Source organism: Siphateles boraxobius, unplaced genomic scaffold (assembly GCF_051911475.1).
Source record: "Siphateles boraxobius isolate OS27281-9 unplaced genomic scaffold, OSU_SipBor_1 7, whole genome shotgun sequence".
Lineage (NCBI taxonomy): Eukaryota > Metazoa > Chordata > Actinopteri > Cypriniformes > Leuciscidae > Siphateles > Siphateles boraxobius.
In genome coordinates, this window is record NW_027509197.1 from 20249452 (window position 1) to 20310399 (window position 60948).

The 60948-nt window shown below is 36.6% G+C and overlaps 3 protein-coding genes across 5 annotated transcripts; 1 reads left to right on the forward strand and 2 right to left on the reverse strand.

Annotated features, from left to right (window-relative positions):
* Positions 1-21748: 21748 nt before the first annotated feature.
* Positions 21749-25626, reverse strand: med4 (mediator complex subunit 4). The gene is made up of 7 exons (XM_077216427.1): positions 25496-25626; positions 25126-25192; positions 24647-24817; positions 23909-23966; positions 23106-23192; positions 22823-22954; positions 21749-22357 (listed from the first exon to the last, which is right to left on the reverse strand). Exons 1-7 carry the CDS (start codon positions 25564-25566, stop codon positions 22185-22187), a joined length of 759 nt encoding a protein of 252 aa, XP_077072542.1. The 5' UTR covers positions 25567-25626; the 3' UTR covers positions 21749-22184.
* A 659-nt stretch (positions 25627-26285) lies between these two features.
* On the forward strand, positions 26286-37405 carry itm2bb (integral membrane protein 2Bb). Of its 2 annotated transcripts, XM_077216425.1 has the most exons (7): positions 26286-26509; positions 29670-29801; positions 31500-31607; positions 33518-33724; positions 35318-35428; positions 36042-36192; positions 36453-37405. In XM_077216425.1, exons 1-7 carry the CDS (start codon positions 26435-26437, stop codon positions 36539-36541), a joined length of 873 nt encoding a protein of 290 aa, XP_077072540.1. In that variant the 5' UTR covers positions 26286-26434; the 3' UTR covers positions 36542-37405. The 2 variants fall into 2 exon arrangements, with proteins under 2 accessions (XP_077072540.1, XP_077072541.1); XM_077216426.1 differs by lacking the exon at positions 31500-31607 and having other exon boundaries at positions 26289-26509.
* A 1583-nt stretch (positions 37406-38988) lies between these two features.
* Positions 38989-59160, reverse strand: epc2 (enhancer of polycomb 2). 2 transcript variants are annotated; one of them, XM_077216419.1, is made up of 15 exons: positions 58747-59160; positions 56011-56170; positions 55744-55889; positions 52846-53052; positions 50592-50740; positions 49480-49609; positions 49169-49378; positions 48703-48786; positions 47682-47821; positions 47170-47471; positions 45394-45515; positions 43550-43688; positions 43011-43281; positions 40023-40095; positions 38989-39435 (listed from the first exon to the last, which is right to left on the reverse strand). In XM_077216419.1, exons 1-14 carry the CDS (start codon positions 58897-58899, stop codon positions 40047-40049), a joined length of 2262 nt encoding a protein of 753 aa, XP_077072534.1. In that variant the 5' UTR covers positions 58900-59160; the 3' UTR covers positions 38989-39435; positions 40023-40046. The 2 variants fall into 2 exon arrangements, with proteins under 2 accessions (XP_077072534.1, XP_077072533.1); XM_077216418.1 differs by lacking the exon at positions 40023-40095.
* Between the last annotated feature and the right edge of the window lie 1788 nt (positions 59161-60948).

Below are 60948 nucleotides of genomic sequence, written 5' to 3' on the forward strand. Positions count from 1 at the left end.
CCTCTCTCCTTCTCTTCTGGCCATGTGAGATGGACTTCATCATGTTACCCTTAATAAACTGGTCACTGCCGTCTCTCTTTTTAGCTGTGCAATAGAGGTGACTCATCCACTGCTTTGCTCTCTGCAGATAAGAACACTTGCCTTTTCATTCATGATTTTGACTTAAAGGGAAAACAAACACGAAAACAACCCAGAGTCTTTACAACCCAGGACAGAATAGATTTATCCATCATGATAAAAGAAAAGCCCTTCTTTATGTCCAGTCGTTACGTGTCCTATTGAGTATGCTTAATGCTGTGCGTATTGTGTGAAAGATGCCCATCATTGAGATATTTCTGTACATTTAATGATCAATTCAGACACTATCAGTGGTCATTAATTAAATGTCTTTATGCATATAAAAGGAAAGAAAGTCTGGCACTGCTAGTGATCTTCAAATATTTCTTCAAGCAGCTTGAAACCTCTGATACACACAAACTAAAGAGCAAAGACCTTGGATTAGATCTTAATATTTCCTGACACAGAGTGCTGGACACAAAGTTTCCTGTTTGTGCGAGAGTGCATTAGTGATTATTGTGTATGTGTGCGTGTGTGCGTGCGTGCGTGCGTGCGTGCGTGCGTGCGTGTGTGTGTGTGTGTGTGCGTGTGTGTGCATGCGTGTGTGTGCGTGCGTGTGTGTGTGTGTATGCGTGTGTGTGTGTGTGTGAGAGAGACACTCTCCCCTAATGCCACCTCACACTGAGCCCAGCGTTATCAAATAACATTCTGCCAAATTCCAACATCATAAGACAACGACTGCAGATAGAGAGAACTGGAGATTGGAGTTCAATGTTTGATGATCAACAAACAACATGAGGAACATTTCACCATGGCTTTGTCAAGTCAGAGTGTTTTATATGCAGTTGAAAATATCTTCTCTCTTGTGTTAATGCTCTTTCAGGACTGGACACCTTTTTGAAATTGAGAAATGAGTTGAAGATGAATGCCAGCTTTGAATAATCACTGTTCATGTACCAAAATATTCCAGACACGCTTTATTAAATTCTCTGCAAAAAGAATTCTCCTCACTTTGTTGTCTATCAGAGTTCATTACAGGAAAATTGTTCCAGGAAAGAGAAGCTGTATAAATCGAGACAGTGGTCATATAATGTAACTTCAAGGGCAGAATTATTTCGATTGTAAATGGATAAAATCACTCTGGATTCAATGTAGCCTAAATTAAATCTGTTCAAAATATAAAGCGATTGTGCCTCTCCAGAAAATTCGGGCTAAAGCACTATTAGTTTTACAATCTCTTCATGAATTTTTGGAATTCAAAGTGGTAGTTGTGTAGACTGTCAATGGAGGGACAGAAATCACTCAGATTTCATTAAAAATATCTTCATTTATGTTCCGAAGATAAACGGAAGTCTTATGTGTTTGGAACGAACATAATACTTTTTTTTCAGGATTCTTTGATGAACAGAAAGGTTTTTTTGTAGGAACATTGCTGTCATTTTTGATCAATTGAATGCATCCTTGCTAAAGAAAATTACTAATTTGTTTTTGTTTTTTTTAAACATATTAAACTCTGGTATTTGAGGCATTATTTTGTGTTTGCAAGACAGAAAATTCAGAGATGGTCATTCTCTGTAGTCTTTAACGATTCTCCTTTGTTACATCAGGAAAAAATACGTTCAGACAGATTGTACAGGCAGGGGAAAAGAGTCATAGATGCTCACAGCGGACAAAACAAACACTCACAAATCTGACAGGAGAAAATCCGTTTTTCTAATCCCTTTTCTCCAGCTGCCTTATACCAGCTTTTATGATCTGATCCAAGTTAAAGCTATTTGTCAGTGTAAACTTGTAAAGTCTAAATTTGATGTCAGGATTAGTGACAGAGATAAAAAAGCACTAGGTTAATCAGTCCTCGACATTTCTAGAATCAATATACCCTTGCCATGTTCATGGAATGTAAATATTCATTAAGTGTAATCTTCATGCAAACATTATTTTGCTTCATGAAACATTCAATGGTAAACCATTACACACTGTATGTGGTCTAGAAAGTCACATTAATGCAAAAATATAAATATGCAGAGTGTTTACATAGGAGTTATTATGACTGTGGCAGTAAATTCAAGTCCAAATGAGTTTTGCGTCAAGTGTTTAACTCACCTTACAGTCCAGTGGCATGATGGCATCATGGTCTCCAAGAACTTGTGATGAAAGTTACACCAGCCATCTGCAGACTCTTGTGGAGGAGTCTGAAGGTTCAGGTGAGAGATATGAAGCTATAACTTCTGTTTCCAGTCAATTCGGAAGTACATTTTTCACAACAGAACCAGATCAAGAATGTCATGACAGCAGAGCAGTGGCGGTTCTAGAGGGGAGGCCAGGGGGCCTGTGCCCCTGTGTCAACAAGCTTGGCCCTCCTTGTGGCCCCCTAAATGTGGAGTGTGAAATAATTTTTACAAAACTGTTTTTTTGCTATCGTTGTATGCGTATTATTTTTTTATTATTCTATTTGTGGATTTGCTTGTTCACGTGACAATTCACATCACATTCGCGGGAATCGCGGCAGAATAACGTCTGTCTCCTGCACGCGAGAGAGGAGAGAAGGAGAAAGTAAATGTCAGTTCAGTTGCAAGTTCATTCTTTATGTGCGTATCGGGTGTGCGATGTGTATTCTCTATTATGATATTGTAATCAATGTTTTAACTGTATACGAGCAGTGGCGGTTCTAGACCATTTCAACTGGGGGGGCCAAGCTGGGCCCAGTTGTACTGTTAGAGGGGCCAGTTACATTTAGACCTTATTGTTGTCATATCATTTTCTGCACTGCACTGCAGGCATTAACAGGCAAATGCCATGTTTATAATCATTCAACAATGCATTTGCATTTCTATTATATTTTTACATTGCATTACATATTCAGTATTAGTCACAGTAACTGTAATTGACATGATGTCCTTCTTTCTCTTCATTTTTTTTCATTAATTGATTGTAATATTAATTCAGCCACATCAAGTTAATCCAATTAACTGACCCAAATATTTATAATTAATAATAACAAGATATTATTGATTATTAATATTTCCAAAAAGCTGAGTTCCTTACACCTGCCTGGATGACTACGAGTTTGGATTGCCCTTTAATTAAAAACTACTGCTCTTGGATTTTCTGCCTCCTGTGTGTGTTCCGTGACATAAGTATAATTACTGTATAATTTGAATGTTAGTATTTGACATAAAAGGTGATTCATAACTCTAAATAAGTTTAGAAAGAATGTCCATATATAGGTGAAAATGCCCCTGGAAATCAATTTAAGGTGGCAAATTAAATTAATAAAAAATTAATAAAAAAAACTAATTTCGGTCCCTGCTGTTAACTGACCACTGCATAGAATATTAAAAAATATGAATATCTTTGTGAGTCTGCTGTCAACAACAGGCCTAAACCAGCCATGGCACCAGCACAAAAACACAATCAGTAAAATATCATCTAATTATCAACAAAACATTGAAAATATTGAGATATATTTTTGTCAATATTGCACACCCCTAATGTATGGTATGAATTTTGATTTCTTCAGGTCTTAAAAAGCCTTAAATTTGGCATTAAAAAGTGTGCAGGAACCCTGTAAACGGTTAGACATAGTTAGCAAGTCAGTTATTTTCAGTAAATGAATTAATAAGCTTCTTGGTCCCCATTGCTTTTGCTCTATAGTTCTCACCAAAATGAAGAGAAAGAAGGACATCATGTCAATTACAGTTACTGTGACTAACACTGAATATGTAATTCAATGTAAAAATATAATGGAAATGCAAATGCATTGTTGAATGATTATAAACATGGTATTTTGCCTGTTAATGCCTGCAGTGCAGTGCAGAAAATAATGTGACAACAATAAGGTCTAAATGTAACTGGCCCCTCTAACAGTACAACCGGCCCCAGCTTGGCCCCCCCATAAAAACTAAAGGTGCCTCAAATATCCTGTCGGATACTCAAGGAACTTAAAAATGTAATTTAAGTGCCTCAAAGCTCTTTCTCCTATAGTAAGGTTCCTGGAGGATCACTGACAATCTTTGAGGTTCTTGCTGGAACTTATGGGATCCTTTAAGCACTTTGTATTCAGTTCAGAGGTTCTGGAGTCACCTTTTCACTACCATGAGACCTCGAAGTGCTTTGGGGGAAACTAGAGGAACTTGAATGCTATAAAAGGGTTATTGTAAGATCTTTTAACATTTAAGTGGTTCCTGGAAGATCTCTTATGTTAAAGCCAGCATCTGGAGGAACCCAATGGTTCTGTGAGGCCAGAATAAGATTATTATCCTATTATTGTTATAGGCTACTTAAGTTTAAAATAATAATAATAATAATAATAATAATAATAATAATAATAATAATAATAATAATAATAATAATAATAATATATTCATAATTTATACTTCTGATTCAGTATACTTACATTTATTTAGTATAGACCTATTTTATTGATTAATTTAAAACTTAACTACCATAAATAGTAAGTAGCCTAATAATAATAATAATGATATGAAGAAGAAGAAGAAGCAGCAGGAGGAGACGAAGAATAAGAAGAAGCAGGTGGAGAAGAAGAAAAAGAAGAAGCAAGAGGAGAAGCAGCAGGAGGAGAACAGTTTTATTCTGTCTCGAAACTGCCTCTGTCTGCTGTCATCAGTGAACCTCGCGCTGCTCGCGCGCAACACAGCTCAGCTGATCGTCATCGGATTTGAAAGTAACGGCTCCTTTCGCCAAAGCTTCAGCTGTTTGTTCGGCTCTCCGTTACAAGGTTTGTAAACTCGCCAAAGAAATATAAATACAGAGTCAACTCACTATATATTCAAACACATACAAACTAATTTTTATTTTGTTTTTCTTTATCGTTTTTACAGTGTTTACCACTCGTTTATTGCACAGTATGTGGTATGAAGGTTTTTAGTCGCGAATCTCGCGATGCTAACTAATCTAATGAACAAGCTAACGTTAAAGATTAAATGGAAATCATTAACTTATTGTCTTAGTCATTCACTTCAATGTATTATGTACAAATGTGTCTTCAAATTGCTGATATAACTAATTGATAGCTGATTCCTGCTGTCATTGGCTTTTGTTATGAATAACACAAGTGGATAGGCCTATAGTTAACGTTAGTTTGGTCTGTTTTTGTTTATTTACTACAGGTAATTTACCCTGATTCTTTCAAATACCATTTTCAAGACCTTTACTGACCAATAAATATTATGTTGTGAATGGATATAATAAGCTTTGTTCTTTTGTTTCCCCAGAAACAACCACTGCATTTCTAAAATCATCTGAACATTTCAGAGGCAACATTGAATTACAGTAAGTTACCTGCACCACATGGAACTACTTTATTACTATAAACTCTTCTGTGTGAATTTGTTTTGTTTGACAGTGTACTTGTGTATTTTAATCAGTTATTCTCTGAAAATATTCCTTGATGCTCTCAAATCTCATTCATGTTACTCAGAAAACTTTTCTTGGACATTTTTGGAGCTTAACAGAACATTTAACCATTTTTACATAAATTGTTGCATTGAATTGAACTAGACAAGTGTACATAAGAATGTTTTCATTAATGATTTACACAATTTTGTTCTGCTTGTCTCATGCAGTGAAATTGAATGATGACTGGGATCATTATGCCCGAGATCTGCGTTTGGGTCCACAGACAGAAAGTCAAACAGGTTAGTAATGTCACAAGGCTAAGGAAATTATTTTAAGTTCACAACTATCACTTTAATAACTTTGCTAATAGTAATTTTGGTTCTTTGCAGGGACCTCTGTAAGCTGAAATACAAGTTTGAACAAGAATAAAAAATCCTCCTGTAGACCTGAAAATCATTGAAGTGCCTGGACCATCCACCAGAAAAGAGGAAAAACAAATGGAAAATTAAGCTGCTGCACCTTTTGACTTTTTTTTAGTCGTGAAGTACCTCACATGTCCCTTGTGAAGATTTTATTATTGATTGCATTTTATGTTGCAGCGAGTAAAGGTGCGGTCACATTTGTGAAATTCGTGAAATCCAGCCAATTCCAGTGACCAACTTGGTCCCATAGTGACATTTTTGACCACACATAAAATTGCTGATTGTGTGGATTCTTATTGAAATGACTGGAATTCACCAGTGAAAATTCAATGAACAACAGATAATTATACTGCACCTTAACTATCTATCTTGTTTCTAGTGAGAATACTCAACAACCATTTATGAGTCCTGTTGATTCAAGTCACACATTTAAGCTTTTCAAAAGCCCTATGGCTTTTCATTACAGTCTCCAGTCTCACGGCATCACAGACTTCAATATTTTCATCTGAGATTTCGGTATAGAGATAAAAGTTAGGATTATCATTTTCAGGAATTTTACAGCACAATGAGTGTATATTAGCACCGTTTGATGTTTGTTTTTGGCATCTGATAGAGCTTTTGGATTTGGAAACAGTGACATCAGACTTAACAAGCTTAACACAACTTAACTTTAGTGAAGATGCACTTTTTTAATATTTTTTTTACATGCAACATATGTGTTTCCATGCATTTTGTTGAGATGTCTTTTCTTGTATAGCCTATTGTATATACACGGTTGATCATTCATGTTGCTTATGTATTATACTATTTGTTTGTGTATTCTATTCATTGATATTCATCTATTACTAGCTTCTTTTCCCAAGTGTATGGAAGTGTATGTATTAAAATGGATCTAAAATATGTAATAAACAATTCTTATTTTGTATTTGGTTCAGTTTGTATATTATAATAATAGAATGGTATAAAAATGAATGGTAACCATAGTAACAACATTAAATAATAATGAATAAATACAAATTGGTTCCTGGAGGCACCCAAAACGGTTCTACACAGTGCCTAATATAGGAGTTCCTCAGGAAACCTGGGTGGTTCCTCAGAGAACCGCCCCTTTTAAAAGGGTTCCTAGAGGATCTACAGACGGTTCCGCCGGTGTGGCAAAGTGAAGAACCCCAAAAGGTTCCTCCAGGTACTTTTTCTTTTTACAGAGTTGAAATGGTCTAGAACCGCCACTGCAGCAGAGAGAGCCTGATCAGTAAAATAATTACCGTAAAACTTCAAATAACAGATGGTTGGGCTTTTATTTTCCCAAATCGTCGAACTGCACCAGCTTGTATTTGAGATAGGCGTCTACTGTATATGAGACAGGCCTTTATAATTTAGTGTTGAGATGTTGTTCATTGAGATGTTGTTCCTAGAGTCTCTGATCTCTAAAAATCTCCAAATGCTCCACGTGAAACTGCGGTCTTCCGACCTTTTACTATCGTGTCAATTGATTTTGATTAATATGCGCGAGGGAGAGAGATCAAGAGAGCACGCATGTTGTTTGAAGACGAGAGTGCGCGCGCGCGGCCGGGGCGCTCTCTCTCTGCTCTTTTGCGCCCTGTCAAGCAGCAGTTATTCTATTCTCCACTCACCAAAAGGCTTTGGCGAGACACAAAAAGCGGACGATCTGACGGGTTTTAGAAGATTAAATACAACCCGAAACTAAAAAAACAGACCCGGCCTCTATTTGAGACCGGCCTTTATTTACCCAAACCTGTCGCCACACCAGGCGTGTAAAAGAGACACTTTTACTTTAAATGTTCTATTTGGGACTCGGCTATTATTTGAAGTTTTACGGTATGTTCAGTATGCACATTAAGAATAAGTACAAGGCATAGACCTAAAATACTGAGGTTCAAGATTGTGTTGATCTGTTCCGTGTATCACACTTCAAACAGGTCCAGTAACAGTTAGATATGCTAAATGTAGAAAGATTTGAACGGATTATTTAATTTATGATATATTCCATTAATAATTCACTGGAATGCATGAAGAATCTCTCTTATTCTCCTCAAATTCCTTTCCAGGTTTGTTTTCACAGGTAAATTCAATTTATAATCTGTCAAAATGATGGAAATTACTTTGAAATAGTATCACGTTATGCTGAAGTTAATGAACATTTTTGATTAATTTAAGGTAACATATTTTTTTTTATTTAACCAAAGGCTTACGATTTGGGGGTTATTTGGTCTGTTGAAAGTAGTGTTGATCCTTTTACACTTTTAAATTTCCTTTTAATGTTCGATGGTTGAAGGGTGAGTAGATTAATGTCATCTCATTGTGACACTAAACCTATTGCGTTCATAGAATGAGCCTTTCACTGATGGTTTACAGCTTAATGGAAGTTACACCCATAATTCGCACAAAGCGTCATTATGGGGCATAGGAATACTGTGCATAATGGTTAACTGTTTGATTACCAACATTCTTTAAACCTTCAACCTTCTTTTGTGTTCAACAGAAGAAGAAAAACTCATACAGGTTTGGAACAACATGAGGTTGAGTAAATGATGACATAATTTTCATTTTTGGGTGAAATATCCCTTTAAGATAATTAAATTCAGATTTATGATATAGCCTACAGGTACAGTATAAAATATAGGCGAATGCACAGAAGATTCATATATCAATAAGCTGCGTCCCAATTCAGGGGTTGCCGCATTTGAAGGCCGATTGCATCACAGCGGCGTTACGAAGGCTTTCCTAATTCGAAGGAAGTAGCCCACTGTAAAAGTACTGTAAGTAAAAATGTAGCCTATATAGAACAATTTATTTTGTTTCATTTACAAATTAATTTAGGCTACATGACAAATATAAATGTAGCCTACAGAATAATTTATTTATTACATTTATAACTTGCATTACAAAAATAAAAAATGCAAAGGACTTATTTTTTGTTTCATTTACAAATATAACTTTTAAAAGTAATGTATATGATTGTTTCATTTACAAATTTAAATTCACATAACCAAAAGTTTATTTCTCCACCAATCTCCTGTGATCTCCTCTTCTCTGTCTCTCTCTAAAACTTAATGTCCTCCCTAAATATCTCTATCAGCTCAACCTCTCTGTCTCGCCAGACAAATTAAACGACAAACTAAACACAATGTACTATTTAAATCGATTGCTGGACATCGGTATGTTATTGTACATAGGTTCATCTGATTTATGATGTAGCATTGTATTAGCAACTGTGGTAGGAGGGGCATCAATGACCGCTAGGGGGGGCACGGCCTTCGAATGCCCCACCACAGAGCCGCCCATGAGTGGAGTTGAATAACAATCTAAAGTAGGCTACTTCAAATGTATACTTAAATACAGTGTAAATGTATTTCGTTACATTCCACTACTGGTCATTTGGAAAATGACACTAACAAAATTTATTGTCACATTAACAAATTGTTGCTAGCTGTGTCCAGAAGTTGTTCAATTGGATGGTGTTTTTTGTCGCCTATAGCAACTGGTGACGAGCGGCAGTAACAATTGAACTGGACTTTTTAAAATTATAACAACTGCCTAAAAACAAAATCAAAAAATGTTCACCATAGTCAATTTATGTAGGCTAGTAAAGTCTAAAGAGTATAAACGAGTTTTGATGCGTCCTTCGAACGCGGACTCCTCACCTTCAGGACGCGACCTTCAAAGGATGCAGCCACTGAATTGGAACACAGCTATAGTTCATGTCTACGTATATTTATGTAGCCTATTTGGTTTTTGGCTGTGTAATAATAATTTAGTAAATTAGCTTCATAACTTTATAGAACAATGGAAAAATCACAATAACAACACTCCCATAGGCTATCCAACCAACCCCTCTCATAATTTAATGCTAAATAAAGTCAGGTTGACGTCAGAATCCGACTTATGTTGGTTTCTGACGTCAACTCGATTTTCATTTTCAACCACAATACAACGTCTGTCCAACGTTTGATATTAATGTCAATCTGTCGTTGGATTCCGACATCAACCTCATTTTCATTTTCAACGTTGGGTTTGGTCTCCTACATGTGAATTTTGACATAGTTTTGGAGCACATTAGCATATAGATAACAGTAAGGCTAACATATTCATAGTAAATTTCATACATATTTCATACTAAGCCAAAAAACTTTAAATAGGGCACTATTTGAGGGATAAGCCATTTGGGTGTCCGAAACCATTGTGGACGTTATTGAGTGCTTTTATTCAATCTCATATTCAATCCTACTATACTGGAACTGTGTTCTAAAAATAAATTTGATATTGAAATGAGGGTAGGCAGGCATAGATTCAGCGGCATAAGGTACTGTAAGTATTAGGGCTGGTCCGAATACCATTTTTTGAGCTTCGAAGCTTCGGTAGTAATGAACATCGAATATTCGAAGCTTCGGAATCTCTATAGCCTATGTCTGTCTGTCCGTTGCATTTTGATTATTTCGAGAACCGTACATCCAAACGACTTCACAAGGGAGTGCAGTGTCGTATTTGGTGCAATATAGATAGACAGGCGAGACGCGACACATTCAGAATTAATAAACTTTTAATAAAATACAGAACAGCGCGAGCCGGATGCGCGCGCGCCTCACGCGAGCAGAGCTTATATGCTCCGAGAATGGACACTGCACTAGTGATATAAAACGAACACAGGTCTGTTAACTTAAGCAATATTTTTAATAAGGTAGTCTAATATTTTTCTCACTAACAAATTACTGACAAAGTAGGGTAGATTTAAACAGGGGCGGCGCCAGATAATTTTTAAGGCAGGTGCTGAGGGGGTGCTAGATTATTGACAGGGGGAGCTGCATTGCAAATATATATATATATATATATATATATATATATTAGGCTACACACACACACACACACACACACAATTATTTAAATGAGCAAAATTTATGATGAGATGTGCTCCAGTTCACGTGCAATGCAATCGCACCGGCGCCTCCATATCATGATCATATTGTCTGCTATATTTGCTTCTTATTTATTATATCCAGGCAAATGGTTGATGAAAAATTGATTAAAATTAAGATACAATTTATAGGTTCTATATATAGTTCTACAAAACGAAATTCACTTTAAAGAACGGCTTTCTACAAAACAAAACTTAATTTAGTGGTCAAAATCATGTCTGACCCATCATATCTTCCGATATATTGCGAATCTTACTCATGCTGTTCAATTTCCATAATCAGCAGATGAAAAAAAAAATAACGTTATAATATTTTAACAAAAATTAAACTAAATGCGCTAATTTAATGGCACATATAGTGGGCCTACAGACTCTCTAAATATTGAAATTAACATTAATAATGCTGTAGAAGTGCAGTTTATTAATAGTAAATGTTAACTAATCTAATTAAGTTACCTATTTTTTATACATCGATTCAGAGGTCTGGTGAGTTCAGTGTTGGACAGGCCAGTTGTTTTAACTATTCATTGAGGTGAATGGTTAAAATGAGTCGTTTGCGTATCGGACGTGTCATAGTACGTCCAGCCTAAGTGTGATTATCTCGGCAGTTTAGGACATCGCACACGATTTGCGTCAATACAGAAAACATTTAATCAGTGGATAGGTTTTTTCGTTTAGTGAAATGTGGTTTATGTCAGCTGAATGCGAACGCTTTTTAGAGAAGATAGGGCAACGTGTTTTTTTAGCCCAATTCACACACCTCGGTGAAAAAAATCTCCAAATGCTCCACGTGAAACTGCGGTCTTCCGACCTTTTACTATCGTGTCAATTGATTTTGATTAGTATGCGCGAGGGAGAGAGAGCAACACAGCCCTCGTGTTGTTTTAAGACGTGAGAGTGCGCGCGCGCGGCCGGTGCGTTCTCTCTCTCTCTCTCTCTCTGCTCGTTTGCGCCCTGCCAAGTGCAGCACTGCGGTAAAGCCAGCCGCCACCTCGAAATGAGCGGTCAAACTAGCCGCCCCTATATTTCGTGGTGCGCGTATACACTGGCTATCACGGTAAGACTGTCAGACCGTCATCTGGATTGAAGACAATTGATCTTCCGGCGAAGGCTATTTCACATTAATTTATTCTTTCTTTCTTTTCTCTCTCTCTCTCTCTCTCTCTCTCTCTCTCTCTCTCTCTCTCTCTCTCTCTCTCTCTCTCTCTCTCTCTCTCTCTCGATCTGTCTATCATCTGTCTGTCTATCTATCTGTCTCTCTATCTGTCTATCTATCATCTGTCTGTCTGTCTATCTATCTATCTATCTATCTATGTCTATTTATCTATCTATCTATCTATCTATCTGTCTGTCTGTCTGTCTGTCTATCTATCTATCTATCTATCTATCTATCTATCTATCTATCTATCTATCTATCTGTCTGTCTGTCTGTCTGTCTGTCTGTCTGTCTATGTATCTGTCTATTTATAATTACCTATCTATCTATCGATCCATCCATCTATCCATCCTAAAATAGTAATATACTGTTGTGTCTATACATTCAGAAAATCATTAAAAAAAAAATCCTAGTTTACACTGCCCAATTTCACCTCAGATGGAGAGTACACCACCTCACCGTGTCACCTGCACAGTTTCAGGAAAATCTGATGTTGTATTACAAAATAAGAGCCCTCCAAAATTCATAAATGCGCTGTTTTGGCTTTACATTCAGAAAATCACTAAAAAAAAAATTCTAGTTTACACTGCCCAATTTCACCTCAGATGTAGAGTACACTACCTCACCGTGTCACCTGCACAGTTTCAGGAAAATCGGATGTTGTATTACAAAATAAGAGCCCTCCAAAATTCATAAATGCACTGTTTTGGCTTTACATTCAGAAAATCACTAAAAAAAAATCCTAGTTTACACTGCCCAATTTCACCTCAGATGTAGAGTACACCTTCTCACCGTGTCACCTGCACAGTTTCAGGAAAATCTGATGTTGTATTACAAAATAAGAGCCCTCCAAAGTTCATAAATGCGCTGTTTTGGCTTTACATTCAGAAAATCACTAAAAAAAAAATCCTAGTTTACACTGCCCAATTTCACCTCAGATGGAGAGTACACCACCTCACCGTGACACCTGCACAGTTTCAGGAAAATCTGATGTTGTATTACAAAATAAGAGCCCTCCAAAGTTCATAAATATGCTGTTTTGGCTTTACATTCAGAAAATCACTAAAAAAAAAAATCCTAGTTTACACTGCCCAATTTCACCTCAGATGGAGAGTACACCACCTCACCATGACACCTGCACAGTTTCAGGACATTCTGATGTTGTATTACAAAATAAGAGCCCTCCAAAGTTCATAAATGCGCTGTTTTGGCTTTACATTCAGAAAATCACTAAAAAAAAAATCCTAGTTTACACTGCCCAATTTCACCTCAGATGGAGAGTACACCACCTCACCGTGACACCTGCACAGTTTCAGGAAAATCTGATGTTGTATTACAAAATAAGAGCCCTCCAAAGTTCATAAATATGCTGTTTTGGCTTTACATTCAGAAAATCACTAAAAAAAAATCCTAGTTTACACTGCCCAATTTCACCTCAGATGGAGAGTACACCACCTCACCATGACACCTGCACAGTTTCAGGACATTCTGATGTTGTATTACAAAATAAGAGCCCTCCAAAGTTCAAAAATGCGCTGTTTTGGCTTTACATTCAGAAAATCACTAAAAAAAAAATCCTAGTTTACACTGCCCAATTTCACCTCAGATGGAGAGTACACCACCTCACGGTGACACCTACACAGTTTCAGGACATTCTGATGTTGTATTACAAAATAAGAGCCCTCCAAAATTCATAAATGCGCTGTTTTGGCTTTACATTCAGAAAATCACTAAAAAAAAAATCCTAGTTTACACTGCCTAATTTCACCTCAGATGGAGAGTACACCACCTCACCGTGACACCTGCACAGTTTCAGGACATTCTGATGTTGTATTACAAAATAAGAGCCCTCCAAAGTTCATAAATGCGCTGTTTTGGCTTTACATTCAGAAAATCACTAAAAAAAAAATCCTAGTTTACACTGCCCAATTTCACCTCAGATGGAGAGTACACCACCTCACCGTGTCACCTGCACAGTTTCAGGAGAATCTGATGTTGTATTACAAAATAAGAGCCCTCCAAAGTTAATAAATATGCTGTTTTGGCTTTACATTCAGAAAATCACTAAAAAAAAAATCCTAGTTTACACTGCCCAATTTCACCTCAGATGGAGAGTACACCACCTCACCGTGTCACCTGCACAGTTTCAGGAAAATCTGATGTTGTATTACAAAATAAGAGCCCTCCAAAGTTCATAAATATGCTGTTTTGGCTTTACATTCAGAAAATCACAAAAAAAAAAATACTAGTTTACACTGCCCAATTTCACCTCAGATGGAGAGTACACCACCTCACCATGACACCTGCACAGTTTCAGGACATTCTGATGTTGTATTACAAAATAAGAGCCCTCCAAAATTCATAAATGCGCTGTTTTGGCTTTACATTCAGAAAATCACTAAAAAAAAAATCCTAGTTTACACTGCCTAATTTCACCTCAGATGGAGAGTACACCACCTCACCGTGACACCTGCACAGTTTCAGGACATTCTGATATTGTATTACAAAATAAGAGCCCTCCAAAATTCATAAATGCGCTGTTTTGGCTTTATATTCAGAAAATCACTAAAAAAAAAATCCTAGTTTACACTGCCCAATTTCACCTCAGATGTAGAGTACACCTTCTGACCGTGACACCTGCACAGTTTCAGGACATTCTGATGTTGTATTACAAAATAAGAGCCCTCCAAAGTTCATAAATGCGCTGTTTTGGCTTAATGGCTTTACATTCAGAAAATCACCACAAAAAAAAAAAAAATAGTTTACACTGCCCAATTTCACCTCAGATGGAGAGTACACCACCTCACCGTGTCACCTGCACAGTTTCAGGAAAATCTGATGTTGTATTACAAAATAAGAGCCCTCCAAAGTTCATAAATGCGCTGTTTTGGCTTAATGGCTTTACATTCAGAAAATCACCAAAAAAAAAAAAAAATAGTTTACACTGCCCAATTTCACCTCAGATAGAGAGTACACCACCTGACCGTGTCACCTGCACAGTTTCAGGAAAATCTGATGTTGTATTACAAAATAAGAGCCCTCCAAATTTCATAAATATGCTGTTTTGGCTTTACATTCAGAAAATCACTAAAAAAAAATCCTAGTTTACACTGCCCAATTTCACCTCAGATGGAGAGTACACCACCTCACCGTGTCACCTGCACAGTTTCAGGAAAATCTGATGTTGTATTACAAAATAAGAGCCCTCCAAAGTTCATAAATATGCTGTTTTGGGTGAAATTGGGCAGTGTAAACTAGGAATTTTTTTTTTGTGATTTTCTGAATGTAAAGCCAAAACAGCGCATTTATGAATTTTGGAGGGCTCTTATTTTGTAATAGAACATCAGAATGTCCTGAAACTGTGCAGGTGTCACGGTGAGCTGGTGAACTCTACATCTGAGGTGAAATTAGGCAGTGTAAACTAGGATTTGTTTTTTAGTGATTTTTTTAATGTAAAGCCAAAACAGCGCATTTATGAATTTGGAGGGCTCTTATTTTGTAATACAACATCGGATTTTCCTGAAACTGTGCAGGTGACACGGTGAGGTGCTGTACTCTCCATCTGAGGTGAAATTGGGCAGTGTAAACTAGGATTTTTTTTTTAGTGATTTTCTGAATGTAAAGCCAAAACCGCGCATTTATGAAATTTGGAGGGCTCTTATTTTGTAATACAACATCAGATTTTCCTGAAACTGTGCAGGTGACACGGTGAGAAGGTGTACTCTACATCTGAGGTGAAATTGGGCAGTGTAAACTAGGATTTTTTTTTTTGTGATTTTCTGAATGTAAAGCCAAAACAGCGCATTTATGAATTTTGGAGGGCTCTTATTTTGTAAGACAACATCAGAATGTCCTGAAACTGTGTAGGTGTCACGGTGAGGTGGTGTACTCTCCATCTGAGGTGAAATTGGGCAGTGTAAACTAGGATTTTTTTTTTGTGATTTTCTGAATATAAAGCCAAAACAGCGCATTTATGAATTTTGGAGGGCTCTTATTTTGTAATACAACATCAGAATGTCCTGAAACTGTGCAGGTGACACGGTGAGGTGGTGTACTCTCCATCTGAGGTGAAATTGGGCAGTGTAAACTAGGATTTTTTTTTTAGTGATTTTCTGAATGTAAAGCCAAAACAGCATATTTATGAACTTTGGAGGGATCTTATTTTGTAATACAACATCAGATTTTCCTGAAACTGTGCAGGTGACACGGTGAAAAGGTGTACTCTACATCTGAGGTGAAATTGGGCAGTGTAAACTAGAATTTTTTTTTTAGTGATTTTCTGAATGTAAAGCCAAAACAGCGCATTTATGAATTTTGGAGGGCTCTTATTTTGTAATACAACATCAGAATGTCCTGAAACTGTGCAGGTGTCATGGTGAGGTGGTGTACTCTCCATCTGAGGTGAAATTGGGCAGTGTAAACTAGGATCTTTTTTTTAGTGATTTTCTGAATGTAAAGCCAAAACAGCGCATTTATGAACTTTGGAGGGCTCTTATTTTGTAATACAACATCAGAATGTCCTGAAACTGTGCAGGTGTCATGGTGAGGTGGTGTACTCTCCATCTGAGGTGAAATTGGGCAGTGTAAACTAGGATTTTTTTTTTTAGTGATTTTCTGAATGTAAAGCCAAAACAGCGCATTTATGAACTTTGGAGGGCTCTTATTTTGTAATACAACATCAGATTTTCCTGAAACTGTGCAGGTGACACGGTGAGAAGGTGTACTCTACATCTGAGGTGAAATTGGGCAGTGTAAACAAGAATTTTTTTTTTAGTGATTTTCTGAATGTAAAGCCAAAACAGCGCATTTATGAATTTTGGAGGGCTCTTATTTTGTAATACAACATCAGATTTTCCTGAAACTGTGCGGGTGACACGGTGAGGTGGTGTACTCTCCATCTGAGGTGAAATTGGGCAGTGTAAACTAGGATTTTTTTTTTAATGATTTTCTGAATGTATAGACACAACAGTATATTACTATTTTAGGATGGATAGATGGATGGATGGATGGATGGATGGATCGATAGATAGATAGATAGATAGATAGATAGATAGATAGATAGATAGATAGATAGATAGATAGACAGACAGACAGACAGACAGACAGATAGATAGATAGATAGATAGATAGGCAGGATAGATAGATAGATAGATAGATAGATAGATAGATAGATAGATAGATAGACAGACAGACAGACAGACAGATAGATAGATAGATAGATAGATAAATAGACATAGATAGATAGATAGACAGACAGACAGACAGAACAACAGACAGACAGATGATAGATAGACAGATAGAGAGACAGATGATAGACAGACAGATGATAGACAGATCGAGAGAGAGAGAGAGAGAGAGAGAGAGAGAGAGAGAGAGAGAGAGAGAGAGAGAGAGAGAGAGAGAGAGAGAGAGAGAGAGAAAAGAAAGAAAGAATAAATTAATGTGAAATAGCCTTCGCCGGAAGATCAATTGTTTTCAATCCAGATGACGGTCTGACAGTCTTACCGTGATAGCCAGTGTATACGCGCACCACGAAATATAGGGGCGGCTAGTTTGACCGCTCATTTCGAGGTGGCGGCTGGCTTTACCGCAGTAGAGCAGCAGTCATTCTATTCTACATCACTTACCGATCAAAAAAGGCTTTGCGGGACAAAAATTTGCTTTGCCAACCGCCAAAAAAAATTCAATGCAGGAAAACCCCTGTTATGTCGAAATAAGGAGATGTTAGATTGGAATAACGACTTAATATCTCGAAATAACAAGATAAGTTTTCTTTTTTCTTCACCATGCGGCTTCCATAGAATACAGCCTGAATATAATTGATTCCAGACATTATGTTTGGGGGTGCTATCGGGGTGCTTTGGTCTTTCTTGGGGGTGCTGAAGCACCTGCCAGCCCCTCCCTAGCGCCGCCCATGGATTTAAATAAAGAAGCGGCGCTCCTCACGCATGCAGAGAACGGACACTGCGCTAGTAACACACACACACACACACACACACACACACACACACACACACAGGTCTTTTAACTTAAGGTTAGTAATAAGGTAGTCTAATATTTTTCTCAATAACAATTTACTGACAAAGTAGGCCTAGGGTAGATTTAAATAAAGAAGCGGCGCGCCTCACGCATGCAGGGCATATGCTCCGAGAACGGACACTAGTGATATAAAACACACACACACACACACACACGTCTTTTAACTTAAGCAATATTTTTAATGAGGTAGTCTTATAATATTTTTCTCACTGACAAAGTAGGGTAGATTTAAATAAATAAAAACGAAATTTAAATAAATAAAAACGAAATTTAAATATAGAAAAATGAAATTTAAATAAAGAAAAACGAAACATAAACGTGACGTCCCAGTGAAATCTCAAAGTCTCCTATATTTATCTGTAGATTAATTTAGATTGATAAGGGTAAAAAGGATAATACATTTTGTTTCTATTATTCTATGTTCCACAATGTCGAACGCAGCTTAACCCAAAATTCAAGCTCATGCATGCACTTCTGTCCATACATACTCCGCTTTTCTGCGCTCTAGTCAGATAATACTCCCGTTGCAGGAACACATTTAGTAGTCCAAGAAGAAGCAACTATATTTGTTAAGTAGATATAACGAAGTTATATGTTAAGTATTATATTTCACCAGATTTTATAGTGTAAAACATATTCAAGCGCGAATGAGAAACGTTTCGAGGGGGATGCCAGGTGTGCAAAAAAAAAAGAAAGAATATTCGAATGTCACACTTTCAAATCGAATACCAACACACCGAACGAATATTCGAATATCCGGGTCCAGCCCTAGTAAGTATTATGCTACATACAACAATTCTAAAACAATGCATTGACTTTTACTTTTGATACTTAAGTAAACACAGTAAAATAGGCAGTGTCAAATTAACACTTAAAGTGTTAATTTTAACACTACTCTGGATCATATATGGTCCCACTCTATCTAGAGTAAAAAGTACACTGTTTGTAGTGTTGATTTTACGGTGTTAAAAAAGCACCGTGCAAAAAAATTAGTGTAAAGTGTTACGCTTTCTATTGTTGAAATAGTTTTACTCTATGGTGATTAACACCATAGTGTTGTTTTAATTCATTTTTTATTACTCTGAAAGTGTTAATAAAGTGTTCTTTGACAGATGTAAAATTATAAAAAAATTATTTAACAAATGGCTAAAGTCACATTAATGAGGAGTTGCGCATAAATTTAAAACTTCTTAAAACACACAAATTCATCAATTTCATAGATTTAAGAACAGATCTGAACAAGATTGCAATAAGGTACAACAAACCAAAAGAAATTATCAGACCCATATGACATTGTAAATCGAAAGGTTTGTAATAAGTGAGTTCATTGACATTGAAGACTTTCAGAGAATCACTGGGTCTTGGATCAATTCTGTAGGCATACAGATGTTCATCAAAATAAACAGTTTTAAGTTGCGATGCCACCAGTAACACACATTTGTTTCTAACAACAATATCTTTGATTTTATAAAACACTGGCAAATACTTTTAAAAACAAGTAGCCTACTTCTGTACTTTTACTTAAGAAAAAATTGGTCTTTACAACTTTTACTTGTAACGGAGTAATATTTGACCAGTAGTATCTGTAGGCTACTTTCAAGTAAGGAAGTTGCTTTGTCCACCTCTGATTTTAAGGGTAGTAAATAGTGAATGTGAGTGTGATGTGAGCATTGTTTATGGTTTGTTGAACAATTTTTTGCACATTTGATCCTGCGAGAAAATATTTTTGTGACCTTACAGTTGAGCAAAGTTTATAGACAAGAGATGTGGCTGCAGCGCTCTGTGATTGTAAAATCTGTGAGCTGAAGCAACACAGACGAACACCTCATCTGTCTGTTAATAGTTCACCTCTAAGAGCCTTAATATTTTTTTCTCTTCTTTTGTCCTTCCCTACTCAGCCCACAGCCTGCCAAGAGCATGGATTGGAGAAAAAGCTAAAAGAAGAAACACATAAAGATGCACAAGGGGTTGTTCCCTTTTGTGAAGGTAAATTTGGCATAGAAGGAAAATAATAAATTATTGTGTGATTCACTAGTAAGTCATTATTATTTACAAGCAGGAACATCTCTAAAGTGTCCTGACACATTCGCTCACCTATTGGTTGACATTAGTAGGCTACAAATTAACATAGTGTTACAAATAGTCATGTACTGACTCATCCAGGGTTGTGACGAGTCGCATGACTTGGACTCGAGTCCCAAATTTGATGACTTGTGACTCGACTTGACATAATTATAGATGACTTGCGACTCGACTTAGACAACATGACTCGCGACTTGACTCGGACTTGAGCCCTGTGACTTGGAAAGACCTTACCTAGGCTACCTTCTAAAACAACAGGTCAGAGTTGTAATCACTGTAGTATAGCACTGTATCATTGAATTCAAATTCAGCAGAGCTTGTCAGTTGTCATTAATCACACGTTCAGACAGTTTTCAACCAAATAATGTTTTTTGTTGTTGTTGTTGTTTTAGCCATTTAAACACACAAGTACTAGCGAACCATTTCAATTTGAGGGGGGAAAACACACTGATGTCAAGTAAGCGTAAATAATAACCTTTCAAATATAATTTTGAGACATGTTCCCATTACTTGAATTGACCCAGTCTGTGCTTTTATACCAGATCTGAACTAAACATCTAGGATAGTTGATACTTTTAACTTCTCTGAATCTGCCATTGATTAACCACTATCGCTATGAACAATTATTTTATTTTTAATAAATTGTCATAGATGATTTTGGCCCATCTCTACATTTGTTTGGACTAGTGTCAGTCATTTATCCACATTATATAAATGATAAACACTTAAATGAAATGTAATTGGTATGTTATGATAACACAAGTTCAGCTGGTTGTCAGGTGAATTAATTGCACCATCTGGTGGCCAATGTTCAACCAGCCGAACTTGCACCTGGCTGAGCACGACCAGAAATATCTTCATAATATTGACTGAAGACAAAGAAAGAATTCAGTGCTCAGAATGGCACACGGACTGTTAAACCCAATCACCGTGTGCAATATAATAAGGCAGCAAACTGATTTTAGAGCTAAAAATAGAAACTAATTCAGAAGTTTAGATCTACTTTTAAAGAGAGAGAAAATGTGCATAATAAATTAGATAAGGCACATTCTGAGCCCCATTTTCCCTAGTCTCAGGACAGCTTAAAGAAATAAACAATATTCAGTATGCAAATAACTATAATTGAAATTTTGACGGTTTGACTTAAATTTTCAGTGCCAATAGGAGCATTTTTAAACTCGCCTAAACTAAAAATAGATACCCAAGGCCAAAAAATGATCATAGTTTTAATAGTTCAGGCTCATATAATTCATATGCAGTTTTGAACACACCCTAACCAGAATGCTAGGAGAATACTGTTTTGCCTTGCGAGCAATGTAATACATTTAAGCTGACAGTCTGAGCAACGATAATGCACAGAGCAGGAACAAATATACATACATACATATATATATATATACACACACACACATATATATATATATATATACACACACACATATATACATATACACATATATATACACATACACACATATATACATATACACATATATATACACATACACACATATATATATACACACACACACACACACACACACACACAGGATAATTGGATTGGACCTAAAAAGTAATTTAAATTAGACACATTCATATATTACTTTACCTCAGCTCCAGAGAGGAAACAGCCCATTCATAAAGTACACTGCCCTTCTGTATACACAAAATAGACTATGTAAAAACTAAAAAAACAATCTTAAAAAAAACAACTTTTATTTACAGAGTCTGAAAGTTCAGAGGTATTTACAATGCTATTTATATTCCAACTGTAAACCAGAAATGAACGCTTCACTAATTACAACTATGCAAAATGCAAATGAGTCTGTCATGCTGCACACAATGAAAACAACGCACTGTTGACATTTGAGGCCAGAGGAATGAAATTATGCAAACAAATGACTGTAGGCATCTGGAGAATGAAAAAACAAACAAATTGGTAAAACATATCCAGCTGTACGAGGCTTTGCTTAATAGAGGACCTGTGAAGGTTTGGTCCTCTTCAAGGCATTATATGTTGCCATCCAGATCTCCACAATCACAGACAAATTGATGTAGACAACATACTTTCATATGCTGTTCAAGTGGACAAACTCATGTTACTGTGGACACATCACATACACGCGTACACACACACTCAGTCTGAGTCACTGCTGCTGCTGGAGGAATCTGTTGACATGGCCTCAACATCATCTTCATTTTCTTTGTTATGACCAGGTGGCTCCAGGCCAAAATCGTTGCCATGGTGAGGAGGCAGAATCCCCATGGAAACATCAGTGGACTGCCAAGGATACTGTGGGGTAAGTACATCTAAAAGCAAAAAAAAGTACATAATCACAAACACATAATATTTATATAGCCCCTTTCACACAGAGCGTTGATCCCAGAAAATTGCCATTGAATCGCTAGAGTGGCTTCTGTATGAACTCAAACACGTCCCGGGATTGATCCCGAGATGGGGACCTAGTGACATCGCTGGAATCAGTCCCGGAACGCGGCCTGTGTGAACAAAAGACAGGACTAATGCCGTGAGGGATGTGTCGTAGTGATGACGCATGTGTTTGTCATCCTGTTATCACATGTCTTTACGGGATGTGTGTGAACACATGCACAGGTTCCAGAAAATCACTGGCAGTGTGAATGAACCAAAATCAAAAGATACCGCAACACATAATCCGGAATCTCTGTGCGAAAGGGACTTATGATAAAGACAACTAAGAAGAGAAGAGAGCATGGACAGACGAATCAAACATCTGAACAGAAGAGTTAACCTGCCTGGTAACCTCCCAGCAGCCAATGCATCTCCAGGCAGGTGTCCGTTCACTCCATTGGTGGACATGTTGCTGATGTTACCCAACATTCCACTGCGCATCTCCAGATCAGTGGGGTACGGCCTGCGGGGGTCACCTACACACACATCATATGAGCTTACAGATACAATCAGACATAAGCCAATCAAGTCATCAAAAAAGTTTGAGAATAAATCAAGTCAGATAGGAATGACAGGAAAGACAGGAATGGAAGAACATGATGCAGAAGGAAGTAGTAGTCCTTTTACCAGGAACCCAGTTCAGAGGAGCACACACTGCATTACTGGCACTGATCCTGTGAGCGTACTTGATGATCTCCTCTGAAGAGATACTCCCTAGTCAAAACAAACAGAACCACCAAAAAAGAAGAAACACTGAGGAAATTCGATTGTAAACTGAAATAGTAAATATGTATATTTGTGTGTATAAATATGTATATGTAGATACTGTGGTATATCGAGTAAATATCAACTAAATCAAAAAACTACAATTACTTGCATTTCAGTCTTATGACCATCAGTTCTACTGATAACAAACACATCCACTGGAATGTAAGTCACATTTTATATTATCTGAAACATGCTACAACTTGAATTCTAAAGCAACTTATATAACGCAATTAATGTCAAGCAAACAAATCATGTGCAAAGCACCCAAAATTTGATTTGTGCTAAATAAGAGGTACATGGGCCCTAGTTTATTTGTATAGCACATTTCCTAAAGTCAGTAGTTTCAGTTTCACTTTGAATAAATTTGTTTAAGCTTGCTTTATATAATAAATGTTGCTTAGAATGAATGGCACTATAGTTTATGTTGTTTTATTCTTATATTTTTCCTTCCTGTTCCGTTCTAAATACAATCAAATTTAAAGGATTTGTTGTGGAGTCAGGGGAACTAATAAAAAACATATTTATGTTTGTAAATGTTTTGTTTTATTATTACGGAGTGTAATAAAATGTGACTTACACACCAATGCGACTTCTGTTTTTTTCTCTCTCAACAATGCAATTTATTTTGACCCAGTGCAACTTATTTTGTGTAACAACAATACCTTTTCTGGCCTTTTCAATAGACTTCAGTTTCTCTTTGGCTTGATAGACAGCAGTGGCCTGATGATAAATGAAAAACAATTATTATCTCGGATTCATAAATATTGTGTCAAACACATTTTATATATTGGATGGGTCAAGATTGGATGGGTTGCACTTTATTTTAAGTTGTCTTTGATACGGTGTAAATACACAAACAAGTAATATTACAACTTGTTTATAATATTATATTATTAAGTATAATATTAATTAACAACATGTACTGATTATAGGGTAAGTTTCTTGTAATTAAGTGTACTTTACTGTCATTTCTATTAGTTCGTACACATAAGATGTATAACCAGCATACTTAAAAATGTTCAAGAATGTGAGTTTAATCAAAATGCATTGGTAATTTTCTGTCAAATGACCAATGATTTTTGTGAGTGCCTCAAATCAAATGCACAACACAGAAAGCATTGGTTAGAGCTGGAAATTAAAGATATTTCAGTTGTAAAAAAGAAATCATAAAATATATATATTTTAACAATATTGCAATGCAATGCAATGCAAAGCATATATATATATATATATATATATATATATATATATATATAATATATATATATATATATATATATATTTTTTTTTTTTTTTTTTTTTTTAAGTTCACAAAGTGATAAATTATTTTGGTTTGCATAATGCTGCTGCAACAATTGAATGTTACTGAAAAGAAATGTGCATTGATTCATGTCAGTCACCAGTATGTGCTCGGCCTCTTTGAGTTGTTTCTGGAGCTGCTGGATATCACTGTCTCTCTTCTCGACTTCCTTCTCCAGCGTCTGCATCTCCTGGTGAACTCTGCCCTGCTCCATCGCCGTCTGCATCAGCTCCTGGAACTCTTTATCTCTCTGCACTAACAGCTCCAATATCTGTTAACAATCAGCAGCATACAGTCACTGCCATCTAATAGTCAAGCAAGCATATATAGTAATTCCTCATTTTAATACTGAATCTAATTAAGTGTTTTAGCAAATGTAATTTAATTTCAGTTACTTTAAAGCATGTCATTGCATGACTTTTCATCAGAACTTTAAAACCTGTAAATATCAGTGAATTTACTTCAACTTAAGATTTCAGTGTTGTCTCAGTCACTTACCGTGTGTGTGTGTGTGTGTGTGTGTGTGTGTGTGTGTGTGTGTGTGTGTGTGTGTGTGTGTGTGTAAACAGTGTCTCTCACCTGTGTGTCCTCTCCAGGCTGGGGCATTTTCTGTGACCTGGACAGTGCTAGCATCTCTATCAGCTCTCTACAACAGAAACAAGAAAATAAAAGAACAAAAGAGGGGCCCCCGTGTGTGAACAGTAGTAGTGTATAATAAGTGTATTATTAGGTGTAAAAACGGCAGTCTGGGGGGGCAAGAGAGATTGGGACTTTATTTATTCAAGTATTAACTAACGTTCATCCAGCTGTTAGCAGAAATCACTGGAAATCTCATGAATGAACGAACTAGCAGTTTATTATCATTCTGCTTTGTGCCAGCTAAAATAAATAAAAAACACACACAAATGGTTATTCTTCATCTCAATGTGCAAAATATATGACGACAAACCTGGATAAAACTTCAATATCATCCAGAGTGGATAAAAGTTTTTCTTTCGTGGGCTTCTCTGCCGCCGCCATGACTGTTCTGGTTTCTGCTCACTTGCGCATGCGTGAAAAATGAAAAGCAAACGCATAGTGTCAAACAGTGACGCCTGTTGGCAGTAGGACCAAAATGTGCAATCGTCGTCAACAAAATATTATCTGTAGAGTTCACATAAACAGTTCTTTTCAAACTGCGGGGTAAGTTAACACTAACAGAGTTAAAAGAACATAACCCCGGTTACAAGTATGCTGGTATAACAGTAATTTATAGATGGCGCTGGTTACGTGTTACTCAGCACTGGTGAAGAATAGCCAACCACATTCGTTTTTGATAGCTCGATAAGAATATTTGCACATATAATTTTTATTATACAGTTGAATCCTTTGGTTCTCAACCTTTTTGATAAGGCTTCATACTGGCCACAACATAAAGCCCCCCTCCTCCACATTACAGAAGTAACGTAAGGTGTGCACTAAAATAATTTTAATTAAAATGATAATAATTTAAATCTGGCTTATTTCAAAGCTTGTTTTGTGTTATTTTAAATATTTTGGAAGTCATCTTGAACCCCCGAGATGGTACGTATAGCTTGCATGCATAAACTATTCAATTTGTTAGTTGTTGTTACTTCAATTACTGCATTATCTATTCCACATTTACAAGTAACGAAAGTAGTAATCTTCTAGTAATTATTTCTGTGTTGTTTCCAGGTGTTGCAAGTTAGTAACATTACTTAGTTGATTTTCTAGTAGTTGTCACTAGAGGCAGTGTGAGCCTCTGTTGTGATCTGTCATGTGCGTCACACACAAACATTGCTGCTGATCAGGAAACTAAAAGCTCTCAAGTTCTGTCTCACTTCTCTTTCGGTTTCACGGAAATAACAACTTACAGAGATTCTTCAGTATGGTTAAAGTTTCTTTTAACAAGGCTCTCGCCTTAAAGGATCCGAAGAAGGAAAGTCTCATTCCTGATGTACAGGTAAGTTACGTTATTAACTAATCTTGTTCACTTTTATAGAATTAGGAATTATTCCAATAATGTCTCACTTAATTATTTTAATCGAAAAGTCTAGTAATGTGTGCACGTTGTTCTTATATTATTTTGAGAGAATTAGGCTAGAGTATCTCGTGCAGAAGTGTGTTTCTTTGTTTAAGTATGTTTTAATAGACTTTGATCAGTTGATCTGTCGTGTTATATAAAATGGCTGACGGCCCAAAGCTAGTCAAATACGGATATATAATCACTAATCGATTCTATACCCTGGCAAAAATTACTGCAATAATATGAAATTCTAGTATTTTATAGTATATATATATATATATATATATATATATATATATATATATATATATATATTAGTAATTATACACAATGTGATGTTTTTTCTCGTTTTCTCACTACCACTTTTTGGTTATTATATCTGTATGCTGATAGAGAACTATTGCTTTCATTGTATTATTTTAATGATAAAATGTGCCCTTTCAAATAGGAAGGAAAGTAAGATACAGAGGGTATTTAAAGTATTTTTCTGTGTACCGTAAGGGCCAAATATCTGAATGTCCTCATAAATACAAATAATTTAAAATCGATTTATTTAGACTGTCCACAAAAGTAAACTGGTCAAATCAAGGATGGACTATGGGCAAGTGCGCAGGGGCCTCTGCCAGGGGGCCTCAGAAAAACCAAAATAAGAAAAACCCAGAAAAAATTGAGATTGATAAAACGCATTTCATTCGACCATAAGTGCCCTGTGGACGGCACATGGTATTTTGCCATCTCAAGTGAGATTTCAATCAGAAGGGATTGAATATGTCCAGTTCAAGAGCACTGTGAACAGAATATAATAACATCGATAGACCACTTAACAGGAAGTGTAGAGGGAAATTTGCCCATGTTAAACATGACTACAGACGTTTGTCACTTAGTTTAGAGCTTTCAAATATGTATGTAAGTTATGATTAATAACTTATTTAAATAAATAACTGATAAATATCCACTTGTATATTAAATGAAAGTATGGTCATTTATATTATATTTACAGAAGTAGGCCTAGCCTATATTGCACTCTAAATAAATAAAGTTTCCAAGCGGTTTTCGCAGCGATGCCAATGCCATTGAAGAACCATTTCTTCCATTCATCTTTTTGTGTGTGTGTGTGTATGAAGAACATTTAATAATCTAAAGAAGAACCTTTTCTACTATAAAGAACCTTTTGCAATTGTATGTTAAAGGTTCTTCGTGGAATCATCAATTCCAAAAAGAAAAATAACCTTTATTTTTGTCATAGTTCTAAAATATATGCAACGCTCAAGTGTCATATTTAGATGAAGGGTTCAGTCAATAACTGAAACTTTATTTCTTGTATTTGCGATTAGGGAGGGAAGGAAAGAATTTTTTTTTATATCACTATTGAATTAATCGGTAATGACACTGAAAATAATCATCTTGAAATGTCTCTGTGGTGGTCTCTCCCAATTTTACTCTCTTTTTCATTCTAAACTGTTTTAATTATTCTTATTTCTTTTGATTATTGTAATTCCTTCTATATAAAGCACTTTGAATTACCATTGTGTATGAAATGTGCTATATAAATAAACTTGCCTTGCCTTGGTGGTAGCCCAAGACGTTTTTGTGTTTTGTGAGTTGGAAGCAGTAAACATAGTTCAATTTCTAAGTGGATTCTTCCAGACATAGTTTAGCTGTGTTTTTCACAGCACACATTAGAAATGCCTTACAATCAGTAGTACCAGGAGACTTTTCAAGGGTTGTGAAAGACAGACTTGTTGAGGCATGTTTGATGTGTGCACTCAAACATGTTTATGATAATGAGTGTATTGCAAAAAGAGTCAGAGCTGTAAGCCAAGAATACATAAGAACCCAAAGTTTAAAATACAAGCATGCAATATAGAACAATATTTTATCTGATTTCTCGGTAGAATCAGAAAATGACTGAAGCCAAAGTTTCTAGAAGCTTTAAAAAGACTCACAACTTCCTGGTTAAGGCCATCCACAACAAAGGGTCTGTGTGGTTACGTCAATGAGAGAATGTGCAAAAAGTTTAAAAACTGGTTTTGCTTTTCCACTACAAGATTTTGAATGAGGATAAATTATTTGTATTAAATGAGTAGAGCACTATGAAATGATTAATCGGGGCAGTATCTCACTCCTGCATTATACAATGTTGTCTGTGTCTCTCTTTTCGGGTTAAGATAGTCACTTTCTGTTTTGATTCATGTGTGAGCTTCTGTCTACAGTGATTGTCTGAGTGAGGAAGTGTCATGTAGATTAAATGTGGCTGATTATGCCTCCTTGTGACTGTGCAGAAATTGATACCAATCTGTCTATCACATTTTGATTTTAAACGGAGAGATTCTCACTTGTTTTTTTTGTTTGTGCTTTTTTTCTCATAACCTTAATTAGTCATCATTTCTGTTTAAATTGACTCTACATGTGCAGTGTATCTCAAGGCAGATGATATCTGCTGTCTGGACTGAAGGTTTAGGGTACAGGTCAAGGTAAAGTCAGGCCCTGTTTTCAGGGATCAGGGATTTTTTATATTTTTTTTAACAAGGAAATTGAACCTCCTTTAAATAGGTAAATTCATATTTTGTCCTTTAGTTCTTTAAAAATCACCCTTTTTTAAGAAGACTGCATTTATTTGATCGAAAATTTGAAATATTATTAATGCACTTTAAAATAACTGTTTTCTATTTTAATGTATTTTAAAATGTGATGTATTCCTGTGATGTCAAAGCTGAATTTTTAGTAGCCGCTCCAGTCTTCAGTGTCACATTAATCCATCAGAAATCATTCTTAGATGGTGATTTGGTGGTAAAAAAAAAGCACATTTCTTATTATTATCAGTGTCGAAAATTTCTTGATGGTTGATATTCTTGTTGAAAACCTTGATAAAAAAATGTCAGGATTCTTTGATGAATAGAAAGTTCAAAAGAACAGCATTTATTTGAAATATAAATCTTTTTGCAACATTATAAATGTCTTTACTGTCTGTTCTGAATCAATTTACTGCATCCTTGCTGAATGTAGTAAAACAAATAGTAGATTTGAATGGTTGTGTGTGTATCTAGAGTTATTAAGTGTTGTTAACCATCATTATACTGTGTGATTTGTCCGGTAGGATCCTGAAGCAGCGGTGTGGGTGCGTCAGCGGTCTAAGGTGTGGTGCTGGTGCTTCTGTCTGGGATTGGCTCTTGTGCTCTCTGGCATAGTGGTGGGAGGAGCCTACTTGTATAGGTACTATGTTTTGGAGGTGAGATAATTGCTGTAACCATGGTGATATCAAAAACAAAACATAACATCCTGTTGTCTTGTCACTGTTTATCTTTATTTTGATTAGTTTTTATATTTGTCATAATCAGTCTAAGCCTGTTTCATAAACCAATTCTCAACCATGATAAAACGTATGCAAGATACAACCCAGATTACATCGCAAAGAGAATAAACATGTTTCTGCAACGATGCAAGCCGCCCATTTTACATTACATGGTGGCAACTTCTAAGAAACAATTTACCGGTATTAAAAGAGGAAAATAAATTTCTTCATAAAGTGATCACATCTTGAGAGAAACTTTTCTTCCAAAACAAGGAAGAATTCCTCATACTAGTGATCGGCCGATAATCAGTTTTACTGATATTTTTCCCGATATTTAATCATTTTCCCATAATCGGGTATCGGTTTTGTAATATCGGATTTACGATAAATGGCACCATCTTGTGCCCGTGTGAGAATTAAAGCCATTACAGCGTTGTGTCTGAGGGGAGATGTCAACAACGGTTTTCAAAGGTAAAATAACTTGTCTCCCTTCATTAATAAACTTTATTTAAAATAACAGCCATTAATGCACAAATGAGTGATATGTAGCTTAAATGCTTCATATGTAGTTTGAAAAATAGAGATGAACTCACGGAATCGGAAAAGTCCCTGTCCCAATAAAGATACAAGTTTACATGAATTAAATAAAGCCATGAATGAGTACATGTTGTAAATAAAAGCACTGAATTTAATTCTCTCTCTCTCTCTTGTCTATGCTCATCATTAGTCTTGTGTCGTTCAGGTAAATGCTCCAGCATGGCCACCGTATGCAGCTTTTAACACAATCCACTCATTTCAGACGCCGCGAGAGAAGTTCTGTATAAACGCACCGATAAAAATGTCTCTCTGTCAGCAGATATTTAATCTAGACCGACAAAACATTATTAATAATTCTTATAACATGCCAGATGAGATGGACTCTATAATTGCTGCGATGTATTCGCCGTTTTGTTTATTTTTCTGACAATGTTTGCTCATTCTCTTTTCTCTTTAGCCTATCAAACAACACATAAACCTTTTAAAACAAATACTTATATTTATGCTTATTATATTTATGGGGAGTTGATAGATTCCGCTGTCATTTATTAATGTTCTCCATTTGAAACCATTACATTTTGTAAATATATTTTACCTGTTGTTAATATTAATGCTATTGTTATAAATAAAAACATGCAACTAGGATAATTAAGATACACTAAAGTAGTAATGTTTTTTATTCAGGCGGTTTAGATTGTTTTAAGCTTTTTTTAAAAAATTTGTTAGAATGATTTTTACATGCTATAATTGTGACCATATATTTTTTTTCAGATTCCGGACTTTTTTCAGACTCCATTTATTGATGTAGAATTGTTTTTTGTATGCTATGAGGGAGTGAAATTACAGTATTTAAAAAGTGTAAATAAAAAAAAAGTTTGTTCAGTGTTGTTGTTATAATTGTAAAAATAGAAACAAAACAATAAATAACTATTAGTTCTATATATCGGTTATCGGGCACATAAACATGCAAATAATTGTTATTGTATCAATTCAGATTCAAAAATCAATATCTGTTAATCTCTACTTCAGACAGCAGGACATTTATAGATCTGTTCCTATAAGTTCATTTTGTATCAAGCTTTGCTGTTGTTCCCTAAGAAACCTGATAATGTGAGCGTTTTCGAAGATGATGTGGGGCTCATCAAAGTGCCAGTGCCTGAGTTCAGAGACAGCGATCCAGCTGACATCCTACGTGACTTCAACATGGTGCATAAATACACACACACAGTGTCCAGCCATAACCACCACACACACATCATTAGTAGTGTTGTTCATCTGCTATATTTTTTGTAGTTACAGTTTTACTTGTTTTTTGGTCAAGTTTTAGTCAATTCAACGTCTGGGAATTTTAGTCTACGTTTAGTCAATGAAAATTTAGACACACTTTCATCACACTGCATAATAGTTAATTTGACAAGCACACCTTATTTCGAATAAAATCATAATCGCAATGATTGTTGAAATTTATTTTGTTACATTTCATCAGAATTTTTGCACTTTAAACCTATAAGCACAAATTCATATGCATGGTTTATTTGACTTCATATAGTTTCTTGATTTATTATAAGCTCTCTACATCATGAAAACTGGTAAAACAAGAAAATATTTCAAAATCTAAAGCAGTGTAATCCCTGATAATAATTTTAATAGTTCTAAATTACATTGTTTTTTCTATTAAAACAACAGCAAATTAGTCTGTACTTTCACACAGAGCTGCGTAAGTGCATTTATTCAGCAACCATAATCACAAATATAATCGAGATCCATGTTTGGATTTATTAGTGCTCATGAAGGAACACAGACTGAGTTGATTACACTTTAATTTGAGCAGAATATCTCAAATGAATACACAACCACGTCACTAATGGTGCTTTTCCACTGCGTGGTATAACTCGGCACAGCTCGGCTCACTTTACTTTGCTTTTCCACTGCAACCACTAGTACCGTTTCAAAGTGGGTGGGATTATAGATGGATCGCTATCGTAAACGTGACACAAACAGACACACAACACGAGCAATGGAGCATATCAATGGAATGGTGTTCTTGATTCTCAGCATGTGGATGTTTTTTACTGCAAGACGAAGAGTTTGTTTCTAGCGGGTTTGGAGTCTCATGTTGCAAATCCAATGATGCTTGTAGTGACTATTCTCTCTGACCAATCAGTGATCTCCAGGGTTTACAAGTCACATTTTAGTACCGGTACGGCTCGCTTGGAACCTCTTCCGAGGTGGTACCCATGCAGTGAAAAAGCGGCAATAGGCTAGATCCATATCCTCCCTGTGCAACCACATTGTGCGCACACACACAGTAAAATAATAGATGCCTAGCCATGTTTAAGTCTAAAGTCTAGACCCACTTCAGCTTTTATACCATTGATGGGACAAACAAAATCGACAAAGAGTATGCAATATACAAGAACTGCCTGGTAAAAGTAAAGTACATTCGTAAAACCATGAACATGCAAAGCCACTTGCGACGCCATCACCCTAATCTCATTGAAAATGTTTAATTTACTTAAACTGTATAACTTGAAAACAATTTTGTGCTGTTTATCAGTTCAAATTTGAATAAAGAAAACCTGCACTTAACCTTTTCACGGGCATTTTATTTTCATAGTTAGACAGATATCGTGATGTATCATTATAGGATTGTCTAGCAATATATTATCACAGAATCGTTATCGTGATTCATGTATCGTATCGTGAGGTACCCTGTGATTCCTACCCTTAACACACACACACACACACACACATACACTCTCTAATTGTTTTTTAAAGGAATGGTTGTGAGGTCCTCTGCTTTTCACCAAATCATGCCGTGTACCAGACGCTTTGGCGGGATTATCAGGTTAACTCACTCGCAACGTGTGCAATGGCTCACAACCTCCCAAGTGTCCGAACTTCCACAGTGTACGCCCAACTTTAGTCATAAAACATTTGTCATCATAGTTTTCAATGATCATAGATTTTGTGATCTTGTGATTGCAAGAATTGATGCAAATTCAACCAATCAACATTATTTGTGGCAGGGAAGTGTATACCCAACCGTTCTTCGAAATGTTGATGCAGACAGAAACATACTTGTTTTTATTCTATATGTATTTCTAACCCCACAGGAGGAGGAGGTGTTTGTCTGTGGGTTGAAGTACTTTGAGGAAGACTATGAGTTTGATGAGGAGGTGGAGGTTGAGGTGGGAATGCCGCTGAGGCAGATTGAAGAGAATGTGAGCTTTTTCGAAGATGATGAGGTGGAGCTCATCCAAGTGCCAGTGCCTGAGTTCAAGGACAGCGATCCAGCTGGCATCCTGCACGACTTCAAAATGGTGCAAAAATACACACACACACACAGTGTTTAGCCATAACCACCACACACATATCATCAGTCCTACCAGGATTTAGTGCATTAATGCAAATTCAACCAAGCGCCACTAAATTTGTGGCAGCTTGCTTTTTTGTTGTATTTTCATAATTTTTCTGCAGAAAATGTTAACCTGAAGGGGGAAAAGCAATATTAGCTAATCAAAATTCATAAATCATAAGTAACAAAATGATCACTATGTGTTCAAATGTCCTGCCACTGAATTTGTATCCATTGTAAACTGAATGGGGATTGGACTGGTTTTCTAAAATGTTCAGTCTCTTAGATATTAATTCGCAAAAAGTATTGTTGAGGACAAAACAGTTAAGGACCCAGAACCAGATATGACGAATGAAGAACCAGAGCCGGAGGCCGCTCTGTTTTACATTTACAAAAATCACAGCAATTATACCCTTAACCAAGGTCTAAGCTACGTAATTATCTTTGGTTGAATGATTCTGATAGGCTAAGAAATGACAGAAGCATATCTCAATCGATCAGAACTGCGTTTCTGGGCGCAAGCTTGTCCGGAAAAACAGTCAGTCAATCTACAATAATGCCAGTTGTTCCTTAACCTGTAACCAAGAATACTAACATGCACACAGACACACAGCTCCTTCAAGGTTGGATTTGGTCTGGCTCTAACTATAAACAGACTCTTCCCAAAACATAAAGATAACATGTTCTTTCTCTCAGTGAGAGGACACTTTAATATACAACAGTAAAGTAAACACTTTAACTAAAAAAATGTCACTTAAGCTATTGATTACAATGACCCTATAGCTGTCAGGGTAAGCTAGAAACACAGATATATGTATTGACACATGTTCAGAGGCCTCTCTCAATCCTTACAAAACAAGTCCATATTTCATTTCTGGAAGCCGGGCTAAATGAGCAAGCGTTTACTTTTAATCAGCAAGGATGAACTAAATGTATCAAATGTGGCTGTAAAGACAAATGTCACAAAATACTTCTATTTCAAATAAATGCTTTTCTTTTCAACATTGATAATAATTAGAAATGTTTCTTGAGCACAAAATCAGCATATTAGAATGATTTCTGAAGGTAATGATGCTGAAAATTCAGTTTTGCTATCACAGGAATAAATTACATATTAAAATAGAATTAAATAAAAAAACAGTTATTTTAAATTGTCATAGTATTTCGTAATATTACTGTTTTTACTGTATTTTGCTGAAATAAATTCACAAAATCTTACAGACCCCAAACTTTTTTACTTTGGTGTACTCTCACTGTACTCTTACCAATTCGACATACATAAATACATGATTATTTATGGGTTTTCAATGCTAAACAACACTAAAATGCTGCAAATATCACCACAGTTATTGTCAGAAAAGTCTGAAAAATCCATATTGATAATCTAAATATGTCAGACTTTTTTCTGTGACCAATTCTTACATTTTTACTTCTGGCCCCACTCAATCTTGAATATTTGGTTACATCTCATATTATAATACTAAAATAATGTTGTCAGTTTAAAGTGCAGCTCTCTGGTTCCATGTGAATAAACCTGTATGTCATTCTTTGCTGTCAGAGGCTGACTGCTTATCTCGACCTGAATCTGAACAAATGCTACATCATCGCCCTGAACACCTCTGTCGTCATGCCGCCCAAAGATTTCCATGAGTTCCTGGTCAACATCAAGGTAAACAAAGAGACGCTGTGAATCCATGTCAATAAGTGGTTCTAACTTGTTTTTGCATGAATGTGGTTTTTTTATTTTATTTCACACAAATTCATTTGACGTTAAGCCCAGGACACACAAAAACAACGTTTTTGAGCATCGGTTGGCTTAGTTTTTTCGGTGTATCTGCAGTCCTACACTGTAAAAAAAAGTTGCTGCCTTAGATTTTTAAGTTCAATCAACTTGGAAGTTTAAATGATTTCAACTTAAATTACATTAAACTGACTAAATCTTGAATAACGGAAGAAGTTGAAAATTGCTCAACTTATTTTGGTGAGTTAAAGCAGCTCAACTTATTTTGGTGAGTTAAAGCAATGTAAAAACACGTTATTACTTATTGATCATATAATATTTTACAGTGTAGTTTTGGTTTCCCTTTTTGAATGACGAAAATAGACTGATACCTGCTGATACATCGCCAGTTATCCTTTTTTAGTGTTGAAGTGCAGATTTTTGGCCAAGATGTAGCCGACGAGAGGCAACAATACAGTCATCTTTGGTTGCCGAGAGTTATTTGACATCGGCTCAATGTGTCCTGGGCTGTAGGTTTACGTTCTCTGTGTGTTTTTTGCAGGCAGGAATGTATCTTCCTCAGTCGTACCTGGTGCATGAAGAGATGATGGTGACAGAGAAGCTCGACAGCACCAGTGATCTGGGCTATTACATCAATAACCTGTGCAATGACAAAGACACGTACAGACTGCAGCGCAGAGACACCATACTGGGTAAGTGAACCCAAACAAACCCTTTGATAACACTGTGTTTACAGGAAACAGTGGTTATGTCTTTGCAAAAACTCAAGTTTTAAGCACTAATATGGGCATAAGTGAAAAGGACAGTATTTTCTCTCATTATGTTCACTGTATAATCAAGTACATTTGAAATGTGCTGGCCTGCCATAAACCGAATACATGTAAGATCCAGTTTTACATCATAGCTGCTGCATACTTTCAAACTTCTGAAAGCTGAATGTGCTTCACTGCAGGTATGCAGAAGCGTGAGGCCCTGAACTGCCACAAGATCCGCCATTTTGAAAACAAGTTTGTTGTGGAGACTTTGATCTGCGAGCCATGAAGAACGAGAATCACACATGGGTGACACAGCAGCAGATCTTCAACACTTTCTTTAATTCAGTGTAGCTGTTTGTTTTTCAGCTTTTCATAGGCCTTTTTTTTTTACATCTAACACGTGAAATTGTCTTTTCTGCACAAAGAGTTTATTATTTTTGTGTCTTATGCTATTTTAGGAATATTAAACTTAATAAAGAGTCACAATGTGCACAAGATCAAAAAGGATTAACAATAGAAATTTTAGCCTATAAGAAATCTGATCAGCATTTAGACAGCAAGTACTTTAAAGAGTTTGCTGGAAAAAGTTTGAGGACTTTTGTTTTTTCACATTTGCAACATCTACTGTATTTAACCTTGATACTGTTCAAAGGTTTCAGTAAATTACTGTATAATTAGGATCACAATGTTGCAGTGCTAAAATGCATACCTCCGGTTTCACAGACAAGGTTTAAGCTAGTGCCAGGACTAAAATGCATGTTTGAGCTGTTTTAACTGAAAGCAACCTGCACTGATGTTTCTTAAAATATGAACAAAAATATATGCCAAATATGCCATTATTTTGTCTCAAGAAGCACACCAGTAATTTTTTATATAAAGGGATGTTTGTGGAACCAGGTCATAATGTCACAATTCGAGGTATTGAAGAAATATTTTGTTTTAAATGGGATTAATAACCATACATAAAGAGCACTTCCAGTAAAATAAATGAATATATAAATTACCACAAACCTGAAATTATTTTTTGTTCTTTGCTAATTTGTATATAAGCTGTCTTTAAACAAGATCCTAAACTTTGCACTTTTCTGTCTGTAGTCATAAGCTCATGAACTCCATCTAAGAAAACAATAAACAGAAAAATCTTACAAAACGTTTGTCATGTTTATTTTAAGTTTGTCAACATACACTACTGTTAAAAAAAATAGGAAGGGGGGAGGTGGGGGGTCATATTTTTATTCAGTAAAAATGTATTAAATGGATCAAAAGTGTATGTAAAGACATTTATGTTATAAAGGATGTATATTTCAAATAAATGTTGTTTCTTTTCTTTGTTCATTAAAGAATCCTGGAAGAAGTTTACATATGTCATGCGATACTGAATGGCTGCTAAAAATTCAGCTTTGCATCACAAGAAATATATTGCATTTTAAAATAGAAAACAACTACTTTAAATTGTAATAATATTTTACAATATTATTGTTTTTGCTGCATTTTTTTTTTATCAAATAGCTGCAGCATTTATGACAACTGAGACTTCTTTAAAAAAAAAAAAAAAAAAAAACATGGGTCACACGGTATTTCTTCGAATTCTGGCCCTGGCTCCTCGGACATTCATTATTTACCCAGTAATAGACATTGTATATGGTCATTCGTTGAAGATAATGTTCAAATATTTAATCCAATCCCAGCCTAATATGCAGAGACAACTACAAGCAAACAGGTTGTAGGTTCATTCCCCTGAAATGTAAACACTTTGTGTGGCATGTATCAGCATCAACATTGAGAGAATGTCATTTTAGTCACATGGCATATACGCCCAAGCAGGTCACATACTTCTGAGTAACCGGTGAGCCGAACAACTGCCAAACTAACGAAGTTGTGCTCACTGCAGAGCCATTGCAGCCTCTCAAACGAACCACTTCCCCTGGGTTTTATGGCTGGAAGAGCTCAAATGCCCCCTCTGGTGGTGAAAGCAAATTCCTGCATTATTGAACTAAAAGTTAATGGACTTTCATTTAACAGAATAAAATGAAGACAGCCTGTAAACTTTTATACATCTCCCTAAACATTGTAAGAACATGCAACAACCAAACATTCATGTCTGAGATATCACAACTGAAAACTTGTGTACTTATTTTCCAGGAAAATGAAAGCAAGTTCAAATTACTTTAGCCAAATTGACAGCTGTCGCTTATTTCATTAAAAAGGCTGTTTGAAAAGATGAAATTTATTTGAAGATACTGGACTGAGGATGTAGAAAATTCAGCATTCATAAACAAGATGGCTGACAATGTTTATGACCTGTAGAATTTTAGGTTAACTCCAAGATAATATCTGTCAAAGCCCCGAACGGCTCCCTTCAGACTGGTTAACCAGCAACAGCTAAAGACAAAAGAAAAATGAGCGTTCGGCTGACTCGATCAGAGGAGCAGAAACTATGAGCCAGATCGAAGGTCTTCTGCTAGATTTCAAGTACTGATTTCGAGTACCTGATTTCAAGAACTTCAAGTAAATACCTTCTGATGGAGGCCGTCGGCCTCCAGAATAAACATGCTATTCTTGGTAAGACAAGAAGGTGGCAAAAAAAAATAAACCAATGACATACTGTCAACATCTCAAGAGGGAAGATCATTACTTGTAAAATGGCACATTTCTTCATCCGTGAAACCGAAATTCTCTTTCCTCTAAAGAAAAAAAGGCACAAAAGCATGGTATACTAGCTATGTCTGCATCTTGTGGTCACAACATTGGATTTATTTGTACGAGATACAAAAATGTAAACATTGCAAAATAAATAGTTAAAACAAGTGACGCAGGACCTATATTCATGCTCATGATCCCAACATGAACTAATGCACTTGTCTTGCTTGCATTTTCAAGTGCAAAAGCATGATGACAAAAAAAATATCTAGGATTCAAGTAACAGAAATGACAGACTAATGATACAAATATACTATTTTACAAGGTAGTGATAATTCCCAATTTTACAAAATGTACACTTATAATATTGACAAATTTCTCTTAATATTTTGATATGCTGCTATTGGGTATAAGTCCGTGTAGAAGCGCACAGATCTCAGCACTGAAGTCTTTGTGTTTCTGATGGGCTATGTGACCTCCATGGCGACTGTGGTCTCTGATAATCCGTTGAGAGCCAGCCTCTCTGGTTCGTGATTCTCCCTGCAAGATCAAGAAAAACATAGAATTTAAAATTTTCATTTTAAATTCAAAGATATAAGACACTATCGTTCAAAAGTTTGAGGTTAGCAAGACTTCGTATATATTTCCAATATATTACTCTTGAGGCAAATATTCATGACCTAATGTTACATGAAAGTATATATACACGTAAAAAAAGAAAAGAATAATATGTATTTTTCAGTGCTGTCAATCGATAAAAATAGTTATTTTCCCCTGTAATTAATCGCACCTAACATTGAAGTTTTTTCATATATTTTTATATTGTAAAGATTTCCCATTTCATCTCATCTCCAAATTCATAGAAACAACATAAAGATAGTAGCCTATATTTTAAATATTTGTATAATGGCATCTTTTTTTTGAAAGGCCAGTATTACAGATACCAATACTGCTACTGATGTCTCTATGATTTTTTTTTCTTTGTTAATTTTAGCCATTAATTACATAGGTATAATTGTAAGCTATCAATTTTAACATTTATTAGGCTTTAAAAAATATAACTTTTTAATTTAAGTAAAATAAAAACAATCCTCACATAAACCCATTATAATAAATGTCACATTTACCTGTGCCCTTCAATATATCAGGGCTCAATTTTTTCTATTGGCCCAGTCAGACCGGTTCAGATTTTTACTTGCCCTGTCAAAATGCACAAAAAGTTATTGTTTTCATTGTTTTTGACCCATGTAACTTTGCAAACAGTGCTTTAAGAGTTAGGATACATTCAAAAATTGAATAAAGTTATCAAGCACTTCAGTCTTCACTGCATAATTTATAAATTAAATATAGATTACTCCTTTTTAAGTCAAGAACAGCAAGTGATTTTTTCTTTTTCTTTGATTATCTTTAATCACAAACATTAGCGGGTTCATGACGCGGATCTGATACACATTTCCTCACAACTCTTTACTTTAATTTAAAACTGGACTAAAAACGGGCCTTTTGCTATAATTGTGTGTTTTAGTACATTCAGGAGCTGTCTGAAGCGGCTTTCTGCGCACGAGTCGTGTGTGTCACACAGATGTGCGCCAGCACTGCATTCTCTTTTGTGTCTTATCGCGCTTGAAAAGATTTGAATGAATAAGAGCGTGATCATATAATGTAATGCTAGCCAAAGGATGACAAGAAAAAATTTATGCTGAAAAAATTTTTCGCATTCATTAACAAGTTAATTTTGACTGCACTACTTTTTATAGACTTTTTTAAAATTATAATTATCTCACCTAAATCCTAGTTTTTTGCTCACTCTAGTATATATTTGTGTTTTACAATGGGGTATTTTTTTGTGCAACAACTTAAACACAGCACAGGGAAGCTTGATTTCAAATTTTGAACTGACTTGAACTGAAAACAGTCAGTAAAATAAGAACAATTATAAAACAGATAGTTCCAGTGCTGGATTCTGATTGGTTGAGTCACGTTCAAAGCTGCTGTAAATTACTCTACAAACTTCTTTTTGTTACCGTGCGTTTATTTTGTGAATAAAATAAATAATATAAAATAAATATTTTCATGGACTAACCATAATAACCACTGTGAAGCAGTGGTTTATAGTGAAATTAGAACGCCCACGTCATGCCTCACAACACCCCCGTTACTGTGCGTTCACACCGCCAGCGGCGAGAGCGTCAAAGTGGCCGGAACTCATTCATTTTCAATAAGAGCCAGAGACGAGCTCCGGCGAGGGTGGCGCGGCGCATTTTGGACAGTGAGAGCGGCGAGGAGAGTTGAAATCAGGTTAACTTTATGGTAATGAGCTATGACCCGGTTCGGCGGCAACCAATCGGAATGTAGAAGTGCTCCGTTTGAGAGGATTCCAGAGAACGCAGTCCTGTAAACTTTGGTTCCGACCACATTAGTTCCCAAGCAAAATAAAGGAGAGGTTGATTATTTGAAGGGGTCATTTGAGGTTGATCATAGATTCCCTCTTGGCTCTCAACGAAGGCGGTCGCATTTTCTCTCCCTCTCCCTCCCCCTTACCTCTCCTGCTTTGCTTCTTTCGTCACGTATCCCTCCACACCCCATCCCCTGCCTACGCCGCTTCGTACCCCCAGTCTGACAGGCGGGTCTGTGACCAGCGCCATAATGGCTGCAGGACCGGATGGCTGCTTGCCTGGGCTGGATTAACTCCATCCCCCACTCTCCACACATGTTGCAATGTCTTGTTCATGTTGTAGATTGTACTGTTTATGTGCTAATGTTGCCGAGGTGTTTTTTCCTGTTCCCAGACTGTACTCCTTACAGGAGCATAGTCTGGGGGTCGCCTTTTTTTTCTCCTCACCTCTCCTCATGTCATGCTGTATTTCTCTCAAGATTGGCGCTGATTATAGCAGCCATGGTAGCATCTTGTTACCGCAGCACATTCCTTGTGTGTGAAAGCACTACTTGGCAATAAAGTGATTCTGATTGAATTTGATAAGACACGCAACACTATTTATAGGCAAGATTTTCGCGCTAGAACACTTGTTTTTCAGTGGAAATGCAAATAAGAATAGCACTTAAACCATGAACACAAAAGCCACACCACACAAATGGCTTTTAATTGGTTTATTTTGTTAGCAAACATGTCACTATAATTATTAAGTTCTTTCCATCGATCAATTTTCAGCAAAAATAACGATCGACATGCTTGTGTTGTTTGTGGCCCCTTTAAATAAAGTTTTAAAAAAGACCAAGCATTCAATCTACGTCAGAGCATCAGAGCGTCCACGAATATTTCCACAGCGTCGCTGGCAGGGCGGCGAGAGCGAATTTTGCCGCTCTCGCCGACGTAAACTAACAGAATTAAGAGTATAGAATAAATAGAATAAAGAGTTCCTGTCCGGAGATATTCAACTCGGTGAAGAAAGTACACACATTCTTTTTGGGGATTTCTAGGCGTTTTTCATGTCATGATTTTATTTTATTAATAAAATCATTAATTCTATCTATTGATTAATTCTAATCATTAAATCTTTTATCAATCCTCACAACTTGTGTGCTTTTCTGGGCGAGTCAGAGTGAACTGCGGCGCTTATAGTCATGAATGCACAGTCCAGGGTATCTACAGGGTTTTTAAAATAAAAAAATTATATATTCAATCCACCAGCTGAATGAAAATGCGATTTCACTCTCTGACAGAGAGTAGGTGGTGCTTAAAAAGAACAGAAATATGGCAGTTACTCTGGTAAACACTGTATACAACGCAGCTGCACTTTTTTAAAAATGCAACGAGTTTGAAGGTATGCTATAAACACCATAAGGTAAACATTGTCATAATTCATTAGCAGTAGTTCATAAGTAATGGCTTGGCATAAATGTGTGGTTTTCATTGATTACGAACTTCATTGATTTTCATTGATTGCGAAAAGTGCAAGCCTGTAGAAAGTGCAAAAGCACCATGTTTTGACTTTGAAACATACAGCACTCATGAGCGGGTCTTTTTTTTTTATTGCTCCTTTTGTAGTCCGAAGATAATAAATAAATATAGATACTTTAATTAATTTTTCACCCTCCCCCCAAACATTTATAAAAAAAAATTGTAAAGTGAATAAGTGCTGTTTCAGGTTTCAGACCTGGCGATGTCGATGGCACTAGTGGGGGTGACTTTGGGTACCCGGTCCAGACTGCTAGCAACACTGGCCAGCTTTAAGGCTGAGGGTGAAGGGGCACACAGACGTGCACTGTGGTGTGTGTGGGCAGGAGACACAGCGCTCACTGTACTTAGGTGCCCGTGGCCGTGAGGCAGAGACTGAGGGACGGGCAGCTGAAGGCCAGATGTCCGTACTAAAGAGCCTGACTCGCCAACACCTGCAGAACGGTTCAATTTGGCTTGTCTAAAACTTCCTACAAGAAACAAAAATAACAAATCATTTAAATAATCAATTATGCTCACCTTTTTCCCTTTAATTAACCACACATCAAAGCGGTTGATGTTGTCATATAAATGTCCAAAAATAAATTCTCAGTCACAGTTTTGCTATGATTCCCCAATAAGTTCTATAAAGCTGTGAATAGTTTTAAAATATTTGGATAAAAATTACAGGCATATTTTCATATAAAGATTATTTTATATTTCAATGCTTCCGCTCAATTCCCAATGAGCTGCACACACCTGAATTAGAAAGGACGCCATTGACACTTGCAATCTGGGGCCTGTTTTCATTGTTCGGAGTGTTGACCACAGCAGAGGCTGCAAAGTGTGCACTAGCCGAATCCAGAGTCTTAGACATGCAGTCAGATGAGGCCGTGTTCTGTAAAAGAAATTATTTTTTACTTCTTAAATAAATAAACAATTAATGACTTCATAATTATTACAGAATAGAGTAAGAGTGAGGTTTAGCCCCATAATGCAGGGGTTAAAAGGAAAAAAAATTGGAGAGAAACTGCACAGACGGACTTATCTTCAATGGCAATTATTTTCAAGTATTACAGCTGTATCTTAATGACATCTTTTTATGAATGAAGGCCAGTATCACTTATATTAATATAGCTACTGAAAATTATTTTCCCCAAATTTTAAACACTTATTAGGCTTCAAAAAATATAACAACTTTTACTTTAAGTGAACTTAAAACAATCCTCACTTAAACCCATAATAAATGTCATATTTACCTGTACCTTTCCTGTCTAACAGGTATGAAAGGTTATAAAACAGTCCGCACTGCATAAATTAAATATAGATTAATCCTTATTAAAGCTACAAGCGTTCTTTAGTCAAGAGCAGTTAGTAATTTTCTGTTCCCTTTGTTCTTTGGTTAACTTTACTGACAGAAAGAATTGGTGGCTGCAGTCACTTTAAGATCTGCCGCTGCTGACAGGATCTCATGCGTCTCATTCTCTCACTAATCTTTACTTCCATTTAAGATGTTATTTAACTCATTTAAGACTGTTCTTGTGAGGATACTCGACAAAACGGACTTGAACGAGTTCTCTTTCGTTCAAGCGCGAAAGAGAACTCGATAATGGCGCGCTGTCAGTGCGATACTGGCGCGCAACTTTCTGTGCATCGTGTGTGTCAGGAGGAAATTCACTGACAGCGCGTTCTCTTTTGTCTTGTCGGGCAAGAATGCTTTAAAAGCATATGCGTGAATAAGAGCGTGATCACATAACCCTAGCTAAAGGATGACAGAAAGAACGGATGCTGCGCTTAAATATTTTAACACGTCAAAGCTGGTCAAAAATGTATCATATGCGTTAACGTTGACAGCACGACTTTTCATACATTGCTGACATAAAATGCTGCGGTTTAAAGTGGACTCGTTTTCATGTTTTTTTAGTAAACTACACAGAATGTTCTACATTAAATATTTAGCTAACAGTCTGAAGCTACCTAGCAGCAGTGTATGTTAACCTTAGCTCAATCAACATAAGGCTAACATCAAAAGGAGTAGATAGAAAATATGATTATCCTGACCTGAGCTAATTTACTGAATCAACCAACTCACATCTCCTTTCTTTCTTTTCATCCATGATGACATTAAAGTCATCTGTTGTTGTTTCTGGCGTTTCATCGCTGACTGTGCCGCAACTGCTATACCTGCTCATTAGAACGTTCCGTGAGCGATTTTACACAAAAATCATAAACGAATTTGAAACTGGGGAGGACACAAATGGGATTTTGAAAAGTGGGAGGAACATGTCCCCCCTGTCCGCATAGTAAATTACGCCAGTGGGTAGGACATCATTCCCAGGCTTCATGAACTTGCGTTCCATGCATTCACCGACGACGCTAAATTGACGTATGGATCTCAATCACACTGTGTTGCCAGGACCCGCCCTGCTCTGCTTCTGATTGGCTTCTAACGTTAGTTAGAGCTGCGTTCCTCTCATATGTTCGGTAGGTGAAATTTATTGACAATTTTTTTATTTCTCACGGGCCCGCACGCCGGAGATCCGGCACGGTGCCGGAATACTTTAAGCCCTGCATAATGCCTGACATTGTGTGGTTATACTCACGGGCAGGGGCTTGTGGGGTTCTGGTGCTGTTGTGTTCTGCTGGAGTTCTTGCTGCTGTAACTGTTTGTGCATCTGAACCAGCTGCTGCTGATGGGAGTGAAACTGCTCTTCTGTGAATCCACCTGCACATATAAGAACATGGGTGTAAATGTGATGTTCTACAAATTTAAGAGGCTTTAAACCAGCAAATTTAATTTCTGCCACTAGGTGTCAGTAAAGGAACTTTAAAAAAAAAGAAGAATCCTGAAAAGTGCATAACGGTGCATAACTGTTTTCAACAGTGATAATAAATGATACTTGAGCATCAAACAGGCATGTGATCAGCTAAAGACAAAGAAGAAGTAAAACCTGGCCCCCAACCACCCTGCACAATAATTATTTAAAAAATCCTATTGTACTGTAAAATTAGTATTTAATAATCATAATAATGAATTACATTGTTATTAAAAGTATTAACAATTTGTATTATTGTTATCAAAAACAATAGCAATTATCATTATTACAATACCAACATTTATGTTTGCCTTAATTCTTTGCTTTCAAACATTAAACAACTGAGCTTTTATTTTGGCGGAAAACCTCAGGATGACCCTAACTCTTCTCTTTGTTGACAATAACAGATTTATAAACGATTCTCATTATGAATTTGGGAAGATGGTTGGTGCACATTGCGTTCCCTACTGCAAATTATAAGCGATTATAAGAACAGCACTAACAAAGTAGCATTTACTGTGAATCAAAACTGAAAATGAACAGTGCTGTGCTTTGGCTTTACTCTGAATTATGCAGCGTGTCAAGGAAAGGCACAGTCGCAAAATACAGAAATCTGTATAAATACAGAAAAAAAAAAAAAAAATCACATCCCTGATTAAATCAGCATATTTCAGCTTTTCCATAACGTTTTTAAATTTAGATTTTAAAACATTAAAAACTAAGTTATTTTAAACTGAAATAATATTTAATATGACTGTTTTTACTGTACTTAATAAATGCAGCCTTGGTGAGCATAAGAGACTTCTTTCAAAAAAATTAATAAATATTACAGACCCCAAACTTTTAAACGGTAATGTTGTACATGTGTAATACTAATCCCACTGCACTCAGTCCTTCAACGTAAAGACACAATGTTGCTTGTTTAATGACACAGTGCTTCAAGCACAGCTCACCTCAAGTAAACACGGTGTAAATAGGGCTCCTCAACTTATTTTTGTTTTCCAGATTATTATTACATCACAACAGGTAAACATAACTCAAAACAAACTCGCATACTTCAAAGGGTTAATATTTATCATCAAATTCTGCAGTACCGAATAAGCCACAGTGGTACTGTGCACATGAGCTGGCGTATCGCTATGGCTTATGTCTTTGTCTGAATATTCATTCCTAGGTAAGCTATATTTGTAAATACATTTGACAGAATTAGACGCAATTGAATGTGTGTGCCAAAATGATGCCAGTTCAAGTTTATAAAAGAAATGTAGCTGCAAAAAAATCTTAAAAGTGTTCCGCATATGGACTGCAGTCTGCTAAAGACAACCACAGAGAGCCGTTGAACTCTCTGCTGAGTTTTATGCATAGAATGGTATTTTGTATCAGACAGTGCAGCAATTTCATCCAAATCAATCAGCAGGCCACATTAAAAATGATTGACAGGCTGAATTTGTTGAAAAACCGAAGAGTAAACTGATAGATAGAAAAGGCACAATGGAGAACGCTTATGTGGGTGAACGAAATTCAGTTCGACCTTCTGAATCATGTTCAGCTCAGACGCCTCACCTGACACACTGTTAGAGAGAGGCGTCCCTCCACCTTTTTCCACCTGCGGAGTCCCTTTCTTGTCCTCACTCCTTGAGTTGTCCTGTAGCGGCCGAGGGCGGAAAAACTTCCACCTGCAGGCCTGGATGTCATTCAGGAGCTGAGTCAGTGAGCAATCAGGAGTTGATTTGGAGATGTGAGAGTTTGTGTTTGTGTGGACGGGGAGGTCAGGCACACTAGCGCCAGCGGAGGGATAAAACATGTCTGGGTCCAGGTGCCTGAGGGCACGGTCCAGTTCCGACGAGGTGCGATCCAAAACAACCCTGAAGGAAAACAACAGAGTGCTTTAGGATATTTGGTACAATCTGTGACCTTCAGATCTGATCATTAGGGAGTAGCCTCATCAACTTTTCTACTTTAATCTGAAGTAATAAAGAGCAGGGTCATAAATTCAAACCACACATCATCTATACTTAAGTACAAGAAACAATAAGATAAAAGGGGAAATAGGTAAATTGTAAATAGTGACACACCTGCCACCTCTGCCCACCCTCCTGTGTGCCACTGCAATACAGCGTTTCGGCACAGAGAGGGCGGTGAGACAGTTCCTCTGCCACAGCCGGTCCTGATCCGCCTGCTGCCAGTGAGGAGAGCAGCTCTGATCCACCAGTGGCTGAGGACGCATAACACTTTTAACAATGGCAATGAAAATGACCAATGCACCACAGAGCCAAATAATATGGTGCTCTGTCACTAATAAAGCAAGTATATCATACTCTATGGGCAGGAGGGTTTAGTCACAATATTCAATATTGTTTGTCCATGCACTTTATTTTACATGCTAAGACAAAAAATAAAAAATAAAACACTGCCAGTGCCGGCACCTTCACACCCTCCCTGTGTCATGACCCTCATGTAAGAGAGAGAGTTCAGTTGTAAAGTTAATTTCTCCAAATCTGAAATGTAAACCTACTGGTTGAATAAGTTAAAAACAATGATCTGATGCAATTAACATTCATAACTGTTCTCAAAAGTCCTCAAGCAGCATTTTCTTATGCTTACAAGTATTTAGAATATCAACACGCACTTATATAAATAAAATTATAGCAAATAATGTAGAAAAAATATTGTGTGTTTATTTCAATTATTTTAAATACATTTTAAATGTTTAATGTAATAAATGATCTACTTGACAACAACGGCTGGTTGAAATGATGGTAGAAAAAAGCCAGTGGTTCTTAATCAGGGGTCCAGGGCCCACACAGGGCCTCGGCAAAGACAAAACAAGCCTTAAAATACAGTTAAAAAAACATGTCGACACATTTAATTTCAGTTACTACTGTAGGAGTGTCCATGGATTAAAATAAGTTTTGTAAGCAAAACAACAACTAATGGTGCCTTCAAATATTTGTGTGGCCAATGGGGCCCTTGAACTCAAAATGGTTGAGAATCACTGCTTTAAGCCATTTTAGTGCAGCCTAAATATCAAGATATAATTATTCAGCTATACTGCCCAGCTCTTCAGCCAGCACTGATGTTCAGTGGGAAACTCACCGAGAGGTAACTGCAGCCAGCTTTCCTTCTAAAGGAGAAGTTTCCATCAGGATCGTTCTCTTCATCCGGCTCTGATGCTGGAGACTTCAGAAGAAAATATAAGGAGAAATATATATACTATTAGATCTTCTGACAAAAATTATTTTAACGTCTTTTAACTCTTTGGGGTCGCCCAAGCTATCATTTTTCTATTCGGATTTTGTGATTTTTGTGTGATTTTGGGTCCAGTATGTTGATACAGTACATCAAAGTGAAAAACTAATTGTCTGGTCATATAGGTGATGTTGTGCTGAAAAAAATAATACCAAACATTGGTATGGTAAACATTTGTTTATGTGGCAAAATTAAAAAATAAATAAAAGCACTCAAAAACGGCCAAAATAGCCCAAGACTCCGAAGGGTTAAGTAAAACCTCTAAAACCTCTAAATATGAGCATGTGTAACAAAACACTGATTGTATACTGACCAGTGGGTAATCCTCCTCTCCAGAGCTGTGGAAGTCGTACTGTTTAATGTCTGCCTTGATGATGGTTTGCTGTCGCTCTGGCCGACCAGGCTGCCGAAATGTATCAAGTTTGGGCCTCTTGTTGTACTTCTTATGAGAACGCACAAAGTCAAAGTGAGGCTCAGGCTTGACTGTGAAGGGGTAGAGGTGTTTGAGCCCAGATTTGTGTGACTGAAGGAAAGAGACAGAAGAAATGTTTTTAGAATTATCACTGAGCACATTCAAGACATTTCTCGCACACAGATCTTTTTCCTCCTACTGTTGGTCTTTACCTTAATTTTGCTCTCTGCCTTGTGCCGACTGCTCATGGGTAAGGATGTGGGTGCAGGGTAACTGGTTTTCTCTGCCAGAGGTACAGTGACTTCATTCAGAACCTCTCCTGAGAAGTCTCCAATTTGATATCTAATATACACAAAACAAGGAGAAACAATATGTAAAAACTAAGGATGCACCGGTACTGCGCTCGTGCACTTCTTGTACACATCAAAATGCTCCGATACCAACAACCGATACCACGCAGCGTGTACATTGTGTCCAGACAAAGAAATAGACAACAGAGAGTATAGCGAGGATAAAAGAGAAGGCTGTCTATGAAGTAATTATATATCCAATTAGTGAAATATTAAACAAAATATAATTGGGCTGGGAGAAAAAAAAAAACGATTCACCTAGCTATCATGTTTCTTTTTTTTAACGATTTTAAAATATTTTTTTTCCATTTATTACAGTTTTTATTTATTTTGTTAATCAAACTACAAAAGAAAGAAATCCCTCACTTCATATTCAATCCATATTCCATTCCCCTCAATTCATATTCTTTTAGTTTCTCTACCCAATATATAAAAAAATTAAATGCAGTGAAAATACAGGTATTTGCAAGTACCAAAAATGAAAATATCGGTATCGGACTCGTTCTGGAAAAAGTGTTATTGGTGCGAGAGACATGAGTCTCTTTACATACAACAACCATTCCAGCTGTTAAGTAGTGTTTGAAAATAGGCGTTTATCAGCAGATACGTCTTTCAGGGGATATATTAGGGATCCACTGATAGACGCATGCTTTCAAATGCTCCTGTGTTTATCTGTGTGAGCGCTCAGTGAGGACAAGATGTTTTTGAAGCGTTGATCATTGTAGCCAATCACAGACATATATGTTGAGCGTGTGAAGACGATGGCCAATCAGAAGACATTTAAGAATCGTTCATCAGTGCTCAAAAAGCTAGAGGGAAATGCTGGTATCATAACATTTAAAACGTTTCAGTACCGTCATGGTAACGAAGTCGGTACTTTTGACAACACTACTGTTAAAAGTTTATTTATATAGAGTATGCAACAACAGACATGGTCTCAAAACAGCTGTATTAAAAGAGCAAAGTTGACAAACCTTTTTTCAAACACCTCCAGTGTCAGATGCAGCAGCTCTCTTTTGCTCTTTTCTCTCTTCTTGATCATCTCCAGGATGCTCATGGTTCGGCTGAACTCTCTCCTCAGCTTCAGCATCTTTTCATAAGACGCCTCGTCATTCTTGCGATTCTACAGAGACAGCATAACAGAGAGAGACGGATGGTTCCGGTAGGTGTTCACACTTCTATTGAGGGGACGATTATGTGGAAAAACAATGAAATAATAGATTTTTTTTTGTGTGCTAATTTCAAAGAACAGACATTCAAAAATAATCTCCCAAAGTTTTGTAGTCCAGATAATTGAGTAAAGGTATTTAAATTACTATAAAATTTTACGAAGTTTTACTAAATTCGCTGGAAATGAACATTGCTTTTCTCAACTCCTATCGTCACCTCTGAGCATTTCCCGGGTATCCCCTGAAACGTCACTATCTCTGCTCTCCGAATGGTGTTGCACGTTGTATAGAACCAATCAAAAAGCTTAGAAATGTACACAAATGCTGATCACTTGTCGATGGAAAGCCGATTCGACTGAGCGGCACGCGACTGGTCCAGCCACCCTCCTGTCAGACTCGCAGCGAGCACTCTGTGTAATAAACAAGCTAGCAGATTTCCTCAGAAAGATTAAATATTATTAATTTGAGAAATGTCGCTGTCAAAACAGAGCAAAGTTGCCAAAGCGTTATCAAGCGCTCTGGCCATTGCACACTGAGTCCGCGTTTTTTTCGTATTCGTGATTCGGTGGCTCGAAATTGTCAAAACACCATTCAAACTGCTTGCTACGGATGCGAAAAACGTATGATTTTTTTTATATAACGGATGAATGTTTCGTAGACAGTGTGCAAGCGTGATTGACATAACGTGAGCTCGAATTTTATTTTAACGTGCGAATATTTCGGATGAATTTCAGACTCAGTGTGCAATGGCCTTTATCTGTACAAAAATATCGGTGAGATTTCCCCAAAACCGCCAGTTGAGAAAGTAAGTTGTCCCTCTCCCTGCCCAGCTTAGAAGAGAAGAGCTGAAAGGTGAATTTTAATGTCAAATTTGAATCTGAGTGAGTGTATTTACTGTGTATGGATGTGAGTGAGTGCAAATGTGAATGAGTGTATTTATCTGCAAGGAGAATCCATTACAATGTGTTTGATTAACCCAATATTTAACTGTTGGTATCTCTGTTATGAATTTGTTACACTGTTATTGTCAACTAGCCTACACAAAGATATGATTGCATAGACTAGCATTATTTGATCTCTGTTTCCTTGTCTCTCTGCCTCTCTCACTTTCTCTTACACACACACACGCACAAACACAAACACACACACACACACACACACACGCGCACACACACGCACACACACGCACACACACAGGCACACAAACAGACACACACACCCTCTCTCTCAAGCAAAAATGTAACACCTCTTTTCAATCTTTCTGATTTTAGTAAATTTTTGTAAAAGGTAATTTTAAATTATTTATTCAAATAAAAACTTCAAAATAATTTGAGCTTCAGCCTGGTTTAATAGCATTTTATATATATTAATGTCTTTGGTCAAATTAAGCTGTAAAATAAATAATTTATCCCTTTAAATGCAATGGATTTTGAAATATATCAACAAAAAACGGGCAAAAAACTTTAAAAGTGATTTTCTCAGGTTTTCAATTGGAAAAAGAGGGCAGACGAGCATAATTCAAATGTGTATATCTTTACAACCATTCAAGGTATGACTGACTAGGATATCGTTTGAAAGCTTATGGTCACCTCTTTCCATTAATACCAAAATCTCAATTTTGAAATTTGGGTCACTGTGACTCATTTTGCTGGATCAGGTCACATATAATATATATTTTCCATGCTGCTAACTACATGTTGCAAAGTTTTTGGATTGACAACCATATTTAAATGCGAATCTGAAAGTGATAACCATAGCATTGGATGGAACAAAACAATCTGAAGCTGTATGTCCAATGATCTGTACATGAAGTCTTGGAATATGAATTCATGAATAAAAAGGATAAGTTAATATAACAAACTGTTTCTTTGCATTTATTTTGGATTTATTGTCAGTACTGGGGTTGCCGTTCACAGGTAGGGTACTTTGTCCAATGTGTGGACCATGTTCGTCTGCGTAAGTTTGATGCACAAATGTATTAGGTAAAAACCAGTCCTCTCTGAATGCCCTCTAATAATGCTGCTTGAGGCATCCATGACAAAACAAAGTGCATGCATACCTTCCTAGTCTGCATCTTCTCTGTGCGACGCCTGAAGGCCACGTAAGCATCATTGTTGGTGGAGCCGTCCCTCTTCTCCTGCTTAATTTGTGGGATGAGCGACGGGCCCCGGCAGTTCTTCCTCTTCCTCACCCAGTAGTCATACACTGACTTTAAAAGGTAGTCATCTTCATTTAGCAGCAGCTTGGCCTCCTGAAGAGTGACCAACTACAAAATTATTGAGAGAGAGAGAGACAGAGGAATGTGTGTGAATAAAAATCAAATATGACGATGTGTAAGTGATGGGGGGGGGGGGGGGGGGGGGGGACAGATGTCCTGACACATCCTCATTCTTGAAAATCATAAGCAAAACAACAGGTAAAAAAAAATAAAAAATACGACTAGTATGCAACTTACTAGGTTTTAATTGCAATGGTAAAAATTATTTGTCACCTACAAAGCGTTTGTGTGATGAATTATTGCCTACTTGGAGCACTGATCATATTGTTGGGCCAATGTTGTTATACTACCGTTTAAAAGTTTGGTGTCAGTAAGATTTGTTTGAAAGAAAATTATTTTAATCAAGGACACATTCAATTGATGGGGAGAAAAAAAACAGTAAAGAAATGTATGATGTTACCAAAAAGTTCTGTTTTAAATAAATGCTGTTCTTTTAAAATTTCTATTGATCAAAATATCCTGAAAAGGTGCATCACAGTTTCCATTAAAATATTAAATAGCACAGCTTATTGTTGATAATAAGAAGAAATGTTTCTTGAGCAGCAAATAAGGATACTAAAATGGTTTCTGAAGGATCGTGTGACACTGAAGACTAGAGTAATGGCTTCTGAAAATTGAACTTTGATTTCACATAGTAAAGTACTTTTAAAATATAGTCAAATAGAAAACATTTATTTTAAACTGTAATAATGTATTATTACAATATTACTGTTTTTTTTATGGTATTTTGACATTTTTGTTACTTTCATATAGAGCCCGACCAATATATCGGCGAGCCGATATTATCGGCCGATATTAGGCATTTTCATAACTATCGGTATCGGCATTTATAATGGCCAATAAATGAATATTAAAAAAAATGCGGCATGCGGTGATTCATGTAAGGGTGGCGCTGCCAATAAAGCACCTAAAAGCTGTCACAATGAACTGGCAAAAGCAATGATATGAATACATCAAATATAGCAAGGAGACATTTTAATTGTTTATTAATAACAAGTGTTTTCAGTCATTGTGGGCTGCAAAGATGAAGTTGAGGATGCGGACTCGCGATCTTTGAACGCGCCAGAGAGAAATGTACATTTCAGAAGGATTAGGCCTACATAAGCAGAGAGCAGTTTGTGTTTCGTTTTGATTTGTTCTGTTTAAAAGTAGACATTTCAATAGATGTATTTCTCAGGTCTATACGCTGAGTTTCGGTTCATTTATGAGACGAGTTGCAGTTCACTCGCCGACGCCTCCGTTTCGAGATTATCTATTGTCTTTTAAATTTACTTCTTATTTATTAAATCCAGGCATTTAGTTGATGTAACATTGATTAAAATTAAGATATAATTAATACAAAACGAAATTGACTTTAATGAAAGGCTTTGTGCTTTCTGTTCGACCCTGTCACATCCGTTTTTTCCTCAAATGCGAACACGAAAATTAAAATAAAAGGAATATTATATGTTCTGTTGAGAGCCAACCCTTTTTCATCCAGTGGGTAGTAGACTATTACTTGTGATTTGCGCAGTGTAATTCACAGAATTGATTTCTCTGCTGCCAGCCTCTGTCACGTATTGTGTGAGCTTGTGACTATTGCAAGCACGCAGCTGAGAAGTCCTGATTATATTGTCTGCTATATTTACTTCGTATTTATTAAATCCAGGCAATTGATTGATTAAAATGCGTGGCGCGAGCGACAAATCTCTGACAGTAAACGGATGGCCCATTCTGCGCTGTAACGGGTGCTTTTCCGCGTCTCGGGTAAACAGCTGTTGCGACGCGAGCAGTAACGGCCACGTCCGGTGTAGACACAGTGTTAAAGCTCATTCTGCCTATAACGCTACGTTACAACATCAAGCAATATTCCAATAATTTATATAATTATAACACTTTATATAGGGCCATTTTGCATTAAGAGTAGCCTAGTTTCACATTTAGTAGGTACATTTTGCTTACTAATTTAAAATAGTATAAAAGTCTGTACATTATGTAATTAAAAACGTTTTCATTATGATATTATAAATTTTACTTTAGTAAAAAGATCTGAGTTATTCCTCTACTTGTAGAGATTAGAGGAATTAAGACTTAAAATAGAAGATAATGTAAGTGACACTTTTGATATATTTATTGATACAAGTTGTTTTATATAACGTGACTAAATTAAAAGACAAAGTCGTTAGTGAAGATTATGCAACAGTATTTAGAATATAATATAATATAACATGCAAAGCAAACTAGTTTGGTTACAGCTCAAATGTATCTTCTCATTCTATCATTTCCCCTGCCTCCATTACATATCTTTGTCACACAAGTGTTTGATCACCACATTTGAGTGATCATTGCATTGTTTATATATTTATTCTGTTTAAATACTTTGTATTCTATATACAGTACCCATCAAAAGTTTGTACACACCAATAGGAAAGTGTGTCCAAACTTTTGACTGGTACTGTACTATAATACACATAAATAATATTGCTACTGTACACATAAATAATATCGGCCGATATATCGGTATCAGGCTTTTTTTATCGGTATCTGCATTGGCCCACAAAAATCCATATCGGTCGGGCTCTACTTTCAGACAATTCTGGCACCATGTTGGGTCGCCACTTAATATCTCATGTAAAAACTGAATCCTGAAGCAAAACCAGCTGAGAAGCACTGAGTAAAGTATAATGCACTTGTTTTTACCTGGTTGGTGCTGGCTTTCTCTAACCGGTCCATCATGGTCTCAAACTGCACAGGTCTGAGCTCCATCTTGCGGTTAAGTCTGTTCAGTAAAGTCTCGTCCTCTGAGTCCATATCATAGTCAGGCAGCTCGTTATCCAGACCCAGAGCTGGTGCGGAGTATAAGGGGTGTAAAGGTCAGAATGAGGTCATATTCAAATCACATTTTCTGTGTATGTTTAAACCAAGAAATTGAAGTATCCAGTGGGGCTCGAGGTAGACGTCACTCACGCTGGATGTGGATGAGCTGTTTGGGGATGCGGAACTCTCCTTTGTAAAGGCGGTCGTAATAGGTGATGTTACTCTCTGCCTCTGGCACAGGGATGACCATGCTCTCCTTCTTCTCCCTGAACACCTGCTGGGCAGAGATGGCCCTCTGGAGATGGTGCTCCTGAAACACCATGAGAGAGAGTGCGAGTAATGCTAATTCTGCATTGACAGAGTGGGTCAACTCAAATATGTTAACAGGTTACACCATATAAGCCAGAACAGTAAAGATGTTGCCACCTCATATATAGCACAAAATATTTCCATTGTCAAGTTATTTAAGTTGAAACTGATGTAGATGGACTAAGCAAAAAGAAAACGTTTTAACAACTCACACAGAGGAGGAAACAAGAATTGGGCAAGTACAATTTCTAATGCAGCTGAGAACAGCAACGTGATGAAACCCGCTGCAATGGTTTACATAGCTCGCAGTCGCAAGCATACAAATTAACTCTAAGTTGTTCTAATTACTTTTAGATTCAAGACTGTTCAATAGGCGAGTAGCCTAGTTCATTATCAGGTAGGTCAGGAGTGCAAATGCAATCTGTGGCACACAAAAACAGCATATAACTTGTTTTTAACTAGGGTTGGGAATTGAAAATCGATTCCAATTCTGTAATCGGATACTTGTAAAAAAAAAAATTAATACTTGTAATTTCTGTTGATGGGCAGCGTGAGCAAAACACTAATAAACATTTGTGGAGAGAGCATCTGCCATCCAATAATCACAAAAAGCTTTGTTACTTTTAATATAAAGCGATGTCTCAAATCTAAGTTCTGTTTATTCCATTACGAAATTCAAACAATAAATGTTGTTTTGGCAATATTTAATGCTGCGTGATAGATCCCCGTAGTGCAGTTCAAGCGGCACGTGAACCGATCATCTCATCTCCTCTTTACTGCATCACGAGAAAAAACATGGGTGAACATCAGAAGAAGGTATGTCGAAAGAAACTTTACAACTTATCATGAATCCTGTCTCATTTAATCGCTCGGTCATTGTTCTAACCAGGTAAAGACGTCAATAAAACAGCTTGTTAATCACTTAACTTTACATTTACCTCAAGAAAGCTATTCAATGTCCATAAACTCATTAGTTAGCTAGAAAAAAATAATAGAGAAGAGCATTTTGTTAAATAACATCCGATCTGTAAAAACACATGAAATGAGCAATAAACAGATCCCTAGTAACTGTGTATTGGATCCTGCACGAGGTCTTAAAGTGACAGCAGCTTAATAAACCTGCAGCTGTGTGGCATTAACGTTAATCAAAGAACAAAAGAAAAACTTTTGTAACTACAATAAGCATTAATCTATATTTTATTTATAAAAGGAAATCTATGCAGTGTTATTTTACATTTGATTACAATTTATGTACCTGAATTTTGTATTTATTTGTGCTACTGCTAATTTGTTTAGCCTATTTGTTCTTATTTTTATACCGTTACTTGTCTTTAATAATGTTTGAAATTTATATCAGTTAGTCCAGTTGTTTTTGCTGTGGTATTTTTGTGAAAACATTAGTCTTCTAATAGGCTGCTGCTTTTTGTTCATTAAAAGACACAGAATATGTTTGATAGTTTGACTAAATGTTTTTATTTTACTGGAATTGAAACTGGGAATCGAAAAGAATCAGAATAGTTAAATTCAAACAATACCAACCTATTTTTAACAAGTACTTGCTCTCCATACTGTACATCTGTCCACAATGGCAGCATGACACTTCATACTTCTATGTTAATAAAACTAAATTCACTAATAAATCAAACTGAATGAATGCTTGATGATCTGTCACACATCTTTCAAAAGAACTCATAACAGTGGTGTAGCCAAATACTAAAACAATAAATATGAATTATTTAGTTTACAAAAATATAATTCAAAAAATATAAAACAAAACTGCATATTTCCTTAAGTAAAATTTAAACTACTAATAGTAATAATAATATAAAATGTATACATGTAGTAAATATCTAATAAATATGTATTTAGAACATATCTAATGTACTGTATGTTTATTTTATTTTTATAATAATAACAATAATAATGACATAAGCAAATAATAACAATTATTGTTATTAAGAATTATTATTATTAGTTTTGTTTTTTTAAACTTTTTCATTGAGTTGCTAGTGGTTTGAACATAAATATTGTGGTACTCTGATGTATACTATGTTACCGAATGATCCCCATATTAATATACCACTGTACTATATGATATTCAAATGTGACGAATAAAACATGCCATAATGTTGGATTGCACTGTGTGTCTGCAGTTCTACGTATGCTTGAACTGATGACTAGGGCCCGCAGATGCAGAAACTAAACATCAGGACCATTGAAGAATCAAAAACAGATTCAGGCTTCAGAGGCACTCCGTTCAGCTCGTGTATTCCTGTCGTAACAAACGTCAATCTCGAACGCATTTGCGCTAAAAGGCTGACGTCATGCGCATTGACCACTAGCAAATCTCTCACGTAAATAACCTTGTTCACGCCACTAGTGCAAAACATTTCCCACGACTACGCAACTGTCGTGCACTGTATACGTAACCTAGAGCCTATGAACGCTACTTACAGATCCCTATACGCAGAGAATGGACTTGCGCAGTAAAACGTGCGTAAACGATACGTGAATACCAACACCCTGCTATGCACCTGAACCTCATGAAAAATTATGAATTTAAAATCATTTACATACCGACTCCTCTTCCTTTTCCATCCCAGTTGGCATTTGTGGGACCGCTCGGTTGATGGAGACGCAGTCGGTGAGGTCCGGGAGGTCTTTATTGCGGTAGATCGGCAGCGGTTTGGCGGCGTCTAGCGCTCGCGCGCGGAACGAGAGTTTACTCATTGTTTTCAGCGATCACAAACACACTAAACACGGATCATTCGGTACAAATACACACACGAGCCGACGGTTCTCTCCGCGGCTGCACTCACTGACGTCCCTCCGATCGAAATCCGGCGGCTAAAGGCATCTCTGAGCGAGTTATGGTGTTTTTTCACGGGCTTTTTTTTCTAGGCTGGTGTGAAAACATGGCGGACATGATCCCGACAGCCCGCGCGACACTGCCAAAGAGCGTGAGCGGGAGCGCGCGTGTGCCGCTGCGCGCGCACATCATGCAACATGCGTGCACACGATATTACGACACACGGGCACGAGGGAACACATAAGTGCATCGGAGAGCTGTCATATATACATTAGACAGTCCATTACAAATGTGTATGGATGATAATAACGTATTCAAACGTGCCACGAATAAAAAGATGGCCAAAAATCAAGAATGTAAACAAATATTAAAGGTTCTGCGCTATATCATTTTTTTGACAGGGTCACCTATATCCTGGCTGGGGGATGGGGTAGATTCAGAGCATCAAACGGGACCCTGTCTTACCAGGGCCCTTAAAATTGTCCTAATCTTCCCCTGTTACAGTCCCCCTGTTGATCAACTGTTAATATAGGCCTACATTCGGGCGACTATCCCCTTAATAGGTGGCTTACCTTCGAACTTTTCATGAGAAAACAAACACAACTATTTTACAATAGTTATTTCATATGAATTTGTACAATGTGATTCGTATGAAAATTATTATTTTTTTAAACTTCAACATGAAGGTCCATCCCTAAATCTAACCATGGGGCATAAGCAGATCGTATAGGCCTACATAGCCTATGAATTCAACAAATTCATATGAATTAGCCACCAATTCGCCAAAACATAAAATGGTTATGAATTTCCATAAGACTTTGTTGGTAGCATACCTTCACACCAAAAAAAATGTATGTTGAGAATGAAAAAATTACTTGGTTCACGACATCCAACCTATAAAATCTAGCCTATAAAGTTGTAGACCAACCCAGTGAACAACACAAATGTTCAATTCAAATGCAATAACATTGTTTGTTGCTGCTTTTTATTTGCCTGGTTTACATAATTAAAACCTGTATGGTGGGATTAAAATCACAGTATAGGCTACTCCACGTTTTACTATGATTATGAGCGATTTCACATAAGTATTCTGTTGTACGTGAGTTTTATTTATTTTTTTATTAAATAAATAGCATCCATCCTTAGATTTCTGATAGGCCTACTGCAATTGAGTTTCTTGGGCTGTCTGCTAGCAGCAGGAGTTAGCTAGGTGGCCCGCCTGCTTGAAAAAAAGTTACCTGCTAAGACACATCATTTTTAATGAGAGGAACGAGCAGAACTTCGAGCACTGAGGCAATCCTAAGGCAGTGGTGTGCAATGCATAAGTGGAGAGTGTCTGAGCACTGCAGGGGCTGCACACAGTGTTTCTCCACAGAACACTGCCTGAATCGCTTGCATACACTGGATCCATGAATTAATCTAGGCCATTATGTTGTACACTATACTGTTCAAAAGTTTTGGGTCAGTAAAAATGATTGGCTATCACGGTTTCCACAACAAAATGTTTTACAAAATATCTTACATTTTTACAAAAATGTAAGAAGTGATATTAATCAGAAATGTTTCTTGAGCACCAAATCAGCATAATTTCTGAATGATCATGTGACACTGAAAAAAACAAGGTGTCACGGGGGGAAAAAATAATTCTGCAATGCATTTCACAAATGAACAATATGATTCCCTGTTCAATTGGTTTTAAATGGTTATAGAAATGGACTGTTTGCCTTGGTCCCACTAATTTTACTGATCATTGCTGATTAACTGTTACTCTAATTGAGGAAAATACCTCAGGAGTTCATTTAAGATGTCTACACTTTGCAAATGTCCTTGTTACCTACTTGTTAACTTTTATTTTCATCTAGAATGTGCATGTCTCTGAAAATCCCTTAGTACAATTATTTTAGTCTCCTGACTGTAATTTTCTGATGTTCAAGACGTTTCCAAAGTTGTTGATAGTAATTCCCCTGCAT

Bases quoted from the DNA above. Each gene is read 5' to 3' on its own strand.
- itm2bb (XM_077216425.1), top strand. From the start codon at position 26,435: ATGGTTAAAGTTTCTTTTAACAAGGCTCTCGCCTTAAAGGATCCGAAG. The intron at 26,510-29,669 runs GTAAGTTACGTT...TTTGTCCGGTAG, and splicing joins GTCTCATTCCTGATGTACAG to GATCCTGAAGCAGCGGTGTG. The intron at 35,429-36,041 runs GTAAACAAAGAG...TGTTTTTTGCAG, and splicing joins AGTTCCTGGTCAACATCAAG to GCAGGAATGTATCTTCCTCA.
- med4 (XM_077216427.1), bottom strand. From the start codon at position 25,566: ATGGCGGCGGCAGAGAAGCCCACGAAAGAAAAACTTTTATCCACTCTG. The intron at 23,193-23,908 runs GTATTGTTGTTA...TGTTTTGACTAG, and splicing joins TATTGAAAAGGCCAGAAAAG to GGAGTATCTCTTCAGAGGAG. The intron at 22,358-22,822 runs GCAGGTTAACTC...TTTTGCTTTTAG, and splicing joins GGCTGCTGGGAGGTTACCAG to ATGTACTTACCCCACAGTAT.
- epc2 (XM_077216418.1), bottom strand. From the start codon at position 58,899: ATGAGTAAACTCTCGTTCCGCGCGCGAGCGCTAGACGCCGCCAAACCG. The intron at 56,171-58,746 runs GTATGTAAATGA...ATGGTGTTTCAG, and splicing joins TGGAAAAGGAAGAGGAGTCG to GAGCACCATCTCCAGAGGGC. The intron at 47,822-48,702 runs GTGAGTTTCCCA...ATGCGTCCTCAG, and splicing joins CTGGCTGCAGTTACCTCTCG to CCACTGGTGGATCAGAGCTG.